The sequence below is a fragment of the Phyllopteryx taeniolatus genome, chromosome 7 (genome assembly GCF_024500385.1).
Source record: "Phyllopteryx taeniolatus isolate TA_2022b chromosome 7, UOR_Ptae_1.2, whole genome shotgun sequence".
NCBI lineage: Eukaryota > Metazoa > Chordata > Actinopteri > Syngnathiformes > Syngnathidae > Phyllopteryx > Phyllopteryx taeniolatus.
In genome coordinates this window covers 7842786-7914874 of record NC_084508.1, presented here as the reverse complement: position 1 = coordinate 7914874, position 72089 = coordinate 7842786, and the positions used below count along the sequence as shown (strand labels likewise).

Genomic DNA, 72089 nt, shown 5'->3' with positions numbered 1-72089 from the left:
ATAGAGTTTGAAATTACAAGTTTCAAAACAGGGTCAGGGTTTCATTCTATTGTTAAGGTTTTAAATATTGATTCGGGTTTCAAATTAGGGTTCAAGACTTGGTTTAGAGATTCACAAGCTAGAAACTCTAAACCGCGTCTTGAACCTGAATTTCAATTTTTCAGCAAGGGTCAGGTCTTCAAAAGAATGTTTTGGGACAGGATGGGTGTTTCCAAGTCGGGTTTCGAGCCAAGGTTAGGATTTCAAAGTCGAATTTCAAATCAGTGTTGGTGTTGCAAACAAGGTTTACTGTTTAAAATTCGCGTTTCAAGCCTGGGTTAAGGTTTCCAGCCTTTGTTAGGGTTTCTGCAAAGATGTTTGTGAAATCACAAGTTGTGTGATCGCCCAACCGTTGTGTCCATCGTAAATGGGGATTAGCTGTTTACGGCTCGCACGGTCACTAACAGCTAATAACCGAAACCTGTTTGTGCGTCTTCTTCACGTCTTCCCTCGTTTGATTGGTTTTGGGGCCTGGCGCAGAACAAAAAAGAGAAAACAGCGAAACGTGAGCTAATGTGCATCTTTGTCCAGCGTGGGAGGGGAGAGCTTTCTTGTCGGCCTGGTACAAATCGCCAGACTGAGGCGGCATTCTGCCAGGACGCAGGGAGGCAATGGGCAAGAGAAAGCTCCCAATCAGACATTGATCTGACCCAAGCTAATCCCCCATTGGTGCCAACGTGACCTTAAAGAATTGGCTTATCGCAAGCTCGGTTAAACTGGACATGCTTTTCCATTTAAGTCGGCCCACCCCAATTTCGCCACCCACAAATTAAGACGCACATACATTCATAACACTTTTCATTACAGCGGGTGGCCGCAGGGGCGGGCGGGGGTGTTCGCCCCACACGGCGATTAAGGGTAAGCCAACAGATCTATTGGGTGATAGAATGATATTGACAAGCGTATAGATCATCATTCCGTACAATGGACATTGCAAGTTTCTCACAAAGCCTAATATTAACTGTCAAACATTTTTTATGAAACCCTGTCAGTGCTTTGAAGGATTTCTTTTGTGGTTTTATCCCCAAAGGTTTTGGCGTGTCCTCGTCGCTCCATTTCGTGCGACGGGGATGTTTTTTTTTTGTCCTCGCCGCTTTCGCACAGACGCTTCTTCAAAAAGCGCACATCTGACCTCCACATTGACACAGCATGGTGTTTTTGTGAGGATGAGGATGATGATGATGATGATGCTGGGAACTAGCGTGCCTGTGTTCTCCTGAGGTCCTACCCCGACTGGCTCTACCGGTGGTCCAATGCTCCACGGATGAACATCATAAGGTCCAACACATTTGTTCTACCAGCGATCAAAGACACCAATCAGTATCTGTTCCTATCAGCTTGCCAATATGTCTCACGCTATGGTCTTTCCATTCTGTCACTTTTTTACCATCCAAAACATGTTTCTCCCTCCCTATGGTCCTTCCATTAAGTCTCATCCTACCATCTAAAGCTTGTCTCTTCCTACTAATTAACCTGTACGTCTCTCTCAGTGCCATGAAGCACATGTGGCCGTGATTGCGGTTTCACTAATATGTAGTTTTTACGGGAGCAGGTGATTGGCCTACTGCCCAGCCCCAGCCCCAGCCCCAGCACCTGGTATTCCTAGGTGGTCTTCCATCCAAGTACTAGCCAGGACCAAGCCTGCTTAGCTTCTGAGATCGGACGAGATCGGACGTTCTCAGGGATCTGACATCTTATCGTTCAATACATCGCTCTTCTTAGGGCCCAACCCCTCTGTTGCCTCCATATATCCAACCTATTTGTCATTTTCTAGTGTCTATTTCTAGGATGCAACCCGTCTGTGTCTTCATAAGATCCAACATTACCGTGTCCAGGGTGTCTCTTCCAGTGGTTGAACACATCTGTCTTTTCCTCGCAACTAACCCATCTGACTCTTCTTTGTGTCTAACGCACGTGTAACTTTCTACTGTCCAATCACTCGGTCTATTCACAGGTTCCGACCCTTATGTCTTTTCCTTGTGTCCGACAATGTTGTTATTTTCCAGTGTCAAATCTCTTTGTCCACTCCTTGGGACCAACCTGTCAGTCTCTCTATAAGATCCAACATCCTGGTGTCCAAGCCGTCCTTCTATTGTTAGGGTCCAACCTGTCTTTCTCCCTTGACGCGCCAACAAATCCGTCTCTTCCTGGGAACTGATCCGTCTGTCTCTTCCTGGTGTCCAACACGTTGAACTTTCTACCGTTGAGCCTTTCTGTCTGTCTCTTTAGAAGCGCCAACATTCTCGGGTCCGACCAGTCCGTCTCCTCCGGTGGGCCAACACATCTACCGCTTCCCCATACCCAGGAAAGCAGTCTGGTGTATGTGCAACACAGATGGGCAAAGCCCTCAAGTCAAGACTCAACTGTCTACCTGCACCTCCAAGAGAAACGGCACTCATTTGAGGAAAAAACGTTCATATTCTGGCTAGGGAAGACAGATGGTTTGAAAGAGGAGGGAGAGAAAAAGTGTGAAAGTGGAAAGACTATCGCTTAACAGGAGGGGGCCTACGACATCTTCGACCTACAACGCCGTTTGGCGTTTCGGCCATAATTCTCCATAATTCTGCCTCCAGCAAATAGTACAGCCTCCTTGACCGTTAGGCATTTCCGCGTACAGAGTGTGAGTACTTTTCCCACCTCAGATTTTTTTTTTTTTAATATTGGCAACTGTCATAGTGTGTGAAGTGTAACAAAGCAGTGAACCACTGACAAAGACTCGGTCTCCCTCGGCCGCTCGCAGGGATCGCCGCCACGACGAAGCTCATCCGCCTCCAAACGGGCCGCGGCGCAAAGACCACCGCTGGTCACTCGAATACACTCGTCACCATTACGCCCTCACTCACTCTGTCGCTTTTACGACCTCAATATGACTCGCGTCGCTATAAATAGCGGCGGGAACGAAATCAAAACAGGAAGTGAGCGTAATTAGCGCAGTTCATGAACGCTATTTGTTCTCGTTTCGAGGCTGTTGCGGACCAAAACGGCAGCACCCACCCACCCACGCAGGCAGGCCGTCAAATTTCACTCGTTTTGACTTGACAGCAATTTCTTACTGCTTACCTTCTTTCTTTCCCACTCATCCTTCTCTTCCTTCTTTCTTTCCTTCTTTTTTCTTTCCTTTTGTCTTCTTTTCATCCGCTTTCCCTGTTTTATTGACTTCACTTTACTTCTGTCCATCTTTCCCTCCTTTTCCTTCTTTTTTTGTCATTTCTATTTCCTTTTCTCCTTTCCTTCTTCCTTTCCTACTTACCTCCCTTCCTTTTTTCTTTCTTGCCGTGTTCCCTTTTCCCTGTTTTCATTTGTTTGACTTTTTACTTTGTCTTCCCATCCTTTTGTTTCTTCTTTCTTTCCTCCTATTTATCCTTCTTCTCACCTTTCTTTCCTTGTTTTTGTCATTATCCTGCTTTCTTTCTGCCTCTATTTGACTTCTGTCCGTCTTATCATCCTTTTTTTTTGTCCATCATTCTGCCTTGTTTCTTCATTCTTTCCTCTCTTCCTTTCCTTCTTTTCTTCATTCTCGTCTCCTTGCCTTTTGTATGTCCCTCCTCTTTCCTTTCTTTATTGTTCCCTTCTTTTTTCCAGTTTTCTTTCCTTCTTTTCTACTTCAATCTTCCCGTTCTTTTGTCCTTTTGCTTCATTCATCCATTTCCTTTTCTTTCTCCTCCTTCTTTCTTTGCTTTTTTCCCTTCCCTTTGTTCTTCTATTCTTCCCCCTTTTCTCCTTTCTTTGCTTCTTTGTTTCACTTTTCCTGGTTTCTTTACTTTTTTCATTTTCTTTGCTTCTTTTTCTACTTCTGTCCATTTTACCATCCTTTTCCCTCAGTTTTTCTTCATTCTTTCTTACCCTTTTCGCTGTGTCCTTTCCTTTTTTTCCTTTTCCCTTCGGTCCATCGTCTCCTTCTTTCATTCCTTCTTTCTTTCTTCGTTGGATATTGTTGACGTTTGCCTGTCACGTCAAAGTGCGTCCAAATATGAACAGCTTCAAGTTTTCATGACATCGCTTCTGCTCTCACATTTGTCCTCTTGCAAGAATAGTTGGCACCCGGGGGGGGGGGTTCATATGGGGGCACAGTTTGGGGGGGTGGTCTATCCCTGAAGCAGCGGCCTTTAATACAATTTTAGAGGTCGTTTGTAGGTGACAGGGCAAAGTGTGTTATTGCGGCGTCGTGTTCTCTCTTCCCCGCTTCAATGAAAATGGATGTCATTGATTTATTGGGGCTGTTTGAAGAGAGCTTCAATAGAAATATTATATATAGAGATATATAAAAAAAAAAACCGAACATTACACGTGTGCAGCATGTGTGTCGTCCAGCTTTGTGTGTTGTGCCCGGCGGGTTTGCGACGGCTTACGACGGCACCGGTCGCTCGAGAAGGATCCACTCGGGGCCTCGTCTTGAGACTCGCTCCTCACGCGACACAAAAGTGCAGGAGCCCCAATGACACTAAGAAGTAATCATTCTCAGGGGCAACAACAAAGTAGGGCAAAGGGGGAAGGAGTGGAAAGGTGGCGGGGAGGGGGGAGGGGTCACGTCACAAAGTGCTATAATAAAAGATTTTATTTCGAATGCAAACAAATGCGCAGAAATGAAACACTTTGGTGGTGGTGTTTCTTCTTCCGGGCACCTCAGCAGATTGAAAAGGCAAACGCTGCCCTCTATCTGAAAGTGCTGGACATGCAGTACAGTCATTGCCACATAGTCAGTACCTTTGTTCATTAAATATGTTACTAGTTTAATACGAGTTAAGCTCATCTTTTTTCTTTTTTTGCACTTTTTAAATATATTTTTTCCAAGTTATTTTAATGACTGATTTAACTGTACTTGTTTACATTGTGTAAATGCACTTTGTATTTGATTTTGATTATTAAGTTAACTGCAGCTGTGTACATAAATGCATGTACCTTTTCTTTTTTTTCTTTTTAAAATGTATTTTGATCACTGATTTAACTAGCTATTTATGTGAATATATGTACTTATGTACTTTTTTTTGTTACAACATTTTTGTTCATTATTTTATTTAAATATAATGATACATTATTTAATTATATTTGTTCACGTGAATAAATTTTATTATACAGTACTTTATTGTCTTTTTTCATACTTTTCCCTGTTCTTTTGATCTTTTTTCTGTTCTGTTTACATTAATCCATGTACACATACTTTTTGAATTTTTTAAAATAAATATGTCGATTTTAAATAAATAAAACGTGTCAATAATAACTTAAAAGAGACCCAATTGAAACAAACCGTTGCTTCATTTCTGGTACCCAAAATGAGAAGAATATATATTTTAATGCCATGTAATTGATGTCTTAAATTAATTTGAAAGAACACAAAAAACATCCAACGAATAAATGAAAATGAATGCGTGATAATTTACAGTTCAGAGCCACACCAATCAAAACGTGCCGTAAGTATATGGAAGGGTTTGTTTGATACATTCGAAACGTTAAATATATTTGAAAACCTTCTTATTTTATTATATGGGGCATTAAAACAACTTTTGCACACTCGCCTTTGAGGTGTCAGCTGTGTTGTCGTTGTTGCCGTTCATTGAATCGGTAAATGATTTCCTGCGGGGAGTGAGTCGAATGTTATTTTGCTGTGTAATGACAATGTGATGCTATGGCTTTAATCCTTCGGGGGGGGGGGGGGGGGCGTACCTGGGGGCTCTCCGCTTCACCCCCAACACCCTCACCTCTTCTCCGTCCGGCTAACACAACTGCCATTGTCAGCCTGTCAGTGGTGTTTTCTAAACAAGACAAACATTTTAAACAGAGGAAGGGATTGAAACTCAGGAGGTTGCGATAATGGCTCACGTTAAGAGACATTGTATCGAGCTACCGTGATCCAAAGCATACCACATCATGCCACATGATGGGCCTAAAGCCCATGCCATTTTTTTTCATTATTGCTTCTTCTTTTTTTTCATTTTAATGTAAACCAGTGACAGTCTTGACAAGTGAATCAAAGTTTTATAATTGGCCAGAGTTTTGACCATAGTACGGGTCTATGTGCATTGCTTCCTATGAGGTGTGTTTTCGTTTTTTTTATTTTTCATGTTTTCCTGCATATTGGTACAGGTGTTGTCAGGGTTTTTATTTTTCTTAGTTGTTGCTGTTTTTTTTGTTGGCCTTCTGTAGCTTGGGACAGTTTTCATGCCTATTTCTTCCAAATATTTTCGTCAGTTTTTGCCCGATTTTTGTCAGATTTGTCCTTTCTCTTTTTGTTGCTTTTTTTTTGCTTTTATCTGGCTTTTTGTCCATATTTGCCCCCCCCCCCCTTTAAGCAGTGTCAGTCAGATTGTTGGGTCAGTTTTTACCATATATTTTATTTCTCTTTTTCTTTTTTTGGGTCTGTTTTTGTCCAGGTTTTGTCATTTTTTTTGCCAGCATTATTACATTTTTGTCGGACTGAGGGAAAAAGGATGGATGGATGATTTGTTTCTGTCTGGTTTTTTTTGGTCTATTTTTTCCAATTTTGGGGGGTTTACCCGATTTTTATTTGTGCATTTTTGTCAGCTTCTTATCAGTTTGGTTCAGTTATTGGCATGCTTTTGTCGGCTATTTGGCCTTCTTTTTTTCCTTTTTGGGCGTAATTTTCATCTGATATTTATCAATTTTATTATTGTTGTCATTTTTTTTGCCTGACATTTGTTCATGTTTTGTCACTTTTTTGGTTTGTTTAAAAAAAAAAAAAGTTAGTTTTTAGTTTTTGTCCGATTGTATCAAATGTTCTGCTTTTTTCAAAGAATTTTTTTCCCAGGTTTCTATAGGTTTTGGTAATTTTTTTTGTCCTTTTGTCCATTTCCCCTCCTGATTTGTAACCATTTTTTGTCCGTTTTTGCCAAATTTGTGTCTGTTTTGTGTTGTTCATGGCAGCTTTGTATTTGTTTTTGTCAATGTTTCTTTTTGCCTAATTTTGTTTATTTTTGGGGGGGAGAGTCATTTTCCCCCCAATTTCCCCCCAGTTGTTCTTTCGATGTGTTTGCGTTGGTCTCCGCAGTTCTGCATTCCAAACAGCTTCTACTGCTGGTCGGTGGTCGAGAGCAAAAAGCCGACACATCCAGCCTGTCTGCTCAAGTCATCCCAAATATGTAAGTGTTTCTCTCTAACAATCCCCAACTTCACCCCCTCACGTCTTTCACAAAGACCCCCCCTCCCCAAAGTTACCCTCACACACACACGCACAAAAACACAGACACACACACACGCCATTCGAAATGAGCTGCTTGCTGTAAAAGAAGCACCAGTCCAGTGTTTGAACACCAAATGATTAGAATCAGCACAAGCACAAAAACAAAACATGGTCATCATCTCAAATTCCAAGGAATAATGTTGAAGTGAGTTTAGTGACTTCGCACAAAAGTAGACCTTGCCGCCATCTTGTGGTCACTTCGTGGCAAGGAACTGTGTAGAAGTGATTTGAGGAGATTCATTTTGGCAAAAGCGCTGCTTTGCCGCCATCTTGTAGCATCTGTGGGCCAAGGAACTATTTTGAAGTGAGTTGATGAGCTTTATTTAGACAAAAGTAGTGCTTTGCCACCCTCTTGTGGCATCTCTGTGCCAAGGAACTATTTTGAAGTGAGTTGAGGCGCTTTATTTAGACAAAAGTAGTGCTTTACCACCATCTTGTGGCATTCTGTTGTCGAGGAACTATGTTGAAGTGAGTTGAGGAGTTTTGTTTCGCCAAAAGCAGTGCTTTGCTATTATCTTGCGGCATTTTGGTGGCAAGGACCTACATTGCAGTTTCATTCAGGCAAAAAAGTGCTTCTTTGCCATCTTGTGGTATTTTGGTGCAATGAACTGTGTTGGTTTGAATCGAGGCGCTTCGTTTCGCCAAAAAGAGTGCTTTTCTGTCATTGTGTGGCATTCTAGAGCTTTTGTGGGAAGCGTCAGTTACTCGTGGGTATTTGGCTTTCTGTCACCGTTCTCGGTGTTTTCCCGACTTTTTTTTGCCCGACGAGAGCATTTGTTAGCAGCTCAATTTCTAGCTGCTATAGAAGAACGGATCCTACTGCCAAAGAAAACACCCCAAAAAGTGCAGATTCTTGTCATTTTTCCGACGGGTGTCAGGGCGCGTGTACGACGCTAAACAGGCTCCAGATGTCGGGAGAGCAGAGTGCAGGACGGGGCCCTCGGGAGGGAGCCAGGACCCCACGAGGGGACACATCCATCTCCTTCTTTCAGCACTAAGCCATTTCCCTGATTGACAACGCTGTTGCTTCTTCTCCTTCGTTGGCTCTGGTCAGTGCGCATCGTTCAGAATTGCTTCGAGCCTAGTCCAGATCTATTGACATTGTTTCAAATAGGATGTACTTTTGTCCCATTCTGAACCTGATTTTCTTCCTTTTTTCATCAATGTTCTTGACAAATGTTTGTCCAGATGATGTCATCTTTTTTGTTTGGTTTGTTTTTTTGCAGCTTTTTACAGCTTTCTGAAAGAGATGGTCACATTTTGATCTGTTCTCGTCATGCGTATGTTTTTGCTCAATTTCTGGCCCAATTTCTCATTTCCTTTTTGAGATTTTGGATATTTTCACAAAATTCAGTTTCTGGCCAAATATTTGTAAATTATTGTCAAATTTCTGGCCAGGTTTTGTCAACTTTGTTTTCATCTTTTTCTTTTCTTTAATCAATTTTTTTTTACAGCTCTTATGGTATTTGTATCTGACCATTTTCGGTCTGCTTTTTGCCAGTATTTTTGTTGTTGTTGTTGTTTGGCCCTAATTTTGTCAGGTTTCTGTAGGTTTTTGCCATATTTACATGTATGTCCAAGTTGTATCTGTTTTTGCCAGATTTCTTTTCGTTTTTTCTCAGTTTTTGGTCTGTTTTGCCAGATTTTTGTAAAATGTTTGTACAACATTGTCAGTTTTCCCTGATTTTGTCAGGATTTCTTTTTGCCGTTTTTGACAGGTTTCTGTCCATTTTAGCTGTATTCTTTACTAATACATTAAAAAAATAATAATAATAAAATACAAATAATTGATTCAGATTTTTGTCTGTTTTTGCCCGATTTTGTGTTTTATATTTGGCCAAATTGTCATACATTTCTGACACTTTTTGTCATATTTTGGTCCGTTTTTGTCTTTGTCAGGATTTTGTCATTTTTCGTCAGTTCTTTTGCTTGATATCTGTCAGATTTTTGTCAGGTTTTGCAATACTTTTTTTTTTTTTTTTTTGCCAGATTTGAGTCATTTTTTTTGCCTGTGGTCTCACGTTACCCATATTTGTACTTAAGTCAGAACACGTTGCACTCCTTCTCCCCTAATATCGAGACAAAGTTAGACATTTGATTGTAGTCAAGCTAAGAAACATACTTGTATCATCTTTAAAAAAAAAAAAAAATGCTCAGTATTTGCTCACTCGTAAAACAAAAATATTAACGTTACGCTACTAACATGAGACGTTAGCCAATTGCATTAAGAAGATCAGCAGCGTAGTCCCGGTTGTGACGTTTGCGTTTGAGCTCCGATATTGCTTTTGAGTGATTGGAATCATGTTGTACGAACGCTTACGTGCTCATTCTCTGAGCTTCATGTATGCACCAAGAAGCCACTAAAGTCTCCAAGGAAGTTGATGTTTGGGCAAAGCTTCAGTCCAGATGTTCACAGGAGGGAGGAGGTGGAAAGACAAATATTAGTCCACTGGAAGGCTTGGAGGAGATGCTTTAAAAAAAAAAAAAAAAAAAACGCTGAAGGCGGAAATGTGCAAAAAGAGAAATTGGATCCCTTTCCTTACTCATTCCTTCATTTTGTTTAGGAAAACTCTCTTTGACCAGTTTTGACATGCAATTCATTGCACGAAAAAGTCGCAAGGAGCCATGACTGTAAATGAACAGGACGTCAGCCATTTTTGTTTGAGTGGACAATTTCCAAAGAAAAAAAAATAGCCCTCGTCACTAGTTTCCCTGTTTGACATGAAATTTGGTGTACAACAACCAAAAAAAAAAAGCTCCAAGAAGCCATGCAAAAAAGTGAACTGGAAGTCGCCCATTTTGCTTTATTCAGCAAAATGTCACTCCATAGCGTCCCTTGGAAAGTTCACCAGTTTCAGCAAATCAACATGAAATCGGGTGGACATGTCTGTCATAACAGGACCCCTGCCTGAAAATGAAAATGTGGGTTTGAAACTGCCATTAGACGGGCGGGCGGGTGACCGTAAATGAATTTCTAACGTGGGTGTCGTATGGCGTCAACATTTCATGCTCATTTTGAGGATTTGCCATCTCAGAGCAAAGAACATCCAAAGTCTCAAAACTCCCAAAGGGTTCTGTGTGTACTTTGAGGAACTCCTTCTATGGGATTTGCCCAAATGAGACCCAACTGGAAACTAGATGGGCATCTGAAGCACATCAGAAGTGCCAAACATCCAAAGAAGGCTTATTCCACATGTTTCAAATTGCAAAAGATGTCGATGCCCTTCTTCCGCAATTGATACGTTGCCCAAATATTTAGCTTCCCTCAATACGTCTAATAAATGTGTTTGGAGAGAATCCCCAGCCCTTCACCTCGCAGGAAGAGCGAGAGGAAGCGCCAGGCAGAGATTGAATGTCTGTACGCACCTCATGTAAATATTTGCGACATCTGCGCGAAGATGAAGTGTTTCCTGAGATGATCTAAAGACCTTTCCGAGAGACGGCCTCGTTCGGTTCGCGCCGCGCTCCGTCGTCTGCTCGCCCTTGCCTGATGATGTCATGAAATTGGGATGAAGATACCTGGTGTATATTAGTCACACTGAAAAGACTTCTAAAAAAATAGTCTTTATTTTTTTACTGGTTTGGTACGAGACAGTCATATTTAAAAAAAAAAAAAAAAAAAAAAAAAAAAAGTCCCAATCTCATGAGAAAACAATCATTTATTTTTGGGAAAATAAAGTGGAATTTTCCTGTGGAAAAGAAAAAAGTCAATAATCTTCAGAAAACAATGAACATCACGAGAGTAAAGACTTTTTTTCTGATTTATTTTGAGACAATGTAACAATAAAGGTGTATTTCTTTTCGGTGACGGAAAGGTCATAACCTTTCCGAGAACAAGAAAATGTCGTAGCCTAATCTTAGAAGAAAAATGTCATTTCAAAAAGGGCAAGATTTGAATGGTGTATTTTTGAAAGGACAAAAAAAGATCTTATCTTATGAGAATACTATTTCTTACAAGAAACATTGCATTTCTCTTATGAAATTCAAATTGTATTTGTTGGTTTTGAAAGATGTAACCTTGAAGAAACACAAATTGCTATCGCCATCTACTGAGCTGGCGTGCACATGACAGCGTTGTTCTCGTCACGTCAACGGAAAGAAAGATCCCGTCTCGAAAGTACGACAGCCGACGCAAGCGAGCGTACGTCTTTCGTAGTGCGACACGGGCGAGAAGATTCCCAACAACGCAAATCAAGTTCCTCCGAGCCGTGCCGAGCCTTACGGAAGTTCTTCATGAATATTTGAGTTGTTTTTGGGGGGCTGCTGCTCCTTCAATTTTAGTTTTTTTTTTTTCCCGCTTTCCTTTTTGTTCTGTGCACTGACGATATTTCAATGGAGCCGTTACATCATGTAGATCACGGCCGCTGCGGAGATCAAAGGCGAGCTAGGAAGGCGTCACGCGCGCGCCCGCCGCCGCCGCCACGCGCAGCGTGTGCGTCGCCGCTGCTCATTAGTAACAATTCGCTCAGAAGAATCAAGATTTGCATTTTATGAAAATTGTCCCATTTTTAGGAGGGGCAGGATGGGTAGTGATCTTCTCTAAATGAGTCGCATTTTTTCACTGCATAAGTAATAATCTTTTTTTTTTTTTTAAAAGAAGCTTTCATATTTCAAGAAGTCTTTTTTTTTTTTTCCATTCATAACCTCGCGCAAACAAAGTTGTATTTTTTTCGAGGAAAAAGTTTTGAATCTTCTGTTTTTGCTCATTTTGTGAGAATAATATCAGACTTTTTACAATAAAAACATAATCTAACAGAGTCCTAATGTCGCCACAATAAAGTTTTTTTTTTTAATCAAGAATAATATTGTGGAGATAAAGATTTTGTGACCAAAACAAGAAAAAAGTCTGAATCTTATGAGAAAAAAAATCTTAACGAGAATATATGTAAAATACAGAAAAATATGACAATATTGTTCTAATATTTCAAAAAAAATCTTAATCATATGAGCAAAAATCCTAATCTAATGAGATCAAAAATTATCTTGGGAGAATAAAATCATTATATTTTAAGGGGGGAAAAAAAGCTTCAATTTTAGTGTAATAATCATAAAATTTCCCGAAAAAAAAAGGTCACATTGTCATAAGAATAAAGTTAAGAAATGTCAGGAGACAATGCCATTCATCCATCCAAGGCGCTCAAAAAACACATTTGAAGGCTTTTTCGATCAGAACAATAGCACTCTACCTTGTTGTACTTTATCAAATCAAACACTCATAACAATTGAATAGAATAGAAAAAATGTATAGTTGATGTATCATGATAATTCAATGAGCATTGTGCTGCTCTTTCTGCATAGTAGCTAGAGACATACTACATGAAGATTGGATCATAAGAGGCACTAAGCTAGAGTCATTTAAAGAGGATAAAGGATATAAGCATAAGTATTGTTGCATGCTCGGTCTGCATGTGTTGCTCCCATTTGTGTTCAAATACAAGTTGTTTGAATAATTCCCCGCGAGATTGATGCTAGTCTAGTTAGCACGTCTGTGGCGTTTCCTATTATGGGTTCGCATTAAGATTGTGGACTCCCGTAAAACAACCATAAGACTTACGAGGGGGAAAAAAAAAAATAATCTTAGGAGAATTAAAGTAAGAATATTTTGGGGAAAAAAAACCATCAATTTGATAAGAATATAGCCATATTTTATTGGTATGGTCCAATGATTTATGCTCCTTTTCCCTTAAACTCTGTCAACGTTCCATGCTTTGATCCAGTATAGCCAAAGTTTTTTTTTTTTTTTTAATGTCGGCCACTCGTCAGTCTGTCCTTGCCGCGACTTGCGTGTAATTCTCTGTTAAAGTCTTCACGCGGCTTCCCCGACTATGAAACTTCACTCGCCCGGCGACCCATCCGTCGTCCGCTCGTGGGTCGCCATGTGCTTTTCCATATGACATGTCAGCGCTCGCTCACTTTGTCTCTGCCTCGTTCCCGCTTCGATTCTCCGCTGCGGCGTGAGAAAGACGACTGCCGGCATTTGTCATTTCTTGTCCTTTATATTGATTTGGCCGGGCAACCTGTTTCGCAAATCATCTTCCCATCCGTCAATCCGCGGTATCGCCGACTTTGCGCTTTTCGAGTCAAACGTTTTTTTGTTTTTTTTTGCAGGGTGGGTTTATGGATGATGACAATTGTGATATTGTGTCCCAAAAAAGACGTGCTCACGCTATGAGTCATATTTAGTTTTGATTTTGGGTTTTATTAGCACAGATCAACAAGGCTTTCTCTGCTGTTGATCATTTTGTGTATTCATTTACTCCCAACTCTCTTCATTTCTCCTGGCTGCACTGTTTTCAGTATGTGAGATATTTTGATTTCTTTCTTTATTTTGTCCAATCAGATTTCCGCCACTATGTGTTACCGAGGTAATCTGCCCAGGGCCTTCAAAATCAGTAGTGCTGGCTACATGTAACTGAAACGTAATTGGCAATCATTTCTGATTTCAAATCGGCCTGACAATAGCCTCCGTTCTCATTGGTTGGTCAGAGTGAAACTCGTTACAGCCAACTTAGACAAGCAAGTTGTACGGCTTGCGAGGTACATTGCAGATTTTTTTGTGGACTGTATCCAACTTATTGCGGAAATCTCATTTTTCTCACACAACGAGCACGCACACGCGTGAAGCTGCGGTCGACCGCGGCTCACACACAGACTCGCCGATGTCACACGCCATCCCGCTACGCTCCGCCTCTTAAAGACAGATATCTGTCACACACATTCAATAAGAAGGGTTCTATTTTCTAAGTGTAGCGCTGCACGTGGCGTAGCGCTGCGCGAGTTAGACCCGCTTTTGGGGAATTTTGTGGGCCGGCGTACATCAGAACAGCCCATAGTGTTTTCGATACATTTTTGGGGTGTTTAAAAGTGTTAACAAGTGTGTTTTAATACGTTTAAATGTGTGTCAAGTACGAAGTTCATTGTACTTACTCATCAATTACTTCTCAGTGATAGGGTGCTACTGAAGTCTACAGATGTGTTGTTTCATAAGAAAAAGTTTTCATTATTTGAATTTTACAAAGACAAAAATGTAAAATACAGAGGGAAATCATGAAATTCATGCGGACAAATATATAAAAATTGTATTTTTTTGAAGGAAATATAATTTTTTTTTCTGAGACACGCAATTTTATGAGGAAAAGATACTTATTTTTCTGATTGTAAACATTTTTGTTTAATGAGGACAAAAAATGTCATATGTTTGAGCAGAAATTCATGAGGGGCAAAAAAAAAAAAAAAGGCATATTTCCAAAAACAATTCTGTGCGGTGAGGAATGCATCCTCACTGTTGACTGTACATGATTTTGGGACCCTCTGTAGTCATCTGTAAAGTAGCATCGATGAGCATGAAGCATATAGGATCCGCAGCTCGATTAATAAAACAACACCTCCAACACTTGGGATTTCCCTCCCAGTTACACTGGAGCTGATGCATATGCATAACGTCTTTACATTATTCATACGCCGCCTCCAGCGAGGACGTATGGAACGCCGCCAGAGTTTTCCAGAACTTCACTCGCCTTCGGAAAACGAATGGCGAATATCTTTGATATTTGCTGTTACGCAACATTTGGCACCTGATCAAAACGGTGGACAGAATATTCATGATGTCGAAAAGATGCCCTGGCATTGCCTCAAAGTACTTGTGGCAAAAACCAGGACGTATCGCGCTCGGATCTTGTGATGTTCACCTTCAAAGTGTTTCGGGCCGAGACGGAGCGAACATCAAATCCTCCAAAAACATATACTCCAATTGATAATTGAAGACAAAAGCTGCAGTCTTGCTAGATTAATGGCGTATGTTTTTCTCGAAAATAAGCATTTTAGTAAAATATTTCAAGAAATATATAAAAATCATGTCATAATACTTCAAGAAAAAGTTGCAATCTTATGAGATTTAAGTTGTAATATACCAAGAAAAACCTTACGATAATAATGTTTTCATATTTCAAGAAAAAAGTGTCAATCTTACAGGCATAGTCATAATAGTTCCAGAAAAAAGGAACAATTTTGCGAAAATAAAGTTATAATATTTCAAGATTTCTTTTTTTAAATCTTATAAGAACAGATATTACATTATTTTTTTTAAAGTGCGATTTTACGAGAATCAAGTCATTATAGTTCAAGAAAATAGTCGTAATCTTACAACAATAAAGTTGCAACATTTCAGGAGAAAAAATATGTAATATTTTCTAGAAGAAAAATGAAGGATAAAACCTATGAGAATAAATTTGTAATATTTCAAGAAAAAAAAAATGCTAATCCAAAGCGATTACTGCAAATAGCATATCGTTAGCCGACTAGCATAATTGCCCGAGTCATTTTTAACTTACTGTTTCCAAGTCAATAAAAAATATGCCAATATGCTTGCTAAAAAGAAAACAATATATATATATATATATATACATTTGTTCTTTTCAAATTTGAAAAGTATGCGGCTATTAGGCTAACGATACTCTTTTTCTCTGGCCTTTCCACAGCATCTCTCTCGAGCAGGACAATTGGGAATTCAATCGTTGTGATGTAGGCCTTGAAGGGAAACTGAAACTCCAGTGAATATTAATGTGCGTTTTATCGGAACTTCCCAGGCAGCTTTAAAGGTAGAACCTCGGGGCGGAATTAATGAACATTTGACCGCTGTATAAAATGCGCAACCCTGCACTTTGCCGCGTCAGCGTTAGCGCTCGGCTAAACGGGAAAAATGAGTCGCGGTTAAGCGACGGTAGCGGCTTGACGACTTGTCAGTTTCATTCGCCGGAGTGACTTTGAGGTTAACGGTTGCAATTAGGCCGGACACGCTGCGGTTGACGGCGATCGGCGAGCTGAGCCCCGATTCATACGAGCGGACGAGCAATTAAGGCGGGCGCCCGAGCCCCTGGCAGCGCCACGTCAAGCTCCAGCGCGTACCGCGAGGGGAACGAGGTGGCCTTTAGATTGAATAGAAAGTGATTCAATCGTAAAATCAATGTGGATATGCTTCATAATACTTCATAATGCTTTGAGATACAAGTTGAATTTGTTTCGCGACGACCGATCTTTCCAAATTGAAACCCAATTAATTATACGCAGAAGTATTGTACTGGAAAAAAAAGCACAGTAATAAAATTTGCTCTTGCAAACACGGAATATGCGAGCACAACTGATGTGTTCTCTTTTCGTGTTGCTCTTCTTCTTTGACGGCTGGCAAACCAGCAAAATGGCGCATTAGCGCCACCAACGGATATTTTGTAATTCTCACTTCTGAGTTGGTTCAAATGTAATTGGTTGAAATATAGTTTTTTTTCTCTTCAAAAAAGGAAATCTGAAATGAAATATATAAATGTATGGCAATATTAAAACAATAATCATTTTTCCACAAGCATTTATTTTCCTAAAAACATGTTTGTCCTCATGTTGTTTTTTCCCCCCCTCATAAAATGATTTTCTTCAATACGTAGACGTTCTTGGCCACAGAAGTAATCGTTTTTTGTGCAACGTGTTTAAAACCAATCAGGTCAAACGATGCTTTCCAAGTATAGTTCAATGGGCTATAAATAACCGATACAGCATATCGGCTGCGGGATTGGGGTCGTGCTTTTGATGCCGGCGTGATACCGAGACCTGAGATTACTGACGTTCTTATCTAAAGCTCAGCAGCAGCAGCAGCAGCAGAAGCTCGTGACCGCAGATACGCTCGGATGGTCCTGTTTTTTATTATTTGGTTTATCGGCAAGCAAAAAGCGCCACGGGGAAAGCCGACCTTCCAAATTCCAAACACGGATGTCGCGTTGTGCGTCAGGCGCAATCCGACAGACGGCTCGAACGTGCGACGCATCGCGGTTGAGTGAACGCCAGTGCGCAAAAGTTGCGGGTCGCCACCAGCTTTGTCGTTGTAACGATCGCACCTGTTCCAGAAAAAAGAACCGTTCAAATTCATTCGATTGATTGGAATTTCATGACATGATGTTTTTCTTTTGCAGCTCTCCAGAGGAGTGGAAGGGCCAATATTTTGTCCTGAGAGAAGGAAGTTCTTTCAATTATTATTCTCTTCATGTTAGGTTTTTGAATGTAAAAAATCATTTTTTTCTCTTCAAATTACCTTTTTTTTTCTCAGACAAATATACATTTTCCCCTCGGAAAATAACTGTTTTCTCTAAAAAAGAATAAACCAGCAAATTTGGCATCTGAAATGAAAGTTTTTCTTCAAAAAAGGAAAAATTGCTTACCAACTTCAAATGCTTTTTTTTAAAAAAAAGTTATAATTACCTTTTTTTCTCCAAAAAGATATCCATAAGAGTAGAAAAATCTTCTAAAACAAATAATAATAATAATTAATACATTTGGCATCTTAAAATAACTTCTATTTAAAAAATAGATATTAGATAATATGATAATGATATTCAATTTCTGTCCTCCTTTATTCCTCAGAAATGTCTTTTTTCCCTTTATAGTTTTTTTCTTTTGCCAATATTTCCTTCTTTCCTTCTTTAAAATTCTCTTTTCTCAGCACTTTTCATCATTGTAAAAGAAATGTTTTTCTTTCTTATGAAATTCACTTTTCCTCAAATATTCATTTTTTTCTTTGAAAGTTAAAAATGTTCATTTTTTTTTTAAACCCCTTGAACAAAAATGACCCTCCCCCATAGAAAAATCCTCATTTTTTTTTCTTCCATTTGAATCTAACACCGTTAGATTGATCGTGAGCCCTTTGGAAATGCGAGGGTCAGGTTCGTTAACCTCAGTCCACTGAGCAGCCAAGGGTTTTTTGAAGGTTACATTTCGACTTGTTTTTGCCATTTCTACCTGTCCGCTGCCTTTTCGCCCGCACGCCGCTAATCTCGTAGGTGTCAAAGTTGGATTGTGGCAATTCCAAAGGTGGCAAAACGGCGTGAGACCTGAATTAAAAAGTCAACATCCTGCTCGAACAAGGTGTTCTCTTCCCTTCTCGCTTTTCTCTCTCGCTCGCTCGCTTTCTGTCTCGGTGATAAGAAAGCCTGCAGGAGATAAACATCCCTCCGGTGCGAGGCATCGATCGCCCGGGGGGTAAAAAGCTTAATGGCGTCCGTCAGAGTAATAACACTGCAGGAGTTCTCTCCTCTGATGGAGGGGAGGGTTGCGGGCCTTGCGGGTTTTGGGCTGAGTGTACCTGCACAGAAGTCGAGGGTGAAAGCAGGGACACGAGAATGAGGGCAAGAAAGAAGAAACACTCCAGAGAGCAAACATACAAGCAATACAATTCTGAATTTGATGACAAAATTGTTGTGGCGAACCTCGGCCCATCCTTGCTAGTGCACAACTGCTCCTTTTATACCCAATCGTGACGCTTACCTGTTTCGAATGAACCTGTTCACCTGTACAATGTTCCAAACAGGTGCTTTTTTTGGGAACATCTTGCACGCATCAAATTCAAAGTGAGTGACTCTTTGCAACAAAGCAATGAAGTTGATCAATTTGAAGATTGAATATCTTGTCTTTGTAGTGAATATACGTTGACAAGGATTTGCAAATCATTGAATTCTATTTTGATTGAAGTTTGACACAATGTCCCGACTTCATTAGGATTGCAGTTTCTAAAATTATGACATTTTTTTTCCCCATCTTAAAAGGATTTTTATTATAAAATTCTGAATGTTGTTCTTTGTCGAACTGTTTTATTACATTTTTTTTTAACACAAAAAATATTTTTTTTCTTTCAGACTTTTTGCTTAAGAATTGTATTTTCCCTTCCGTTACCCTCTTCGAATCCGAATCATTTTGCCGTACGTGGCAGCAAGCTACTTTGAAGCCAACTCTCGCTCGCTTTGACCTACTTGCGAACGAACAGCGGCAAGTGCGTGGACGACGTGGCGAACGCACGCAACGTCCCTTTCGACCTCCTTTGCTACTGTGGGAACAGGCGCTGACCTTTGAACCGGGCCCTCGCCATGGTTGTTCTCATCCTCTCGGCGTGCGGCCCCGTCACAAACGCTCACCGCGGCCACGCCGGGCCCGTGATGGATGGATGGTCGCGCCCCCCCCGTCGTCCCGGGGGTCAAACTCCGGGTCAGCAGGCGCCGCCGCCTAGGCTGGTGCGTGACCTCCCGTGTTTACGTCGATGCGACGAACGGCGTTAATACAGATCATGTTTACGTCTGCATTTGGCAAGGACACATTACCGCGACACATTTGTTGTCGTTGTTGTTTTTGTCCGTAGTCTCACGACGCGTTGCTTCGTTTTTATTTCGTCTTACACAGCGTTACATCATATTTACATTCTCGCACATAGTTTTTACATAGTTTTGCAAAGTCTTCCGTTATTTTTTATGCAGACGGCGGTACATAGTTTTTACATAGGCTTTTGCAGTTTTATATATATTTCTTCTTCATTCTTTTATGTATAGTTACATAGTTTTTACATACAGTAGTCTTGCGGTATTTGAACTGTAACGCGTTCGATAGTTTTAACTCGGGATCGACTGATGCCACTTACGAGTACAGGCACTAACGTTTGAATTTTTACATTGATTTTTCTCATTTCTCATATTTACATAGTCTTACTTCATTTTTACATTGTCTTATACAGTGGTACATGTTAGTCTTATGTAGGGTGACGCCATTTTTCCGTAGGCTTCCCATAGCCTCACATAGTTTTATATGTATTCTGACGCAGTGTTACATAGTTTTTACATATTTGATAAATCGTCGCACACAGTCTTACACAATTTTTTTGGACTGGCGATGCACCGATACCATTTTCAGCCGAGATAGAAAACACCTGACAACAAAAGCGAGTACACCATGAAGTGAAAAGGTCACTATTGGGCAGATGCGTCCCGATGTCATGTGACACGCTATTGCTTCAAGTTCTGATGTTTTGCATCATTTTAACATAGTCGTACAGTGTGTTACATTGACTTGACATCGTTCTGCTAACACACAGGGCAAAAATTCATCCACAGCTGATATGCCAACAACATAATGCTAGTTATAACATAATAAATAGTTCATATCTTAGATTAAAATTCCCTCTGCATGAAGATAGAATACATTATTCAAAGTAAGACTTGTCTCTCCATTGTGCGGCTGGATATTGCTTAGCAACCAGAGCAGACTGCTAGTTTTACAGCTCACCGTAAAAAGGCCTGTTTATTTTATTGTTTTCTTTGAAAATAAAAGAACGTAGCCCGAATAGACATTTTAATATTCCGCCATGCGTGCGGCCTCACGGAGTTGCGCTGCGGCACGACATTTCGTCTTCAAAGGGAGCCCCGACACGCCGGAAAATGTCCCCTGACACTAGCCCCTCCCCTTCCCCGTTCGCGTTGATGCATACATATGCGTACATACTGTTCATAAATATGGATTATGGGGTATTATGCAAACAGTGATGGATGGAAGTTCTGATTACAGCAGATAGCGCTGAAAAAAAACAACATCTATACGTGTCACGATGATGGCGAAAAGCTCACACGCTGTATCGCTGAACAAGGGTCAAAACATTAGGTACACCTGCACAAACACACAAAATGTGCCCGAAAAACCCGACTGGATTCTCCCTTGAGCGAGACGCCAACCCTTTCAAAAATGTTGTCATTTTTACAAATCGATAATTAATCGTTCAACAAACGGCAACGGAAGCGTTGCAAGCAGGTCCTAGGTGAGGGACCGGACAAAGCACGGCTCAAAGACCCCTTATCATGACGACAAACAATGGACTCAGGTTTCCCTTGCCCAGACGCGGGTCACCGGGTGGGGCTCGAAGGCGAGCGCCTGGCGGCCCGGCCGGGCACAGCCCGAAAGGGTAACGTGGGTCCCCCGTGCTGGTGTGTGAGGTCGAGAAGTTCCGACTAGATATAGTCGGACTCGCCTCCACGCACAGCTTGGGCTCTGGTACCAGTCCTCTCGAGAGGGGTCGGACTCTCTTCCACTCTGGAGTTGCCCACGGTGAGAGGCGGCGAGCATGTGTGGGTATACTTATTGCCCCCCGGCTCGGCGCCTGTACGTTGGGGTTCCCCCCGGTGGACGAGAGGGTAGCCTCCCTCCGCCTTCGGGTGGGCGGACGGGTCCTGACTGTTGTTTGTGCCTATGCGCCAAACAGCAGTTCAGAGTACCCACCCTTTGTGGAGTCCTTGGAGGGGGTGCTGGAGAGCGCTCCCGCTGGGGACTGCTTCTTCACTTCCTGACCACACTCACCATTGCTCTGGACGGTTGACCCCAAGTATTTCAAGTCCTCCACCCTCGCTATCTCTTCTCCTTGTAGCCTCACTCTTCCCCCACCACCCCTCTCATTCATGCACATATATTCTGTTTTACTTCGGCTCATCTTCATTCCTCTGCTTTCCAGCGCATGCCTCCATCTTTCGAACTGTTCCTCCACCTGCTCCCTGCTTTCACTGCAGATCACAATGTCATCTGCGAACATCACGGTCCACGGGGATTCCAGTCTCACCTCATCTGTCAGCCCATCCATCACCACTGCAAACAGGAAGGGGCTCAGGGCGGATCCCTGATGCAGTCCCACCTCCACCTTAAATTCGTCTGTCACACCTCACCGCTGTTCTGCTGCCCTCGTACATGTCCTGTATTATTCTAACATATTTGTCTGCCACTCCAGACCTCCGCATGCAGTACCACAGTTCCTCTCTGGGTACTCTGTCATAGGCTTTCTCTAGATCTACAAAGCCACAATGTAGCTCCTTCTGACCTTCTCTGTACTTTTCCATCAACATCCTCAAGGCAAAGAATATAAATAAATAAAAGGCTCACAATATATCATCAGCCTTTCTCCTAATCATCATGTCAACCAACTCCCGAGATTTTCCTGTCATAGTCCCAACATTCAAAGTCCCCGCATTCAGTTCTAGGCTCTGTGCTTTCCTCTTCTCTTTCTGCCGAAGAACCCGCTTTCCACCGGTTCTTCTTCTTCAACTTCGACCCACAGTAGCTGAATTTCCACAGGCGCCCTGCAGGTTGACGGCGCCGATGGCGGACGTTGTTAACCCGGGCCACGACCGATCCGGTCTGGAAGAACGCTGATATTTGTTTGGCAAAGTTTTAAGCCGGATGCCCTCCCTGACGCAACCCTCTGCATTTATCCGGGCTCGGGACCGGCCTACAGTTTGGACTTGCTCGTGCCCCCATAGGGCTGCGTTCGGCTCATGTCTGCACTAAAAGCTGGATTCATTGAACTATTCGCCTTTAATTTTATTGTTCCATTTATGTGCACAAAGTGCACATAAATGGATTTTTATTGCATGTGGAGCTTTTTTACAAGGCTCCGTTGACATGCTTTTTATTTACGTGGGTCTCTGCTTGTATTCCCTTCACACATTTGACCTTTATAGAGCCGATTCCAGACGGACTTCCACTTGGCTTTTGTGCGCTTCGATTCGGAGAGGACGATTCGGAAGAGAGGGAAAAGATGACGAGAATCAATGTGGTCTGAGGACTGTCAGGCCCGCGGGGTTCAAGGTTCACATATCGAGGCATGTGTAGCACCGTTTGAAGAACGCTCGTACATCACGGCGGGGGGGAGTCGGGCGTGTCAAAACGAAACCTTGTGTAACAAGACCCGGCCTTCCTGTTTCTGTGTGTGCATGTGTGCAAGTATGTGTTGTCTGCACTTCTTTTCTGGTTTGTTTCACCAGACGGTTGATGTCCTTTGAAACGGACCATTGACAGTGTTGCCGATTTTCGGGGACGCTCTGCTCTAGCACCCATAAATTGAATCCCAGCACCCCTGAAATTTGAGGAATTAGTTTTTCTTATTTACTGGCAAAGCATGGAACGAAACAGTGCTTGGCTGCAACGTATTATTTTAACAACAAAAATACAGCAACCCACAGCCCTCTCCTAAAAAAATGGTTTGTTCCACCCAATCCCTCCCACCTAAACCCCTGATCGTAGAGTCGCTCCTGTTCAAGCTGCTTCTTGCCACTCCCGGTTGAAGTGACCTGTCAAACTAAAAATCAAACAACGACAATCCCCTAGGCTTTATGCTAGTAAACGATACAAAATGCCATAGACGGGCTAATGATTAGCATCGGTAGTTGCAGTGTTATAGCCCTTTCGGCAAGGGATATTTGAACACAATTATCAATTCATGTACACAGACAATATCACAACAGTCAAAGGAATACATTCTTTATCTTCTGCAGCTTACCGAGTCACAGTAGTTGTGAAACTCTTCTTTGTTTGCGTCTGCATGAGTTGAGTCTGGTGTCGATTGACTCGCTGGCTCACGAATAATACATCAAACCGCTTGACAGTCAATAAGCTTGGGAGGAACTTAGTGGCACGTATTGATTGATTGATTGATGTCTTCGCGTTTGTTCTGGTGAATGCGAGCCCAGCGTCCCTCTCGACAACGTTATCCCACTTCCCGCCCTTTTCCGCTCGTCATTAGACCTCTCTGAAAATGTCGACGGTGATGATGACGATGACGGAGTTCAGTTCGTTGGACTCTTTGCAGCACGTGTGATCTATGACCGTGATTCTCCAAATGTGCTCAAACTCCCTCTCGTGATACACCAAAGACTGTGAATTCAATACAAAATCAAATGAAATACCTTTTAAACGTGAAACAGAAGCAGACATTAAAATGAAGAATAATATATTATCAACCACTCAAGAGAAAGGAAACACAAATTGAGACTTTAAAAAAAAATTGCGAGTGCATTTAAGACCATTCGACTCAGTTAAGGAAGTAAGTCGAAGTACAGTTCAATTATATGTACTTTGAAGAACAATACATTTGCATTTCATCTTTAAGAAATTCCATTTTGATTTCAATGTTATGCGCAATACCTTTAATTGAATTTTTGTTTTCAAACTGTGCATGATGTCATCATGGCTGACAATAATAATGGAATTTTATACGTTTTAGGAATTGACCCACTGCCACGTTTTCGATGAACACGTAGGCCTACTACGCAACATTTGCATTTCATCTCGCAGAATGGTTTTTAAACATTTATTCAAGTACAATGTTTTCCATCTTATTTGTGATACGTTTGAATTGAAGTGTTTTTTAAACAGATTTTCCTCTATTTAGTTCTATTGGCGTACAACAATATTATGCAGAGCCCAGGATGACCTCCTCACGTTCCCTCTGTTTCACATTCCCTTTCCCTCCCCATGACTTTGTGGTTATTTTTGGGGGGCATCTCAGTTACATAACGCCACTCGAGGGATGGAAGGACGTACGGACGGACGGACGGAGGCGCTTCAATCGTTACCGCGGACGCCGCCGTGAGGATCGCATCCAAAGACGCAAAAAGGAAGATGATGAGCGTCGAGTAAGAGCAACGCGCTCGCTCGGGGACGGTCAGTGATTTATGTGCGGCGCCAAAAGATTCAAAGGCAGAGTGACAAATAGAAATAGAATGATTCATCACAGTGGAAACTTTTATTTCAGGGGGGAAGCAAAAGACCGTAACGCCACAAAACAACAGCACTTTGGATTTGGTACTTTTCCCACTGAATGATTCGTAGATTACATTTGAATCACATCATTGAAATAAAGTCCAGGTGAAAAAAAACGACAGCACAAAGTGGTTTCACATGTTGGTGAAAAAGAGAACCCCCCCAAAAAACTGCTCCCTTCCAAGAGGTTGAGTTTCGCATGAACTTCCAACATATGCGTATGCGTAATGACTGTCCAGGAAGGCCGGAAACCTAAAAGTCTTCAGAGGGCTGGAAGGATGCGTGCTGAGCCGAGGTGGCGGAATTTTGCATGCTTTTTTAAGATCCTGCCCAAAAAAAAAGGAGTAAAGCGGACATGGCCTGGGAACAAGGAGAACTGTGAAGCGGACATGACTGGGGACAAAAGGACCCAAAAAGAATCCATCTTTCTTTCCTCTATCCAGATATATGTAGGATACGAAAATGACCTGCTGCCTAATGAAGTCTTCCAATCAGGACCTTGTCGTCCTTCTGGCGTCCTCGTGATGAGGCCTTCGCCCGCCCGGGCCTCACTGATTCTGGCGCTCCCCACCCTGAGGAAGGTGACAGCTGCGGGCTCCAGAAATCTCATTTCTGCTATTTCGCAGCGAGCTTTGCGCAATTGTGCATTTCTCTTACAAAAGTCTATATTTGTAGCCACATTTCATCAGCTGATTGAAACTTCAATCACATAAGAGACATACAAAATAAGCATTCGTGCTCACGTTCACACCTATGGACAATTTAGGGGTCTTATTCTCAATTGTATTGTTGTTGAAAGAAAGAAAATTCTATTGCAGAAAATAAAAAAAAAGCATCAGATGGTGTTGTGTCAGCGGAGGCCCCGGAGCGACGCCGTGCTGGAAAATGTCTCGGCTAAAGGTCAGCGTTCATGTAGCCAATAATGATGCGCCACCTTCAAAAAAAAAAAACTAAAGTTCGTTGTAAAATGGAAATAAATGTGTCTTGTAAATCGGACACACCGCAGAGAAGTGTTGTTAACAAGCCTGCCAAATTTGAATGACTGAAAAAAACCCAAAATCATTTGAAAAACTGCTCAACTTTCCACTGTCAATCGTCTCCCGATCCGCTTCTCCTCACGCGGCTCGCGGGCGTGCCGGAGCCCTTCCCGTCCATCTCCGGGCGTTTGGCGGGGTACACCCTGAACCGGTCGCCAGCCAATTGCAGGGCACATAGACACAAACAATCATTCGCACCTACGGGCAATTTCGAGTTTTCAATGAACCCACCCTGGGATGTTTTGGGGATGTGGGAGGAACCCGGAGTACCCGGAGAAAAGCCACGCGGGCGCAGGGAGAACATGCAAACTCCACACAGGCGGGGCCGGGATTTGAACCCCGGTCCTCAAAACTGTGAGGCAGATGTGATAACCAGTCGTCCACCGTGCCGCCAACTGTCAATCAAATGCAAGTAATATTACCTGGAACATTGGATACTACTTTGTTGAGCGTCTATCTTCTGCCTAAATGTTTGATCCCCGAAAATGTACACCCGTTAAAGCCACCGGTGGCTACGATATGTTCCACCAGGTCGTCATAGGGCTCTTCCACGCCGCAACAATGAGGCACTCTAAAGCAGACACGCCAGTGCATAGCCTCTCTCCACACGCTGGCTGTCACTTTGGACTTTTCATTCTGCCTTTTCTCTGCGAAAAGTGTGCTCTTTTCAATATTATTTTCACATTGCTTTACTCCATAAAAATGAAAATTCAATAATCAAAATAAACTAAAAAAAATCGAATGACTTACATTTATTAAGAAATGCGACAATGATTCTTTTTCAAGTAAGAAAGAACTTTTTGGGTTAGTTTTGCAGCATTCTGTGAATGAACTTGATCCGAACACTGCAGCTGCATCGTGAGGCTTAGCCCATCTCATATCTCCTCGACTTCATGTTTTCTGCACACGCGAAGCAGGAAAGCCAGCTCAACTTTTACTTTACAGAAACACACAATCCAATCGAATCCAATCGAATCGAATTTGGCGCCACGTGGCGACGCCTTTTGTTACCCGTTCACCGCCCGCCGTGTTACGTAACGGTTTAGTCGACGGCCGTTTTTCATTTGAATAATTTAGCAAAATGACTTTGATGAAAAAGACACAGAGGGAGTGAATAATGTCCTCTTTTGCTGCTGCTTTTCATATGAACTCTGTTGAATCGTCAATGCCATGTGTGTGTGTGCGCGCGCGCGCGTGCATGCACACCGCTCCCAGGTGAGCTCTTAACAGGTTTGCATGGCTGCCTTCTCCTTTCTCCTTCAATTGGCTTATCAATCCATGACATTATATCTCCATTTGCGCTTCATCGTTAGCATGCATTTTTTTTTTAGGATTAAGGGCCACACAAACGGGATTAGCGCATGTTGGAGGCCCCCTTTGAGTTAGTCACGGATCCAAATTAGCATTTGGGACGTCGGAGCCCGCAAGGCTTTATTTTGTGGCCTAGCCACTATCAGAAGCGCTGACCTATATTTACAACCTAAATGCTAACACTTGTTCCATGAAATTGTATTCAACTATTCCCATCAGTGTATTCTCTTCATTTTGTAGCATTTCACTGAGCTGCTCGCTTCGGATGTTGGATTTGTCCAATCCAATTTCAGCCTGAATGTAATTTGCCCAAGGCCTTCAGGATCAGTGGCGCCGGCCCATTGTTAGCAATCGGACAGTTTCTTTAACCAATCACATTTCAAATTCATCCTCACATCAGCATTTTTCTTTCCTCGAATTGTTTGCTAAGAGCAAAACTGTTCGACTAGCGAAACACATCTGTAGCAATCTGCGCACGTGAATACATTTAATAATCGGCATCGCTGATGCGTATGATGTATCTGATTTGCATTTTATGTTTTGGATTGTCAACTGCTCCAGATGATGTACGTACTTTTGTAACGTATTGATGCTTTGCATGATTGCGACATGATAGCGGTAAGTGTTAAGAGGTGGAATAAGCCCCGCGCTGCTAATTACACTTGAACAGTGACTGATTCTGCATCATTTTACAGCGACGGTCAAATAGAGGACATCAAGCATTTCAAAATAATCCTAATAATAATAACCATAATAATCCCACAAAATACGCGAAAGAGATTATGTTAATACAGTTGAGCGTGTTCACCATAGGTCAGCGTCTATTTATGTCTGAGAGCCGCCGCAGGGGAGGTCGAGGAGGGGGGAAGGATGAGACAAAAAGACCCACCTGAGCGTCCGTTTCACTTCCCGTAATTAGCTGCGTCCGCACCGCCGTTCGCTTCTCGCTCTGTTCTCTGTGCTGCTCATCAATGTCTTATGTCTTATGTCTCGTGTGGCCCTCAGGTCACAGGAAGGTCGTTGCGGCCGTGTTGCTCTGCTGACGCAAGTGAGTGAAGTGCTGGCGGTGAGTCAGCCGGAGAATGAGTTTAGGTTCCTTCAAAATGGCACGGCTTATTTTCCCACAAATGAGTCGTTTTTAGCGCCGTTCGACTATTGAAGGAAAGAACGAATGAAGGGATGAACAAACGTAGGAACTAAAGGATGAATGAATGAACTAACTAACCTTCCTACTCCTCTTCAAAATGTTGATGACGTTGATTAGTTTTAGGATTTAACAACCCAAGTAAGTCACAAATTAAATAACTATTGAACAAGCTAACTCAGCTTCCCATCCCCCCAAATTTGCTGAAATAGTATTTTGCGTGAGGAAATCATTAACTATCTAGTTAGTCCATTTTGATAACATTTTTAGCATGATTCAACTAACTAACTAACTAATCTTCCCACACAACCCAAACATTTCAAAGCATTTGGTTCAATAGTTTTCGTCATAATACAACTAATTAACTAGTTAGTTAATTTCGATGACATTGGTTAGATTTAGAATCACTAACTAACTGACTCATGAATTAACTAACTACTAACCAACCAACCTAACCCCACACCCACCCACAAAATGTTGACGTTTTTTTCATAATGCAACTGATGAACTATCGAGTTCGTTTATTTGGACGACAGTCATGAAGCGTGACTCCGTGAACAAAGGAACAAACTAACTAATCAGCTCACTAAGTAAGTAAGTAACTAACTAACTGTCCCATAGAAAATTATAAGATTTAGCTGAGTTTGGTTGTGTTTTGCATAATGCAACTAGCTAGCTAACTAACTAACTAACGAATGAACTGGCTTACTATCGCCACCAAAAGGTCCTACTTTTGGTTCAGTAGTAGTTTTGAATTAACTGACTGACTGACTAAGGACTAGTTTACTAGCTCGGTAACTAACGAGCCGCTGCTCCTCCGCATCGAGAGGAGCCAGATGAGGTGGCCGGGCCATCTGATTCGGACGCCTCCCGGTAGAAAATGGATGGATGGATGGATGGATGCCATGTGATGTCGTCTGCAGTGTTTTTTGTCCAGGCGGCTGTGTTCCAGATCCCGGCAGGCCAGGCTGTGAAAGTCAGCCCCCCCCCGGGTGTTGCGTGATGCTTCGCATCAAAGGCGCTGTTGTCATTCACCGCTGGCCGTCTTCAAGAGGCCGCTGGTGACGCTGAGCGCGATGACCGCGAGAGGGGCATCGTCACGCGTCGCCTTGGCAACACGCCGGTGTGAGGTGAACAGCAATAGAATGCACTAGGAGTATGTTACCGTGGTGACAGGCGTGCAGCAATAATAAGTGTCACAAAATGACAAACACTTGTCATGTTTTTCATGCAAATGCCTCAAAAGTCAAACCATCAGTCAACTTCGCTGGCTAACTAGCTTGCTAGCTAACCGCCAGACCAGCAACTGTAATTTGGTAGGTTTGAAAATTCAAATGATTCCAATTCTGCTGTTTTGCGGCTCGCTCGCAACACCTCATAAAAAGATTGTGTTTCTGACACCCGAGAAATGAGCCGGATTCATCTTCATTTGCAGCCTGTCGTCACCTGACTCCCGGGGCCTTCCGGCCACTGTTTGATGCTTAAAAAGCGATCGCGGCTCACCGCTGGCCTGTCTCGCTACATCACACTTAGCGTCGGGCCTGTCCCACAGGTACTACTACCTTCCACTTCTCCTTGGTGACGGGGGACAAATTGCCAAACAAGTGGCGCTACCCACGCGTGCCAGTGTTCACAAACGCCTCGTGAAGCAATGTCAACTCTTCTCCCTGCGTCAGAAGGAGACACCAGACTGATGAATCCTTCAATAAAGTCATTAGTGCTACACAGGAGTGAAATCGACCGACCTAGTTTTAGCACCGTTATGCAAACGAGATGATAGAAGACGAGTAGGTTTCGTTAGTGGTTCAAAAATAATAATAATAATAATAATAATGTTTTGTCTTTCTATTTTTGGATGTAAAGGTGAGATGGCTGTGATAGCTACGTTAGCTATGCTAATAGCTGCGATGTGAAGGCACTTTGTCTTTTTTTTTTCTACTAATACTTCTCTTTTTCTCTTACTTCTTTTTCTAATCTTTTTCATCGCCCCCTTCGCAGTGATTGACTGTTTTTCTTGGTATCTGTTTATGAAACTTTTTATCGTTTGCTTTCCAGCCTCCTTGGACAAAAAGGAAGATTTTATCACAATGTGACCTTCCTGCTAAAATAAATGATTCAACTCAAATAAAATATTGCTGACTGAATTCAAACAAGTACACAGTGATAAGAGGAGCCCCGTACTATTGGAACTAAAAAAATAAATAAGAATCATAAAAATAAAACAATGAAATAAGTACGGTAGCGTTTGCGGCCTGCTTTGAAGAACAGCAAATGAATAACGTAATGCCACCCGAGCGTCTCCCATAATTAGCGTCATTGCGTAAATCAAGTAACAAAGAAAAGATGAGTAATGTAGCCGTGTTAGAGTCTCAAATGAGCCGTTCCGCCATTTCCAGATGTTAAGCATTCATCAATTTTGGCAACTTTGAGCTTTGGGTGCCTATTGTTTTGTCAATGCGTTTTTATGGAGAAATGGCTTACTAACATAATGTAGACACATTACTGCTCTGAAATAGCTTGTAAAAAAAAAAAAATCACATTTGCAAACAAATACAACCGGTTTGGGCTTTTTCACTAGGTCGTTAGCAGCAGACGTGAGCTGAAAGAATTTATACTTGCAAAAGATATCTGGGAAAGGCAACATCCGGAAACAAATGAAACAAATACATTCAAATGACACGTAAAGTAAGAAAGAGTTGTAGCTAGAACTTGATTTTTTTGCTTTGTGTTGAGAGCCAAAATGTAAGTTACAAGCAAGCTGCTCGAATGATTTAACACAGAAATGAATCAATTCAGGTACTGTTACGACGTCGCATGTCGGCAGTTGCCGGTGCACATTCGGGACAAACGCACAAATACAAAAGGAGAACACTTGAGCTGCTGTAAGCCACAACACATGCCCAAGTGCTCACACCCAGACGAACCGGCCAACCAGACTCTTGCTCCTGATGTCACTCACTCAGCCACGCCCCTTAAAGGCACATGTCCAACACATGAGCACTGCAGTTCGTGCAGTAATTACACTTTATAAAGCCAGTTTCTATCGTTACATTGAATTCTTTTTCTGTTTTTATACAAAACAGGGAGATAAGAAGAAAACTGATATGTTTCTTTTAATTTGATCTTTATGTTCTGGCAGGTTTTCATGTATTTTTCCATTTTTGTTTCAGGGCTTCATAAATAGTGCCTCAACACCACAGTTTGTAGCAGCGATGATTCAGTTGTGTTTGCGTCAACGGCTGACTCACATTGAAGCGCTTATCGTGTGTTTTGTGTTTCGAGGGTGCCACAAGCACAGACAGAAATCTTAAAGTAGCATTAGTTCGCAGCCTTACTAAAACAATTAGCGTGACGGAAATTTAAGAGGAAGAGACGCTAAACTCAATTCACAGTTTGGCAGATATAATTAGTAAATATTCCTCCAAAAATAAAGAAGACAAATAATTAAATAACAAGAATCATGATAATAAAGAAGACAAATATTACCCTTTTTACTTTTAAGACTTAAGAAAATATTTTTCCCTTGAAATATCTGGGGGGGGGGGGGGGGAGTTTCTGAATGAGACTTTTTTTCTTCAACCGTAAGGCATTTCTTCTCAAACTAGGACTTTTACTCAAACAATTATTTTATTCAAAAATACATTTTTATACTTAAGTGTAAAGCAGAAACTTTTTTTCCTCATGATTTCAACTTTTTTTTGAAATAAGAAAAAATACACTTACTTATAAGACTTAAAATACATTGATTTATCTAACTTTATTTCTTGTAAGATTTCTTGTCAATTAAAAACAAATGTTTGACTCATTCTCTCAAAAAATCTGACTTTTTCTCCCCCAAAAATGTCCTCATAATATTACTACTGCATACAAGTAAGACTCCTACTTTTATACTCGAAAAAACACAACCTTTTCGAATAAGATAATGGCTTTTTGTTTCCCAAGATTCCACGTTGCCTTGTGTCTTTTTGTGGTGCTGCTCATCTCAGTTGAATCTTTTTCTCATCAGCCCTGCTGGGTGATCAGGTTGGTCCGGTTCTTCTCTTGTTTATATTTTCTCTGGCTCCACCCCTGTCTGCGCTGCCACTTCCTGCTTCATGCTCACCTTTGCCTGTCATAGGTGAGCCGCCGCCGCCGCCGCCGCCGCCGCCGCCTGTGAAGTCCCTGCGGGTGAAAGAATTCCCCCAAAGAACAGCGGTGCCTGGATAAAGTTTCCCGAGCGACCCAAGCAGACGGGGACAAAGTCCTTTCTTCCGCCCCTTTCTTCCGCCGTTTAGTGTTACAACATTCTACCTGTTCAGGTGAACTGCAATTGCTCATGAAGTCATGTAAGTATACTTTTGTTTTCTATTTTATCCCCACCCTAAAAAAGAAAAGAAAAAAAAAACCATGTTTCTCTTTAAATACTGTACACGTTGATTTAAAGTTGCTCCAAATGGTGTCTGTGTTCTGGTTTGGTTGATATGTGTTTGGATTGTGTATCAGAGAATGTTTGGTACACAATGTTGAGATTTCAGTCATCTGTTTGGATGTTAAAGACACTTGAAGAGGGTGTCACATTTGCCTGCAGCTGTTCTCTTTGACTTATGCATCACCCTGCATAGCCCACGTCTACATTAACATTTTGTATTTATTTTTTTAACCTGGCTAGACGGCCTGCGTTTGCTTTGAAACCCGTGTAAAGTCACCTTTCGTATAACTTAAAAAGTCAGTGTCACTTAAATGACACCTAATTAGCCATCGAGGCACTGTGATATTATATTCTTTCTCAACATATGCCCTCAAACCTTCGGTTACGTCTGCTTCTCGGGGAAGCCCTTCTCCGGTTAGCTGACAAGTTGAAGTCAAAGCTATCCAGCAATAAGCCAAAATTCCGAGGGGTTCCACAAGCCGACGTGCCTTAAAATGCTAAGTTAAAAATTCCACAAAGATGGTCGCCACTTCTCACGTTGCTAATCTATCTAGCCAGCTAGCTATCTAACTCGTTATATCGCTATCTATCTACTGTAGCTATCTTCATAAATATCTCTATTTAGCTGTCTATCCTCTGTAGCTGGATATATATATGGCGCTATCTATGTCGCGATCCCATTAGCTAGCTACCTAGCTTTCTAACAAGCGAGTTGTCTTTTAACTGTGAGAATCTACAGTATACTAAAAGTGTGTGAATTTGAACTTGAAAGAGCTTGAAGTGGATTCGACCATAGTGAATGTTATTATTAAAAAAAAAAAAAAAGTAATCTGACTTCCTGGAATTTTCCATGATTCAGAGACATGCCTGAACAAAAAAGTGACTTGATTGTGTTTTGGCATGCCTGATGTTAATTTGTTGCTCCGAGTAAATGTTTAGTTTCATGTCCAAGCAGAGCTGCTCACTCATCCATCAAATACGCTGCCAGTTAGCACAAAAATGTCGTTTTGATGTAATCTGGCTGAGGGTAACCGATTTGTTATTTGTATTTTGAAAGAGTTTTCGCAGCCAACTTGGATGCTAGCTGCTTGCTCAGCCTTGTTAGCAACATTTTGCAGTGCTGTTGTCTGTAGTGAATGCCGTAGTTCCACTGTTTACGTCAATTTGCGTCCCTCTGGGAACCCTAAATACCAGCGACTTCTCTAGAAGGACTGACTAAAAGGTGCATTTTTCACTCACCTCAGCTAGCTTTTAGCTCACTAATATGATTAAAAGTAGGAACGTGTTTTCAAACTCGGTTGGTCTTAAAACCAGAGCGTAGAAAAAGTGGAAATTAGCTGACATGGAGAGCGACTTCTTATCATGATGAACTTGCCAGGTTGTTCCATATTATTTACTCTCAGAAAAACAAACAGGTGGTTGCCTTGAAACGTGATTTTTACAGTTTGGCAAAATATTTGACTGATTTTGGCCCTGGAAAAGGTGACAATAATTATCCCTATATACGAGTACGCACATACTGATTTTCAAAATGTGAGGGATCCCACTTATGAGTTTTTTGTTGTTGTTCGGTTTCTTTTTTTTTTTCTTTTGTCTTTTTTATGTTTTGTGTACTCCAGTCCAGATCACCAACAGCACACACAAAACGACATCAACTCAGTGTTGACCGCATGTATAAGGACGTGCGATCGTTAACATTGACAATTGTCGGCCCTGACCGTTTTAACTTTTAACACCGCTACACCTACACCACTGGATAATCGCTCAGGACATCCGACAATCTGGCCTTTTTTTTACTTCGATCGGAAGAGAGGAAAAATGCGTAAATCAGTCTCGGTTATTGGTACGTACCTAGCCCTGCTTTACGATTACTGTGTAGGAGAAATGCTACAAATGAGAAGTGAGTCTTTTCACATATCCACATTTTACGTTCTTTTTGGAGCATTACTGTCGGCATTTTACTTATTGAAAAAGAAAAACACACAACAAAAGAGGGCAAATCAACAGCAAAGCATGAACATGTTGGCTCTTAAACAAACTGAAACATGAGCCTGTCGTGCCGAGAGCCTTTTCCTCGTTTTGTTATTACAAATAACAAAGCGAGGAGTGATTACTTTGCAGTCTTGGAGTGTTTGTGTATTAGATTGCGGGGTGAGTTATCGATTAAACGTCGGGAGTTCAGGTGCAGGGTGCACAAGCGCCTTATCGGACCACGCCGATGTTGCCCCTGCGCGGGTGTGTGCGCTCTGTGGAGTGGAGGCATGTGTGTGCGCCACGTGCATCTCTCTTCACGCGTTTGTGTGCTCGGGAAAAGGCTCTTATTGTGTTGCCCTCATTCCAGATGCAGTGACTTTAGTTTCTTCCTGTCAGTGGAGTGCAGTGCAGTGCAGTGCAGTGTGGAGGACGTAGTTGAGACTGACTGAACCTACTTTGATGTACAACAGTTGTTCACTGACCAAACTATGATGTACAAAGTATTATTAGTAGTAATAGAAGAAGTAGTAGTAGTTGTATTAGTATTATTTATTTATTTTTTTGAATGGGTATTCTTCAATGGATGGTTACTTTATTTTATTGTAATGTATTATTTTATGAGTCATTTTTTTTTAACGGTGTTATTTTATTCTTCCATGTATTGTATTTATTTTATCTCGTCCATGTATTTTATGTCATTTTACATTTATTTCATTATATTTATGGCTCCACAAAGGTAATTTAATAATAGAAAAGAATTGTTGAGAAAAATGTGAACAAAAATAAGGTTTGCTCTCTTGAAGCTATTATATTCAAACCAAATTAAATATAATCTAATGAAAGAAACATGTTCAGTAATCATTTACCTAACTGTATTTAATATTTATGCGATTATTTAGTATTATAGTGCCAGTCCATTCCATAAAGTTGTTTTAAATCAATATTTTTGTATTTGAACATAATTGTTGCAATTTGATGTATAAAAAAATAAAATGTACTCTCGAATAACGTTGATTCTTATTATGGGGCCGATTCATTCCCCAGCGATGATTTAAGTACAAATATCTTGTACTGTTTACGTGGTCTTAAATCTTTTCGGGTTGAATCTGGATTATATCCCGTTTGCACATTTGGCAGCCGTTTCATTCAAAGAGGGAAAATCCCATTTAGCGTTTCATGTCTCATCAGCTCAGGCTGGAATTTGACAGTTTATCGTAGGATCTCATTGAGTTTCCTCCCTTTGGCCTGCAGAGCGTCGGATGTGTACCGCGGACGGTGCGACGCTGCAGCCGAGACCAAATAACGGGGTCCTGAAAGCAAGCGGCATCCCATCCAAATGCCCGTTGCCAAGGTGACGTTTGTCTGACTGAGCCCATCTGTTCGCGGCCTGCTTTCCACGTGACGCGAACCCGCGGAGCAACAGAACAGACAGAACTGGCATGTCGGCTGCAAACATGTTGCTCAGCGGATTATCGGTGCAGGGAGCAGCACAGTGACACCTCACAGAGAGAAAGTTCTGGGGTTTGAATCCGTTTTTCTTCCGTGTGAGCACTAGGATTCGGACGATAGCGTTTCCACTTGACCAAATGAAACGCACAATCTGAGCAACGATGATTAACACTTGAGTTGAAGTCAATTGAAGCGCACCGGAGTTCGGTTGCAAGGTGACCAAGACAAACTTCTTGCCTTGTTCGGCGCATACTAGGATTTTGTGACCAAACAAACCTCGGTCCAGTCTGGCCCATGTCTTTGGTCCGTGTTGTGTTTCCTCTTAAGACGATGTGAACTGAACCACATCAAAATTTGCTTGAAACCGGACGGAGAAGCACTTCTTCAAGTGGTCTCGGTCCGCCTCGGGGTTCGGATAATTTCACACTTGACCGAACCGACCGAACTATCGGAGCGGCACTGGTCAATGTCTTTGAGCCGTTTCACTTGAGCCAAAGTGAACCGAAGAGCACCGTAGTTCGCTTGCAAGGAGACCGAGATGCACCTCTTCGAATGGTCTCGGCCCGTTTGTTCGGTGAAGGTTTAAGATGACATAATTCACACTTGACCGACCCAACCGCACTATCAGAGCGACACTGCTCCGTGCTTTCGACCCTTGTAGGGATCACACTTGAGCTGAAGTTGAAGGAACCGCACCGGCGTTTTCTTGCAAGCGGAATGAGATCACATGAAGGGGTGGTCTCGTTGTGGATCTCTTGTTTGGTGCGTACCAGGGTTCAGAGGATTGTTTGCACTTGACCAAACTAATTGCACTGACACTGGTCCATGTCTGTGGTCTATGTAGCGATTACACCTGAGCTTCCTTTCTGGGTTGGCTTCTTCTTTCTGCACCAGAGTTCAACCAACCATACTATCTGATCAACAATAGTCCATGCCTTTGGTTCTCACTTGAGCTGAAGTGACCCGCACAGGAGCATTTTATTTTTGTCTTTTTATTAACTTTATGATATCGATGATGTATCTATGTACAGTATTTCTTGACTGATGTTTCATACCTTCTTCTTTTCTCTAGAAAAGTCACCCTCCGATGTCTCCCGCTTGTGTCCACCTGACCGGTTCTAACCAGACCTGCAGGCTCAGCTCACAATGGCGGAGGCCTCCCCGCCGGCCCTGAACGACCCCGTCTGCCACATCTGCCTGCAGCCGTTTGTCCAACCGCGGGACACGCCCTGCGGACACACCTACTGCGGTGCGTGTCTCGCCAGCTCCCTGCTTGAGAGCAACCTTTGCCCGGTTTGCCACGAGCCCCTCGTGATGCAGAACTGTGAGAAACCCAGGCTGCTGGTGCAACAAATGTTGGACAAGATGACTGTTGCATGCCCTGCCACCGAAGTCCAGACCCCTGGTGACCTGGAGGACCCGATGAACAACAGGTAGGAAAGTGCAAACACCAGCGGTTGTGAGTGTGATTACCATCGCAACTGCTGCCAAACACCAAAGATGGGAAGTCAGTGAGCCGGTTTGTATTCTTTAAAAAATTGTCCAAAACATTATCAGCCGGCAGCCTGAATCAGCTCTGGCGATGGAGGATGCCCCGCTACCCCCCATTACCTCACCTGGTTCCGGGCGTCAGTCACCGCGACCGGACCTGTGCGTCTCGTGCGGCTACAGCCACCAGCTGGAGGAGAACCACGAGTACCTTTACAAAGACGAGGTGGACAACGACCTGATGTGCCACATCTGCCTGCAGCCGCTCATCCGGCCGCTGGACACGCCCTGCGGGCACACCTACTGTCAGGAGTGCCTCACCAGCTTCCTGCTGGAGAGCGACTTCTGCCCGGTGTGCCGCACGCCCCTCATGCTGCAGAGCTGCAGGAAGCCAAGCCTGCTGGTACACAAGCTGCTAGACAAGCTGACTGTGGTTTGCCCCTTTAAGGACCACTGCACTCAAGTCCTGGCCCGCGGTGATATGGCGGACCACATCAAGTGCAGGTGAGGAAAGGAGGGTGATGCGGTAGTTTGCGGCAACTGGTTAGGGCAATAAATACATAAAATAAAACAATAAACATTTCGACAAAGTATATGTCCAAAATGAATACAAAAGAAACGTATGTCCAATAACATGTTTTTAGAAATTAGGAATCAAAAATAACAATTTAAAAAAAAAAAAAAGAGAAAAATAACAATGAAGATGTAAATTGAAGTAAAGACACAAATAAAAGTACACAAATATGAACATAAAATTGAAAAAGAGAAAATACTACAATAAAAGATAATACACACATAATAGTGAGAACACGACTAAGATTCCACAAATAAAATTAAGATGGCACAAATACAAAAAATAACAAATACAAAAACAAATAAAAGAAAATATTTCAATAAAAATAGAAATCTAAAAAACGATCAACAAGAGAAAATTACATTCCAATTCAAACAAATAAATATTCCATAAACATAGCAGAAATGTAGCATTTTCCACACAAAAAAAAACAGAACCATAAATCTTAACTTTGTAGAATTCATGTAATTAGCCTCTCAAAAATCTGTACGTTTAATGTGTTTTGAATTTTCAGCATGAAATCCTATTGAAACCTTACGAGACGAACCACACACCCATAAAAAGAAATGTTTTTGAAAAATACATCTTGGAAAAAAAACATTAAAAGACGGTGCCTAGCTTCTTATTGTAAGATGTTTCACAAGGGGTACTGTACTGCGTTTTCAGCACATTTCTTTCTATTTACTCTGTGTTTAACAGACTAACCACTTTCTTCTAAATTGTTCAACTCCGGCTCCTGTGCCCAAAAGGGAAAGCTTTCATCCAAACTAACACGGCCCCCGTGTTTATCCAACATTAAGAGCACTGTGTTTTGGTTTCCTTTTGGTCGGGCCGTGTTTCCATTAACGCTCATTAGCACTCGGCTAGCCTGAAGGCCTCTGGGATGATTAGTGCATCTCAGCAAGTTTATCGCACACGAGCAGCATATCCTCAGTCTCGTTCACTGTTTATGTAGGGAGGATTGTAGGGCGGGGGGGGGATTATTTTTATTTTGTGTTTTGGTTGGGGCTTGTTGTTCTTCATTTTCGGGTTGAGTAGTGGCTCATATGCATGAAACAGGACCGCCCCCTCAAAACTTGCCAATTGAAGCACTAGATTTAGATTTAGAAAAAGGGTGAAACGTGTGCTGTAATTCTTGAGCAATGGGTTTTTGTAACGAAAGCGTGAAATTTTATTTCGACACTTTGGAACCTGCTTTAAGTAAAAAAAAAACAATGTCTCCTTTAAAACAATAACGTGTAAAAAAAAAAAAAGACATTGTAAAATGCTAAAAAGATCCACCTTTGACAACAAGCGACAGAGGCTAGCTAGTGGTTAGCACTAGCAGCTTACGTTAGCAGTGTTAATTCACTTCTCGGCACATTGTCATTCTAACACCCCTTGTTAAAAAGACAAATAAAGCACTAGCTGAACTAAACCCTAATAGGCTAAGCTGGAGTCTTGCAAGACTTTGTGACGTTTCACCTCCGATACCGGCATCAATCGTAAGGCTTACTTGCAACACTTGAAGCATACTTTACTGGAATATATTGTGGAGTTTTCAGATCTAGTTTATATCTAATTTACACTGCATCGCTATCGGGTCATTACAAAGTGTTGCAGTTGACTGGTGGCCGACTCGCTATCAGTTAGCACTAGCAGCTAACAGCGTGCGTATCTTCTCTTGTTACATTGCTGTTCTCTTGCCCTGGTTGAGGATGCAAAAAAGCTGACTTAAAAGCAAATGAGCCCTCAGATGTTCGATTGGCTGAAGTTTTGTGAGCTCAAACAAAGTCTCGTGGGATTTGCTTACAATAAAAGCAAGTCTTTATTCAACTTTTCATGTTTGTCCCAAAAGGTCTGTTCCGAGCTCGGCGACGTAACTCGCTTTAAACGTCAGTCAAAACACGCCGTAGTCTATCGTTAGCCTACGCTAACGCGCGTGTTTATTTCCTGTACCTTTTTTTTTTTTAATAAATAAAATCATATGTAAGCCATTTATTTGTAAGGGTAATGTTGTAAGATGAGTTTGAGTTGATATTAAACTGTTTTGGGGTGATCATTTGTGTTTGTTGATAAAGAACATCCATCCATAGTGTGGTATCTCATTTTCACTTCACTGTAACAAGGAAACTTAGTAATTGCTGTCACAGTACGCCTTGAAAGTACAGCGCGTCCGTGATGCTTTGCACCTTTGCACCTCGCGTTGCTTCTCGGGGAGGGGGGGGTGACGGCGCATTCTCACAGTGACTCGGAATAGGAAGCAATTATAAACCATTCCCCCACCTTCCATTTCACAGCGGGAGGGGCTGACAGCACCGTCAGGCCGATATCTGGCAACGGGTCAAGTGTTGTCATGGCCGAGACCGCCGAGCCGCGCCATCTGGTCGTATAGCTGCTTTCACCGCTTGTTGAATTCCGCTTGATATTGGAGCGTTGATGAATCGTTATTCGAAGCAAAATCAAATGCAAAATGCATACAATTTGAATCCAAAGTGTTCGTTCTCCCCGCAGCTTTGTTGATGACTGATCATGTCGGAACTCGCGTGGAATTCAGTCTCGTGTAGCTGCGAGTGACAGCAGAAACCTGTTGTCACTCGCAGCTCCGACGCACACTGCAGTAGGACACGTTATTAGGGACACTTGCCGTTTATATCCAAAGCAATGGCTTGATCCAAGTAAGCCTATGTGGGGGCTTGCCAACTCATCGGTTTTTGGTCAGCATGTGTATCCTGATGAAAATCTATGATTTTAAGGGGACGCAAACTAATATTCACTCAGTACCGCTCTCTGGGAAGTAAGAAAAGTGTTTTGCCTCCGACACCGGTTTTAATGATAAACACAAAATTTGGTGGACATTTCTATCATGAGAGGATGCACAAAAAGGTCTCAAAGAACCCATGCCTGAAATTGAACAGGAAGTCAGGCACTTTGGTTTGTTTGAAGTTCGTGAATTGGCCCGAACGAGCCCCAATCGGAAGCAGGTGTCCTCAACGGATGGCCGATCCTCAATTGGTAAGATTTTTGCCTAGACCATCTAATGTGGGCGGAGCCTGGCATTAGAGAGTGATGATCATTTCTGAGATTGACTATGGAAAAGGCGGAACTAATAACTCACCTCAGCAAGTTGTCACCAATATTTTGAGTACAATGCCAAATTGTATGTTCCCTAACTGTGATTACGCAACTCTTGCATTGCGTATGTAGCTTCCATTCAAATATGGTTTTAGTCAAAGTGACCCTAATATAGTGACACGCTAGGATGATTATTACACTGAAGTGAATTAGATGAGGAATCGGGCTGCCGTGGGTGAGAAATGAACAAGGACAATTGAGAAGCGAGCGCCCCACCGTGTCGCGTTTCGCAGCGTCCATGTAGAAGCCTCCTCCGGGGGCCACGCCGCTTCACACTGCGTTCCGTCGCAATTTCCATTTCCACGCGTACCCTGCGGACTGTTCAAATGTAACGTACGCCACAGAGACACAACCAAAGCACGTCCGTGCGGGCGAGTCCATCTACGCCCTGTTGAAAGCGACACGAGATGGAGAATGTGTGAGGTCACAAATAAATGAAATATGTGCCCGTGTTTGCTGACAAAAGCAATAGTTTTACGTTTGCAATTCCAAACCAAATAGTTTCATGCCACAAACGACTGTTATTGGAGACGTTTAGCACCCGAAAAGTAACTTGTTCGTTGCCCAGCCATCACTGTACGTAGTATGTTATCATTGCCAATGAGAGCAGCATAATTCATAGTTGGGTGGCTTTAATTTAGCGAGCCAGTTTTATACAGTGTGCATCAATTACACCGGTACGGTCGAGCATCTGCGTTATTCACCATTCATTTTCCAAAGTTGTCAGCAGTCGGTTCCTGAAGATAAAAGTGACAACGCCGCGAGCCGCATTGGTTGCCGCGAGGGGACAAAAGGCAAAACTCTCTTATTTTCTGGAAACGGGAATAAAAAAAAACAACTGCAAAGACTTCAAATTGAACTCTCCAATTAATGAAAGACAGCTCGCGGTGAGTCCTTAGGACATAGACACAGAGATTCAACAAGGAGTACATTTTTGACTGATATACTTTAGCGGAATTATCAGGAATATAGGAAAAGAGTAGCCATCTTAAATCCGCACAAATAGCCTAATACACACTAGGGGTTGAACCGATGAAGTCGACTCCATTTTGACGTTGAATGCTTGAAGTCAACTCATCGCTAATCACGTGCTCACCAATTCTGCTCATTTCCACTCGCCAGTCTTAGACAGACATACTGACGGACAAACATACCGTACTGGAGGCTCAGCTCGTCTCTCGGCCTCTCAGTACGGCAGTAATAGTTGGTATTATTTCCAGATGCTAAAGGATATATGGCTGTGAGTATTGTTATATGTCCTGTCCACATGTTTAGCAGCACTGTCTGTGTTCAGATATCTGTTTCTGAAAGGGTAACACCACCACCACCACACCGCGAAATGGTAACACATGTGCCTATGGCGTTTCCCATTGCGTGTTAGCATTCAGGTAGCCGAGGCTAAGTCGTAAATCCGCAATGTGTCTTTGTTGTATGTTTGCTTTGACAGTAATCTTCAGCTGGAAGCTTCTTTTTTGAAGAATATTTGACAGCGAGCTCGGTCACGGAGCATATTCAACTCTTAAGTCAAGGGATCAAGGGATCAAGGTAGCAAGGTAGCAAGGTAGCACCATCCCCGTTTTTCACTATTGTGTTTTGCTCCCGTAGTCTCTTCCGCACATCCATCCAGTATATTCAGTCGGCAGGTTCATTCCAGCCATCACACCAATCTGCTGCACAGCGAGCGGCCCATCGATGAAGAGGAAGGAGGGGCGGGCGGGGGGGTGATTTCCTCGTCCTCCTGCTCTCGCGCCTTCCCTTCGGAGGCCAATGCAGAGGTTGTACACGTGTGTGCGTCTGACTCTGTGTGTGTGTAAGTGAAGAGCCAATAGCAGTAGCATAGCATGTAGCCCGCCCCCCCCCCCCCGCCTGCCTCAATTTGGTCCGCTCCATCTCACCACCATCACCCTCCCTCCTCCTCATTGGTTTCTGCTGCAGTATAAGTCACAGCCTGCGCTCTTGTCACTAACACACACACACAGGGACGGAGACAAACGCATACACGCATACGAGCGTAAATCCTCTTACAACCGGCCGCTGCCCCGTGCAGATTAAAGGGGGAGCTGCACGTCTCCGATTGTAGTCCAAATGTGCCACCTTGCTTCTTTTTCTTCTTCTCGCACTTTGTCCTCTTTCTCCCGTACCACAGTGGGACCTTCTTCTTCTCCTCCTCCTCCTTCTCCTTCATCTTCTTCATCTTCTTCTTCAGACATCCTCTGGCCCGCCTGAGGCAGAGGACCAACCTGCCCGGTTCTGCGGGACTGCAAGGATTCACTCTGGCCAGATAAGGGGGGTGGCGGCAGGGGTTAGTGGACGGTGGGGGGGGGGGGTCTGGTGTAAAGTAGTGGAGGTGGAAGCGGAAGACGAGGAAGGGGGGCAGGAGGGCGGCTGCGCGGGGCGGTGGGGAGTAGTTGGAGAAGACGAAGAGGGAGCCGGAAGAGCGCGGCGAGGAGCCAGCGGAGCAGGGGAGGCGAGGAGCAAGCGACCATGAAGGCTCTGCTGCTCCTGGTTCTGCCCTGGCTCAGCCCGGCCAACTACACTGACAATTTGGGCAACCTGCACATCCTTTATTCCGAGCTGTGAGTACAAACGCGCCCCTCGTGCCGTCAAACCATAACATCAACAACCCACCACCACCCCCTCCCACCTGCCCATCCTTCCCATTCCATCGCTCCACCTGTCCATAATTGTGTGAAAGCACTATTTCCACCGCCTCAAGCATCCTCCCATCCATATGGTTTGCTGACTAGAAGCTGGGCGCATACATACCGTAGATGCGCTTGAGCCCGCAGGTGGTGCGTTGTGCACTCCACGACTGTTTGGATGCTGCAGCTTTTGGCAGCGACAACCACTAAAAGTGCCACCGAGCCACCCTCGATGATGCGCTTTTTTTAACACACAGCGCGCTGATTGAATTTCGCCCACCAAATTCACTTTGTTGTATCATAGTTGTATCAACACATCTTATAAACAAACAAGGTAGCACGGCGGACTGACAGTTCTGAGGTTCGGGGTTTGCATCTTGGCTCTGTTCTCCCCACGCTTGCGTGACTTTTCTCCCGGTCGTTCGGCTTCCTTCCGCATCCCCAAAAATGTTTGCTTCATTTGAGATTCAACATTTTCCAGAGGTGTAAATGTGAGCACGAACACTCGTTTGTTTATATGTGTACCGCGATTGACGGGTCACCAGTTAAGGGTGTACTCTGCCTCTCGTCCTATCGTCCTATCGTCAGCTGGGATAGTCTCCAGCCCACCCGTGAGGATATACAAAATGGATGAATGATCGGTTCAATATGATGTATTTGTACGCAAACATACATCAAAGACAGTTGTACTGTGATCAGTTGCCAATAAACGACTCCATTGTTTTGGCAAATGTAAGCAAATGCCCTCACTTATTGAAGCTGTTGTCGACGTATTGAAGAATTGATGAATGGCTTCAGAAGAAGGCAGCACGGTACGGCAGTGGTTAGCCTGTCCGCTTCACACTCGGTAGATCTGTGTTTGAATCTCCACCGGAGCGTCTCTGTGTAGAGTTTGCACGTTTTCTCCTGGGACTTCCTCCCGCATTCCCAAAACATCCATGTTAGGTTCATCGAAGACTGAAAACGATCCGTAGGTGCGAACGTTTGTGTGCCCTGCGACCGGCCGATGACCGTAAGCCGCCTCTGGATGGACGGCTTCGGAAGAAGTCTACTTCCCCAGTCAGAGTATCGTCAGATGAGATTAGACAGGAGGCTATAAGGTCACTTCCTGTGCTTTTTACCCTCCATCTGCCCGCACATACGCCCGCTTGGCTTCTAATGGCGCCCGCTTACTGTTATGTGGGTCAGTTGGAGCGAGGAGAGCTTCGGGGCAAATAGTCTTCGTCGGCGGGGGAAGCGTCTGCCTCTCATGACAGCCGCGATTGGTCGATTGGGATGTGACGGACAAATGCGGACCCCGTGTTTCGTGGTTTTCCCGCCGGTTGGGAGAGTGGCCGCGCTCCATTTTTCCTCAGGACGAGGTTCGCTCTGTTTGCCTGCTCGTCTTTCGGCTTTCATCCCCCGGGGTGTGTGTCTCGTGCAGGGTTTTTACGGAACGCAGTGTGCAATTTTATGGACATAAAGGAAGTGGAATTTCTGAAATGGAGAAATCATTGTCTTCATTCAAAGAGCAAAGCAACAAATAAAAGGACAGCTGCAGTCCGATACCGCAGGGTTAACAATAACGATAAAAACTCTACGTATTGAAATGATGTGTGGCGCATGAAGCTTATGTGAGTCAAGCTACGTGTACCTTAACAATCACATGCTCGCGTAGTCAATACAAATACTTTCAACGTTACGTGTGGCATAACGACTGCTTGACCGTGTAGTCAAAACCGTCATTCGCAAAGCTACGTTTGGCATAACAATCGCACGCGTGCGTGGCCAAAACAATCACACTCAAAGGGAGGTGTGACATATCTAGCACATGGCTGCGTAATCAAAAAAAAAACAAAAATCACACTCAAAGCTACATCTGGAATAAAAATCACGCGCTCCTCTATGTGCCATAACAATCACACATCCGTGCAGTAAAACGATCACACTTAAAGCTAGCTGCGGCATAACAGTCACACAGCTGCTTACTCAAAATAGTCTTGCTCAAAACTGCATGTGGTATAACAATCACACGCGCGCGCGTACTCTACTCGAAACAATCACTCTCAAAGCTAGGTATGGCATAGCAATCGCAATATATATTTATATCACTCCCAAAGATACGTGCGACATAAGAGTCACACATTTGCCAAAACAAGCGCACTTAAAGATAGGCGTGGCGTAACAGTCGCATGTCTGTGTAGTAAGGAAAATCCACTCTCAAAACGACACGTTCGATAAACACAGTCCGCTCGCGTTGGCGCCAAGTCGGGCAGTCACCCATCAGATAGATGGAGCTGCTCGGGAAAAAAAGCTGCGCTGTTCGTGATCCCCGTCACCGCCACCTCCGACGCAATAGTCTTGCTACGGCACAAAAAAACAATCCAAGTGGGTTTTCTCCGCGAGGGCTCAACTTCTTAAACGCTACCATTAGCGACCCTTCAGCCCGCATCTGCAGGGTGTTTGATCACTCTTCGGCATGAACGCGCCCTAACGGGATTAGCGACCCGGAAGGCACGCGCTAGCTGGATCTTTACTGTACGAGTCGCTGGTTTTACAGCAGAGGTTCTCGTGACTCAATCTCTTAACTCATCCGACTTTTTGTCCAGGCCCCTGTCTCACTCTATCTCGACATATGGAGGGCTAAGGTGTTATGAAATCGAATGTCAAAAAAGAAAAAGAATATTGGCGCATACCTGAGAAAGGGAATCTGATGGGGTTTGTCACAATCCCAAATCCTTATCCTGTCAATGTTGGTCCACATGAAACAAAAACCATATCTCCTTAAAAGTTAGGAGAAATACTCATCAGAAGTGTCACGTAAAATGCCAAATGTTGTGCGATCCTCCACGGAATCAGAAGTTTCACAAATGGACAACTCGGTCGATTTGAGGTTAGCACATTTAAATCTGGGTTCGAATCTCAGTTCTAACATGTCTGTGTGGCGTTGACATGCTTGTGTCATGTCCGGCTTACTCGCACGTCCCCAAAAACATGCAAAAAGGGTCCATACGTGGGAATGGTTCTTGGTGTCTCTATGCCCTGTGATTGGCTGCTGACCAGTCCAGGGTCTACCCCAAAATCATCTGGGATAGGTTCCAACTCAACAGAAATAAAGTGGAGAAATCTAGGAATCTCGCAGTAGACGCTCGTTAGAAGACATTCGACGGACGCGCGTGCACAGCGAGAGCATCTGAATCACTTCGCCGCATTCATTTATTCATGCGGCGAAGTGAGGGTAAAGTTGGCCTTGCCCCCCCCCCTCGTTCCAGACCATTCAGGAGAATGTAAAACTCTTGGATGTGCTTCGGGAAGGACGCCGTTAGACGGCCGTTGTATTGAGTAGGTTTCATTTTCAGTTCCCTCTCAACATAACAACTGGCCTTGGAACATTTGATTGCACATTTTTACCGTATGCTTACTGTAATGCTCTCGCGTGTGTGAAAGTATCCTGGATTTTGACCAATTGCAGATTGGTCTGGAACGTATCCCCTGCGACGAACGTACGTACGTACGTACGTACGTTCGTATGTTCGTATGTATTTCCTCCGCGCAGCAGCACCCTTTAATACCTGCTCCCGAATCATTGAAGTGCTTTTGGTCGCCCAGATGGCTTAACAAAGCTCAATCTGTTGACGTCCGCTTCCGAACGTTGGCTCTTTGCGGCCGGTCGCAGGGTTTTTCCTTGGCTTCTTTTTGGCTCGTCGGCGGCAGGGTGTAAGTGACAGCGGCGAGATAATCCCTCACGCGAGCGCTCCGAGGTCAGGGTTGGCCCGGGCTGGCCGCCTGTCAGCACGTGGGAGGGCGGTAAACCGGGAGGCACATGGCGTGGAGACGGAGGACAAAGCTTTGTCAATGACGGACGGCTCTTTATGTGTCGAGAGGATTACAACGGTTCAAGTCGGTGAAATTAGCCAAAGTTTAGGTGGAGCTATTGGACAAGGGCTACAGCTGATGAAGCAGAACACTTTCACTCCTCCATAGAATTGGTGACCAATGAGTGTTCATGCTTGACATTTTCTCTCTTTTTTTTGTTTTTGTTTTTTTACTTTTGTGACGATTTCTCATCTTGTACTTTTACTTCCGTGACAGTGGACAGTTAAGACGTCGTTTTTTAGTTTGACTGTAGTTCCGCGATGATGGTCAATTCCTCCATTTTCTCTCATTTGGACTTTGACTCCCCGTGATCGGCTGCCGACCAGTTCACCCGAAGTCAGCTGTGATAGGCTAATAAGGAGAAGCGCTAGAAAATGGATGAATGGATAGTTTTATTTGTGTGATTATGGTCAGTTACTATTCATCAAATGTTTCTTTTTCTCATTTCGTAGTTTTACTTTTGCGATGGTGTTCAGTTGAGGCATTTAAAAACAAAGGTTTTACATCTGTAATGTTTTCTCGTTTTACTTCCGCGATGATGGACGTTAAGACGTTGACGTCTTTTGTTTTACTTCTGCGATTTGGGTCACCTACAGCGTGTCACCTACTTTTTCTTCTCAGTTGAAACATTTGTCATTTTTTGATTTGACTTTTGCGATGGTGGATACGTACATTTCTTTCTCCTCTTTCGCCATTAAAACATCTCATTTTCGTGTTTTACTTCTGTTATAATGGACAGTTGCGATGTTTTCTGGCTTTCTCTTTTATTACTATTATGATAGCGAGCGATGACATTTTGTTTCACTTCTCCGACGATGGGCAGCTTTGACATTTTCTCGTTTTCCCATTTTGCTTCTGCGGCGGTGGACAGTTGAAATGTTTTTCTCATTTTACTATCATATTTATGTTGATAGTCATCATCTCAGAAATACAAAACTGGGGGGCGGAAGGAGAATGTCGCCCTTTTTCCAGTGTTTATTTCCATGATTTAGGAAAAGTTATAGGATTAGGGCCTCTATCATATTCAGAGAGAAGCCAGTGTAGCGGTTCACATAGCTGAATGGGCTGGATTCCCGCCAGATGCTCTCTCGAGACGGAGTAGCGACCAGTCCCTTGAACGGGATTAGCGGGAACTTCCAGTACTTCCTGCGCACTTTCTGTCAGGAGACACCTTCACACTCGAAAAGTTCCCTTCCAGCGCAATCGCGAGACCAGCTGCGCTCGTGATGAGACGTATCGATTGGGCGGGAAAGCCACGAGTCACTTTAGTGAGCGTGCCAAACCTGCCGAGCGCGCGCTGCCAACGAAAAGAAAACCGCAATCATCGTCAACCGAGGTATGCGTTCACTTTTTCGTTTGACGTTAAAGGAGCGGGAGGTCACACACACCCTGCGGAATCCCTGCGTCATTTGTTATTTCCATTTTCGGAGATCAAAAAGATGAAAAGTCTTTCGTATTTGAAGTTTAAGATCAACTCCAAAATTGAGCTAAGTAGCGCTCGTTACCAAACTCACGGGTCACAGAAACACGCTCGATGAAATACTCTATTAAGATCAATCTCAGTCCTGTGGCCCGTCTTTCAATTTCATATTTAAAATGTTTGGGAATTATTCTTTTGAATAACGCTTCTGTTCTATTGCAAGTGCATTTGACCTGTTTTTAAGTTCAAATGCTGCCAAAAAGAATCATTTAAAAAAAAGTTTTCTGTTGGCTTCATTTTTCTTCTGTTCTTTTTAGTACATATTTTTCTTTTCGGATGTGCAAATTCAGTTTGGAGTTTCATTTCCAATGTTTCCCGTTAACTGTCTTTAAGGTTTAACAAAGCGAGATTTAGAATTGTTTTGTTTTCCCAAACTCGACCGATCCGCAGATCCCGCAGAGGCTCACCTGAATGTCGCCTTGCACGGACGCCCGCTGCTCCTCGCGCGTGCGGCATATGGGATGAGCGTGCGCACGCATCGGGCGGATCCAATCAGCGCGCCGCCCTCTGATTAACACCTCTCTAATTCGCCATTAACGAGATTACTCTGCCGTTGTCGTGTGCCGTTCCAACACAACCGCGGACTAGTTCCACCGAGGCTGTTCTTAATGACCACCTGCATTCTTGTTATACACCGGAAATATTCGCTAAGGGAGTCGAAGTTTATCCGCATCACGCTACTCAGGCTGCTCGTCTACTCTGGAAACAAAGACCGTGCAGCTCAGCCTCTGGCTAGCGGGTGTCATGGCGAGCAATAGCGTGCCACAAGATGGCACCAAAGCCCAGGCTAATAGAAAAGTCGTAATTGGTGTCAAGGAAGTTTGTGAGTGTGATACATCTCGACTATATTGGGGGAGCAAAAGTTAGTGTTTTTGCGGCATGGCAAAGATTTTTCTGGTGCATTTTTTATTTTTTATTTTTTGAATATCAAAACATGTAACGTGTATTAGTGTGTTATCTAATTGAATTGAAAGAAAATATGGTACATTTAAAGTTTATTTTAAAATGAAAATCGCAGAGAAGAAAATGTAATTGAATTCAAAATAATAATACTAAGTACAACTTTTTTTTATTTTGCGAAATGGCCTTTACGTTTCAATCATGCGTCGCTAATATTTACCCACTTATTGAGCCTAACTGAACGATATGTAAAATGGAATATAATCCGTGCTACTTATTTTCCTGCACCGGCGTGTAGTCGTTTGCTGCATTTGCAAATCAAACGGTCTTAAAATTCGATGTGAATTGAAAGAATGTTTTTGCACTGCACCAGTCTTCTATCTGCATTCTAATTACCGTTGGCAGCTTCTCCAATGCATATTCTTTCACATTGTTGATCGCTCACTCTTCAGTGAGAAATAGCTGCAGGCATCATCTGGGCTGGCAGAGACACTGCGGATGTTTTCCCCTTAGTTTCCCCCCCAAGTCAGCTTTTTACGTATCAGGTGTCGCTGATGTATTTCCCGAGAGCTTCACAAAATTGGCCTTCAGAGTCCCAAATCAGTAACGACGTCCGCTGGCTTTCTCCGATCCATAAGCCAGAGACCGAGGAACAGGCGGACTTGACTTCGACGATTTGCGTGCCGATTTGTTGTCGGCGGGCAGCCGAACAAAAGACGCATTTTTTTTTTCCTCCAGAAGCGATGTCATGTGAATCTAGCGGAAGAGAAAAGACAATGTGAAAGTGAATAGACGAGAGAGAAACGACAAACAATAGTGTAGCGTGTCACGTCTGGCCCAGCATACACGGTTGCAGCAATAGCGTGCAGCCGTGCTTATTTCCCTGGCGCCGATTGTCTTTGCGCTGTTTGTTTCACAACTGCTAATTGCCTCAGCCAATGGAGTATTCTCGCACATTTTGATGCAGATATGGATAATAGGGATCGAGGAAAGCAACACTGACGCAATTCCGGTATTTCCCCCAGTTGGGTTATGCGTGATCCGAATCAGATGGCGGTGGATTTTTGGAACATTCGAATTCTGTGACAATAGATGGATACGGCTGCGTTGTTTTCGCATTTTCATTCAATGACGACGGAAAGTTACAATGTTTTTGAGTTTGATTTCTACGACAAAAGACACTTATGAGATTTTCTCAATTTGAACTTGAATTCATGGAATGGTAAACAGTTTTGAGATTTACTCATTTTTTATTTGATTTCGGTGATGATGGATCGTCATAACATTTTCTCCTTTTGATGGTGGAATTCAATTCGGTTTCTTTGACAATGGACAGCGACTCCATTTTCTCTTTGTTGTTGTTGTTGTTGTTGTTTGACACGATGATGGCCAGTTGCAGCCTTTCCTCATTCATCATTTGACTTCTGCAATGATAGTCATAACACGTTCTCCTTTTGCTTCTATGAAAATGTTCCCGTTTTTAACTTGATTTCCTGCGATGATGTGCGTTTAGGACATTTTCATTTCTGCGACGACAGACAATCGCAACATTTCCTCCTTTTACGTTTCCGTAGTTGTCCTTGTGTGATGTGAACAGTTTCTTGTTGTGCCTTTTGATTTCTGTGATATTCGACAGTTACGTTTTCTCGTTTGACTTTCGCGATGGACAGCTACGATGTTTGTTTGTTTTTTACATTCTGTGATGTGGACGATTACAATGTTTTCTCGTTTTAAGACAATGACGGTGCACAGAATCGGTTTTTACTTTTATTTCCGTGCCAACATTTTCTTTTTTTTGTGATAGATCTTTGACGATGGACCGCTACGATATTATCTCATTTTCTCTCTGTGATGATGGACAATGACGACATTTTCTCATTTGACTTTTGTGATGGACAGCATCTGTTTTAAAATTTTAATTTCTGCTGTTTTTTTTTTCCCCCCCACCATTTTGGAAGTAGCTGCAAAAAACTGACAGTAGAGAGCCTTGCAACATGTGGGAATGCAACTCTTTAGACCCACAGTCATCTTGGCGGTTGTGGCTTAGGGTGGGGTGGGGTGGGGGCGGGCGGGTGTCGTGGGTTAATTTGCGGCACGGTGTCGGTCGTCAGCTCGGGAGCAGAGAGCGAGAGTATGTGGGTTAGGACGGATAATCCATTCGCGCGCCCCCCCCCCCAAAAGAGGATTGGAGAGTCTCACATGCTTTGATGACTTGTGAGCCGGGTGTTTATTCTGCATCGCAAGAACATGGCTGTTTGTATCACATCCAGGCACACCCAAGAGCATTGTGGGTAATTGTGACTGCACTTGGGGACGAGGGATAACGAGGGATAACAAGGGGGGGTACAATGTTTGCTCCTTTTTACTTGGACTGTGTTGGACAGTTATGACAATTTGTAGTTTTTCTGTTTTATTTACATGTTTTGCTTTTTTTAAAAGTTTCGTTTCTGAAATGATGGACAGTTACAATATTTTCTCATTTTTAATTGAATTGCTGCGATCACAGACAGTCATAACATTTTCTCATTTTTGTTTTTATTTCTATGATCCTGGACAATTTCGATGTTTCCTAACTTTATTTTAGTGATGTTTTTCGTTTGATTTCCTTCTTGAGATGATAGACAGTTGCAACATGTTCCGTTTGATTTCTAGGATGATGGAAGCTGTGATGAACTGTGATGAAGACAGTTGCAACAGTTTCTCATTTTTAATTTCATTTCTAATTTCTGCAGTGATGGACAGTTGCGACGTGTTCTCATTTGACTTTCTGTGACTATGGACATTTACAATGTATTATCTTTTATAGTGATGGAGTTTTTCTTTTTTCATTTTATTTCTGTGATGTTGGACACTTAGGATATTTTCTCATTTTTAATTGAATTTCTGCAACATTTTCAAATGGAATTCTGCATTGATGAACAGTTACGTCATTTTCTCATGATGAGCAATGATGATGTTTTCTTGTTTTACTTGTATGATGATGGACAGTTTGATGGACTTATTTCTGCAGTGATTGACAGTTCCAACTTTATATCTGTGATAGAGGACTGCTGCAAGAGTTTGTCGTTCTTCATTTCATTTCCGTAACCGTGGACCGCAAATAAGATTTTCCCATTTTGAATTTCACCCCTGAAACGATGGCCACATACAACATTTTCTTATTTTTAATTGTCATTCTCAGTAATAGACAGTTGTAATGTTTTCAGAGCATTGTGGGTAATTGGTTGCGACTGGGAGGGTGGGGGGCGGGGGTCCTGGGTATCTCTTGCGTATTACCTCGCCACACATCCGAGGGATGAGGCGATAACGAAGCTGGGACAAGGAAACGGCGGCGCTAACAAGCGTCCGCTGATCCGCCCGCCTGTTTGTCAGGCGTCACGCTCTCCAATGTTTATTTTGGAACGGCATAACGGGGGGGGGGGGCGGGGTATTCTGATGTAGCTCTCAAAGTGACTGACAGCCTTCGCTGGCACGCACCCTGCAGACGCCATTCAGTCAGTCATGCTTTTCTTCACAACAGGCTGTGAGCAAAACAAAATGGCTTTCCCTTTAAGATCTAAGACAAAGCTATTCGTCAAAAGATTTTCTCACATCAAACAAGCACTTCCGGTGCTGCAAAACCAGCGCTAAATATATTCTCTTTGCTTGCTGCATCCGCAATGAAATGTCATTATTAATAACAGGCTTTTGTTTAGCTGTTTTTGTCAATCAAGAAATATACCGTGATACCTTCACTTACGAGTGCACTTTGTTTCGTAACCAAGCCCACAACTCTATAAATCGTAAAACGAATCAATTATTCCCATTAAAATGAATTGAACTCCCGTTAATCCGTTCCAGCCCCAATACATGTTTTTTTTTTTGTTACAGTGCAAAGATGAAGCGGACGCATGGATGGTTTTGAAATATATTCTTTTTTTTAAAGCATCGTATTGGAGAAAAACAATAAAACACAGTCAAAGATAATGTAAAGAAATAAACTGGTTTTAAAAAGTGTAATTACAGTACGTACTGTGGTATTTGAGGGGCGTGGCCTCGTGAATGACATCAGGAGCTGGCGTTGGGGGTTGGCCCAACAGCAGCCCCTTGAGAGTGGTCTCCTTTTGTGTTGTCGTGTAGCGTTTGAGCGTTTGTCCCCTTCAGTACACGACTCTGGCTCTCCTTGCCCACAAGGTAGGGCATGACAGTACCTTAAATGACGTATTTTCTTTTTCTTTTCACTCGTAACTCCAATTTCGGCTCACAGCGTGATTTGTTTTCATCTGTTCATAGAAGTGCAAAGGGACTTTCTGAGTGGTTGGCAAGCACTCCAGAGACCCAACTATTTGTCCCTTTCCCGTCACACGCCCCCTTCCACGCGTCGGCTTCGGCAATTGCTGCACTCTTCGCTACGTTGCAACACTTCATTGTGGTTTTCGGTCAAACGGCACGCCATTAAAGAATGGATTGCGAAAGGGACAAACAACCAAATGAAATACACAGTAAACGGCAAAGGGCGAGCGCATGTCGGAAGGAAGAAACTATCGTTTGAACGAGGGAGCGAATGTAGAGCGCTTAGCAGATGTATCGGAGCGCCCGTCGCAAAGAAATAGGATGAAGTCAAGCGCTTTAATGTGGACTCTTTCCATTTCTGTGAGCTCTCCACCTTTTCACTTTTCGAAACTGACTGCGAATCGCAAAAATCCGCAGATCATTGATGCCCAATATTTATTGGCACTTGCTATATATATATATATATATATATATATACTTTGATTTATTTTATTTTTTAAGCCAAGCATTTCTTGAATAAGCTTGGATAAGCCATGAATCAGAATATTCGGGGTTAGTTCCTCCCCCAAAAAGAAAAAGAAAAAGGAATTTGAAAACAAATCTGGGAAAAATAATAGAAACAAAATCAGTGGATTTGTGAATCCATTTAATTGAAATAAACCATTTCGTAAGAAATTGTCCAACAACAAAAACTTACATTTCAACTAAACGACATAAAACGGGTGGTGTGTCGCCTACTAATTGTATGGAATATTCATAAGAAATATGCCATATTTTCCACAAAAACGGCATATTTTTCCACAGTAATGTGATATTTTCAAACTAAATGTTACCATAAAAAGGCTATAATTATCTCAAAAATGCGATATTTACCCAAAAATCCAATTATATTTTCCCCAGCCCGAAGCTGCAATGTTTTCACACCAAATGCTGTGACCATAGAAATCCTGTAATTACAGTACAAACTTAACCAAAATTTGGTTTTTCCACAAAGGTTCTGTTTTCACAGAAAAGGCTATATTTTACCATAAAAAAAGCTATTACCCCCAGAAATGCAGTATTTACCCTCAACAAATGCTACAGTATGTACAGTATCACCCAAAAAAATTTCCCCTAAACACTGCAATGGTTTCCCATTAAAAAGCAACATTTTCCCGCACAAATAACTCTATTTTTCCAGAAATACTTGTTTAAGACATAGCTGTTAATTTGTTTTCCTGAATAAAACAAAACACCCTGAAAAATAGGTCACCTTATTTTTTTTGCTAATTACACCACATTACATTTTCGTTTGGAAAGAAGACTCTTCTTATCTTCACCCACAAGCAATATGTCGGAGTTCTTAACAAATGCTTAGCAGTGTGCGCACAAAGACAAGTTCTCAACACAAACGCCTTCGTGCAAGATGTTTCCCCGACTCGTCACGAGAACCTTGTGCCCAACGGACAAACGCGCGCGCACTCACTCCCCTTCTCTGAAGTGGATCGACATATTGCTCTAGTCAACCACTTTAGCGGTTTAACTTGCACGTCGCCACGCACCGACATGCTCGATGGCGTTCAATTCACTAACTGAACGAGCAGGAATAACTCTCGGCGGCAGGCCCGGCCCGCCAGTGTTACTTACGTAAGAGTTACCCTAACACTTTATCTTATTTTTCTCCGAGCCTGGGTTTGGCCCAGTTAATGTCCTCGCTGATGGCTCTGCAGAGACGAGTGGGGGGAGGTGAGGCGGAGCTATTTTGCGTCTGAGATGACGCGTAGACGGAGCGAAAAAGTGATCCGCAGGGACTGACTGCGTTGCCTGGCCATGGAAAGCCTTTTTACACGGGGCCTATCTGTGTTTACGTGCGTGAGTTGATTACAGGCCAGAAGACATCCGCTGTTTAATTGGTTGCACACCAATTTTTCCCATGCACAATCAGAGGAAATGTACTGCAAATGTACTTTGTTCCAGGCTCAAACTGTCACCATCATGAAACCTTGATGAACTACTGTACAAGCGTCACCCATCTGTCTCGGATACCCGCTTCTGTTTCGGTATCATTTGGGCAAATTGCCACCATTTTGCTCAAAATAGCTGCTTCAAACCAAAATGGAGGACTTCCTGTTCAATTTTAGGCATCTTACCGAGAGACTTTTTCATGTGTCCCGTTACGATAGACGTGTCCACCAAAGTTTGTGTTGATCGGTGAAACTGGCGTCTGACCCCCTGGAGGCTGCTAACAAAATGGCCGACTTCCTGTTCGATTTTGGGCGAACCGCCATTTATTAAAAATAGCTGCTTTAAACCAAAATGGAGGACTTCTTGTCTAATTTTGGGCATGTGCCCGAGAGACATTTTCGTGCATCGTGCATTATGATAGACAAGTCCACCAAATTTCGTGCCAATTGGTGAAACTGGTGTCCGGGGTAATTTAGGTTTTTTTAAAATTGAATGAGAAACGACAAATGGCCGGCTTCTTGTTCCATTTCAGGCCTGGGTCCTACAGACATTTTCGTCCATCCTGTTATGGATGGTGGGCATGTCTACCACATTTCGTGTCAATTAGTCAAACTAGTGTCCAGGGCCGATTTTCTCTCTCTCTCTCTCTCTCTCTCTCTCTAACCTTTCAAGTGCTACCAAGTGGGTTTTGTGCGAGTTGTGTTGAGGAGCCCTAAAATCGATATCACCAAGAATTCTGCTCCCGCTCATTTATTGATTGTGACCTTTTGGGCCTCTCTCATGAATATGTTGACTTTTACTCAGAACTACTCACTGCCTGAACTGTTTCGACACATTACTTATGACAAAAGATTCACGAAAATATCACCCACGCATAATTTGTCCGACATACTTGACGCCGTCTTACACGCTTTCTCTCCCCCCCTCCCCCCTCTCAATGAAGGTGCAAAGGCGCTTCTCACTATGGGCTCTCGGCGGACAGGAAGCGGCGCTCACAGGAGGGCGAGTGCACCGACAGCACGTCGGAGCTCACCATCGCCGCGCTGCCCGGCGACGGCCCCACGTCCGCCGCCGTGGCCCTGTTGTCGGACGAGGCGGGTCTGGTCAACCCGGCCTTCGACGCCAGCATGGAGGAGCACAGCCAGTCGGGCAGCACCGGCAGCCTGGCGGCCCGATGCGGCAGCAAGAAGAGTGAGTGTGAGTTGCACATCTTACAAAATTCCGCCCCCGAAGCCGGCCGGTTTCACCGAGCAACATGAAATTTGGTAGAAAGGGCCCACAAAAAAGGTCTCAGGAAATACACAGAAGGTCTGCCATTTTGATTTGTGCAAAGGCAGCTTTAGGTGTGCTCAGTAGCCCGGGAAATTTCATTTTGGGAAAAGTCAGCCCCCTAAGCAAGTTTCACTGAGCAACGTTCAATTCGGTCGGCCCATCTATCGTGAGTAGAGGCGTACAAACGTTTCAAGAACCCATCCCCCAAAAAGACAGCGAGTCTTCTATATCGATTTGAAGCAGCCATTTTAGCGCTGCGAAGGCCCCCCCCCCGTGAAATTGCCTGCAAATTTGCTCAGGAGCTGCTTTTGTAATTTGGGGAAAACTCCGCATCCGAAGCCAGTTTCACTCAGCGGCATGACATTTGGTAGGCGTCTCTGTCATGAATAGACGCACACAAACATAGGAAGTCTGGTACAGTATTTTATCGGTTTGAAGGCCCTCTTGAAATGACTTTATACGATTCTTAGGCCAACTAAATCAACATTTTTATACCCCCCGGAATATCGGGCAAACTCAGCCCCCGGAGCCAGTTTCCCTAAGCAACATGAAATTGGGTAGGCATGTCTGTCACAACTCGACTCACAAAAAAGTCTCAAAAATCAATGCCTGAAGAGGCACAGGAAGTCTGCCATTTTGACTTGAAGCATCCACTATAGGGTCCTTTTGTTCATTTGGGTTAGGGGTGCTTCGAAGGCTAAATAGTTCATCTGATGGTTAAAACATTTAAAGGAGAAATTCAAGTTGATAGCGATGGAGTTTAAATATAGCCAGTGCTAGCATGCGTTTACAAGTGACATCTCCCACCTGGACGCCGTCAAAAGTCCCCGCCCGTAACTTGCGCATTCGGTCATGGGGGACTCCAAATGACGTCGCACGGCACTTTGCGCCGCGGGCCGTCGGCACCGTGCGCGTCGCCGACGCTGAGCAAGCTGTGACGGCCAGAAGCGACCGCAGCTTTGAAAGAATAATGCGGCTGTCAGGAGCCATCGCGTCTCCTCGGCTCCGCGGAGGGAGCGGCGATGTCGAGGCCGCGGTGAAGGAGGGCTGACGCTTTCAAATATACCAGTTTTTCTCGCAAGCTTTTAAAGAATGATATTAAGCGAATAAAGTTGCAATCTTTCAAGAACAAACTTGTACGGGGTGCGTCATAAGAGTTCCAGGACGGTTGTCATTAAGGATATATTAGAAACCCTTCATAAAAACTACAAGCTTCGGTGTGGGCCAGACCCATCAACCAACACATCTGCAATGAAATCCTGCCCACAATGTCCTGAGCATCGGACAGTTCCCGGGCGAGAACGACATCGCGACCTTCAAGGAGACCCGTTTTGAAGACGTGGATGCCATCAAGATGGGCGTGACGACGGCGCTGCGAGAATCCCGCAAGAATCGTCGCAGGACTTCTTGAAGGCGTCTGAGAGAATGCTGGGAAAGTGACTGGGAATGCTGGGATTACGTCGAAAGGGAAAACTGGAAATGCATCTTGTGTGACAGCAGTCCTGGAATCTTTCTGACACGCCTCATATATTTTGGAGAAATGAATTTAGAAAGAGAAAACATGTTTTCATATTGCAAAAAATACAACTTTATTCGAGTAAGATAAAAAGTACTTTTTTCAAAAATTATTTGTATCATTATTTCACATTTATAATTACAAGAATGAAGTCATAATCTTTCAAGAATAAAGTAGTATTTTTTGTCAAAGTTCTTTGTCACTAAATATTTTGTTCTCACATTTTGATTGTACAGTTGTAAATTGTACTACTAGATTTATTCAGTCTTGCGAAAGTAAAGTTTAAAACTATTGCAAATAATTGACGTAATATTTTCCTCATATTGGAATGTATATATCTTTCCTTTCAGTCCACCCCTGAGCCACCGTACAAAATATATTAAGGTGTTCCTATGATAATTAGGTTCATCACGGGCTCCAGAAAACGCTTGAATTGTAACGTTTTGGATAAACCGCTTTATTGCAGTTTCTCAGGGCGCAGCATCGGCCGTCGCCACGACGTGATGCAACGTTGCGTCACGCTGCAGATCGGGTTCACTAATTGCCGGGTTGTGAGCAGGTCCCGCTCACGCTTAAACCTCCACCGTGGACCGCAGGCAAACGGTACAACGCATTTGAACGTTCCGTTTAGGTCCGCTTTGCCCGTGACTTGGGTTTACGTTTATGTAATACACTCATCACCTCTGATGTCACTGACGTGTCATTGGAAGAGAAATGCGTCAATCATTGTAACAGCGCTACGGATTAGTCTACATGACCTTCTTCGTAGGGCAGTAAGTCGATGTGTGTTATTATATGTAAAGTTTGAGGAGGCGCGTTCCCTTTGTGACAGACTCGGAGTCGCACACCAGTGGTGCCGTTATAAATGATCAACATCTAATGATGGTCGAGCACAGTCCAATTTTGACCTTTCAAATGAAAGGAAGTATTTTTGGACCTACAAAAAGTGTCCTGCAAGGGGTTTGAATAATATTTGGGGATTACATGAAACTCAGTCGGCATGTATTGTTCCCCTTCCCGTCGGGACTTTGGTTTCCGCTTACATCCTGCCTGACTTTTCTGTCACTATTGATCGGACTGTCGACATGTCGATCGTTATTGCTCTAACTGCTAGTAACTAATCACCTGTGACGGTTTAGAAATGGTTCTCGGTTGCAAGCCACTGCAGCCCCTTTCAGACATGTCCAGACATGTTTGCCTCCTCTTGTCTAGAAAGTTCCTCTCACCCTCACGCTTCAACTTTCTTGTCCAGTGCGGAGCCGTTCTTTCCGGAGGCTCAACCGGGCCTTCAGCGTCCTGCGGAGGACCAAGAGCGGCACCGCCGTCGACCACGAGACCTCGGAGGAGCGGGACAACGCCAGGAATTCCAGCGTGCCACAAGGAGGTAGGCATCAGCAAGGAATCCTTTGTGGATTTTTTGTCCTACAATCTCAGCTCGTTTTGGTCACGTACTGACCTCGTGTGTCATTTGTATTATTTGTATTTCTTTTTTGTTTGACGGCAGAAAGGTTTGAACTAACATCAGTTCTTGTAGCTAGTATAAAATATCTTTTTATTTTTTAACCCGGCGATTCCCGGCTCCCTCTACTTGTATGCCCCCAAAAATTTTCAAACTAACGTGATAGTGGCTTAAACTTGTTTTGTTTTTTTTTCATCTCGTATACCCGCAACCCTCGTGAGGGTGAGCAGTAAAGAAGATGGATGGATAATCTAGTACAATAAATAGATTTATTGGCTTTTTTTTCCTTACATCACTAATAGTGATAATAGCTTCCACTATTTTTATTTATAAAATTCCTCTCCAAGGATAGAAGAGAGTATTCTTAAAATCAAACTTGGGTCTTTCATTTGTTCCATTCGTGTGCATTAAGCCATTCAACTTCTCTGCATTGTTAATTTCCTCATTGTGGGACGAAGAAATGTTATTTTATCTTAAATGCCTTTTTGGAAACTAAGACTATTGCCAAAGCTCCTCCCTTGTCCAAAAATTCATTAATGATGTAATCTGCTAGAAAACAAATCAATCAATCAATCAACTTTTCAAGTGTTGAGTCTAGGGGGAAAAAAACCCAACATTTTCCCAAATTGTGTGATTAAATCCAGTAAATAACAAGGAATTTAAAAAAACGATTTTTCATGGGTTTCAATTGGCCAAAAGTGGCCCTGATAGAGGCAAAAGGTACAATTTGGTGAAAATGGCACATTATTGATTTTTTTAAATAGAGAGGAAGAAATTACACAACCGTACAAAATTACGCAACGCTGAGAGTTTCATTACATTTACATTAACGCGGCTAAAATGGTTGGGGGGGGAAAAGCAGCCAAGGTGCACGCAAATGCACATCCCAGGGTTAACTGCCTCATCTGCACTTTACGATTCCCCGAAGAGCATGTGCATGTGTATTTGTGACGTCCCCCCAGCCGTAACAAGGACGGTGACACGGCTCCGAGCCCGAGCAGATGTTCCTTTTAATAATTCAGCTGCACATTGCGTAAGAGTTGCATCTCGGGAGGCGAATGCGGATTGGGGGGGGGGGGGGGGGCGCTCGCCCAAGGCGGTCTTCGGACAAGGACGGAATAGCGGACGTCATGGGAGAATAGCCCCGTCACGGTTTTGTTGGAATATCACCGGGGAATAAGGCCTGTGCAACCCGGAAGATTCATTAGTCTTCAGTGGTAATTACCTGTAAAGGGGACTTTTCAGTGTTTGCATGGAGGGCGGCATGACGAGGAAGCGGTTGGCACATTTCGCTCACAGTTGTGAGGTTCTCAGTTCGAATCTGGGCTCCAGCTAGCTCGGTGATGAATGAGGTTGCTGCCTCCGTGAGTGAAAAATACACTTCATTTTTGCGAGGGCTGGTTTGTCTTTTCAGACTCAGACTTTTCAAGTAGTCGCACTTGGTAGTCACGGTAACGAAAGCTGCACGTAGCATTCGTGAATGAGGTGGAAATGAGAAAGTTCCAATGTCTATGTAAAATAGTACATTTTAACAATAAAACTATCATTCATGATCATTATCGTGTTATTTATCATTCTTCTTAATTAACAATGAACAAATTATTTAGTAAAAAAACCATTGTTAGGATATTTATTTAAAATACAGTGTACATGCCGCGACGTAACAGAAGCCGACCTAAAAAGCTTTGTAATTGCCTATAGATGCCACAAGATGGTGGCAAAGCACCTCTTTTCTATTAGACAAGGCTATGGCCTGCATAAATGGAGCTCCTCCCCTCACTTTCTAGATTGTTTCTTGGCCTCAAGATGCCACAAGGTTTTTTATATTAGACGTAGCTTTGCCCTGAGCACAAAAACGAATAGCCGAGCTTAGCAAATAGGTGGAATTGCAAATATACGGGGGTTCACTGTCAATCGATTTCATAATAGAAATGAATATTAAATGAATACAGTACATTGGAATGAACTGATTGTTACAGGACTCTTGACATTTTCTTTTAATATGCACACCCCGGCAACGGTACGGCGCATCTTTGAGGGAAGGATGACAAACGACCGGAGAATGAATTGTCAGCGGAGACGCTGATGAAACATTCATAGGCAGAGCGGACACAAGCAGAAACACGAGCGAGATAACAGCGCAGTCTGAGAGGTGAGCAGAGTCGGGAGCCTTACGTAATCGTGGCCAATATACTGTACGCTCTCCACCCTTCAAGCGATGCGCAGGCAAAATATTGACTCTGGAGCGGAGAAAGTCAAAACGCGAGAGGGGGGGGGGGCGACAACGTACCGCTGAGGGACCGGGAGACATTTTTCGTCTCCAGCCGGCAAAACAGAAATAAAAGCAGGGATGCATCCTTTTTGTCGTTGAAGGGCCGCGGCTGCTGGCCAGAACCCGCCTCCGTCACGCCACCATGTGTCAATTGGAGAAAACTAACAATTCATTTGCCTTTTCTACATGCAGTGAACCCCCCTTAGGTTGTGGGTGATATGTCGCAGACTCACGATAGTTGAAAATCTGCCATGGAGAGACATACAAAAAATACATTTTTCAAATAGTTTTACCCATCCCACACACTTTTTTCTCACGATCTCGCACAGTAAAATTGTCCGTTTTCAGCTCAAAATGGGTCATTGAGAGACTGGGTCGCCGTTACTGCTTGCTGTCAAAGTGCAACATCAGTAGTTTGTCTTCTTTGAAGGAAAGTCCAATATCAATCATTTGTCTTCTTTTTAGCAAAGGGCGACATCAATTGTTTTCTTTTAAAGAAAGTGCAGCAGTAATAGTGTGTCTTCTTTTTAGGAAAGTGCAGCATAAATAGTTCGCTCGGAAAGTGTGACATCACTAGTTTGCCTTCTTTTTAGGAAAGTACACCATTAATAGTTAGTCTTCTTTTTAGGAAAGTGCAACACTAATAGTTCGCCTTCTTTTTAGGAAAGTGCTTGGAAAGTGTGACATCAATAGTTTGTCTCATTTTTAAGAATGTGCAGCATGAATAGTTTTCTTTTTAGGAAACGTGGTCTACGTGTGGCGTAGATGTGTGGCTAGAACATGAGGCAGTTCCCCTTTCTGTATTTCGCTCCCTGTGGGAAATCAGTACGCCTCTGTCTCTACCGCACTGAAAAATACAAATACATGTACTTTTACACCCCTAATTGATGTAATTTGGGTAATTTCCTGGAAAGGAAAAGCATTCTAATTCTGAAATTAGATCGGCGTTCTGATAACAGATGACCGCTGTATTCAAATGTACAATGCATCCAAATAAAGTCTATCCAGAATGGAGGCCGTCTTTGTTTCTTCCCAATCGGGGCTTGAAAATGCTTTGTTTCACAACAACACTGGCGTGTAACAGCGGTGGAGATTTGGACTTGGACTTGAGCTCGTTCCCATGCACGTTGCATACAGATGTATGTGACTAATCGCACAAACATCGAGCGAGGACACTCAGCCAAGCGCCTTTTCCTTTTTCTTGGCGCGTACGAGTTTGTTTGAGTAACCTGAGGGAGTCGAGACAGCTGCTCCGCCATCTTCGAAAACTTCTTCTCATTACTTCCTCTCCTGTTTAACTTGGCTTTCAAAATGTGGTTTTTCTTTTGCGCTGGACAGCTGGACAGCTGGACTGTTTGTCTTCTTTTCCTCTGTCAGTGTTGGCCCTGCCTCAGCTCCACCACCTGATCCCCGACGGGGAAGTGACCAGTATTAAAATCACTCGGGCGGAGCCATCCGAGCCGCTCGCCATCAGCGTCGTCGGCGGCAACGAGACGCCGCTGGTGCGCATCCTCATCCAGGACATTTACAGGGAGGGGGTCATCGCCCGAGATGGACGCCTGCTGCCCGGGGACATGATCCTCAAGGTATCGCCGCAACACAGTCGAGAGATACAGAAATACGCTGGTACCTTGACTTCGCTTGAGTTTTTCGATTTGTGTCAAATTTTGTATTTGTGTGTTTGACAGTCCCACATACAAATACAAAATGAACACACTCGCAAGGAGCATGAAGGAAACGCTCACACTGAATGGTAACCACGTGGTAAAAGGCCAACCGGCGCTCCTGATGTCACTCGTTAGGCCCCGCCTTCTTAAAGACACACGAACGTGCTGCGGTGTGTGTTTGTGACTTTCGGCTTAATTAAAACTATTTTTAAACGAGTTTATTTCTTTACATTCTCTTTTATTATTGTATTGTCTTTTTATATTACAATGTAATGTTTACAATACAGTGCTTTTTTTTTTTTTTAAACGTAGCAAAAAAAACGTAGCATTGTTGAGTTGATGAAATGGGATTCCGAATAATTTCGACGGGGGATGTTGATTTGATATACGTGTAAATTGAGTTACAAGCTTGATCACAGAAGAAATTAAACTCCTAAGTCAAGGTACCAATGTACCTAATACACGTATTGCTTTCAAATTGATTCATACATAGATATATTTGAATATAATAGATAAAACAGTCTGCGATTGGCTGGCGACCAGTTCAGGGTGTACCCCGCCTCCCGCCCAAAGATAGCCGGGATAGGCTCCAGCACGCCCCCGCAACCCACGTGAGGATAAACCGCTACAGAAAATGGATGGATGGATGGATGGAAAATATGGATGAAGATCTGTTAGATTGTTAGATCTATATTTATTGTATTTATCCAAAATACTGTTTTATCATTCATTGATTTTCTGTTCCGCTTCTCCTCACGAGGGTCGCGGCCTTGCTGGAGCCTCTATCCCAGATATCTTCTGGCGAGAGGCGGGGTACACCCTGAACTGGTCGCCAGCCAATCGCTGGGCACATCGAAACAAACAACCATTCGCGAACACATTCATACCTAAGGGCAATTTCGAGTCTTCAATCAACCTAGCATGCGGGTTTTTGGGACGTGGGAGGAAAGCGGCGTGGCCGGAGAAAAGCCACGCAGGCACGGGGAGAACATGCAAACTCCGCAGAGGCGGGGCCGGGATTTGAACTCCGGTCCCCAGAACTGTGAGGCAGAAGTGCTAACCACTCAGCACACCGTGCCGCCGCATATTATACAAATATTTGGTTTTGTCTAAAAAAATGTGTATCGATAGATTTAGTAGATGCATTTTTTAAACTGTATATATATATATTATATTTAAGTTTTTAGAAATGTAAATATCCTAAATCTCAACATCAATTTCAACATATATCATTTTTTAAAGGCATAAATATTAGCTTTTTTAAAGAAATTAACAAGAAGAATAGTAATAATAATGACTTGCTTATGAAATGAAATTCAAATCATAAATATGGGTCGTTTATTGCACATCATTGAACGCATTTCCTGAACCTGTCAGGTGAACGGCATCGACATCAGCAACGTGTCCCACTGCTACGCCGTGGCCACACTAAAGCAACCGTGCCAGCTCCTGCGTCTCACCGTCCTCCGAGAGCAGCGCCACCGCTACCGCCACCCGCACGTGGCGGGCATCGCGGGGGCCCACCCGTCCCGCGGCCTGCCCCACCACCACCCCTTCCGGGACGACAGCGTCCACGTGGTGCTGAGCAAAAGCGCGCCGGACGAGCAGCTGGGCATCAAGCTGGTGCGGAGGCCCGAGGAGCCCGGCCTGTACATCTTTGACCTGCTGGAGGGCGGGCTGGCGGCGCGGGACGGGCAGCTGTGGGTCGGAGACCGCGTGCTCGCCATCAACGGACACGATCTGCGCTACGGAGCCCCGGAACACGCTGCTCTGCTTATACAGGTCGGTGGAGAGCAAAAATGAGAACACTCTCAAGGAGCTGTTGAAGTCTTTGGCTTTTCCTGTTTCTCTCTGATGCCGCCACAAATGATTTTCTTCTTCATTATTTCCTATGGGTGAAAAAGTTTGAGAGAAAAAAGCAGCGTTGCTCTTTTGGTGAGCAACATCATTCCAATCGAGTTCTATTGTTTTTATGTGAACATTAGCGTCTACGAACCTATGATCATGACTACCCGTCAATTGGAATTGGCGTCCACCATTTGAGGAGCTACGGTCGTGTTCCTATGGTTGTGTTTCCTTGTGGTATTAAAGGTAATTGTAGTGATTTGTGATAATTGTGTTGCTGTTGTCTACAGTTGATTGCGCTTAATTCCTGACGGTCCCATGCCAGTCATCGGTGCTGCGTTTGTTGGCTAAGGGCGGTTAATTGCCGTTAAGTCGTTCAGGGTCTCCTGGCCTGAAGTTCCTGCCTGTGCAGACTGGCTGACTGGCTCTGGCGGGTCTCCCCATTGGTCTCCTTTCAGGCACTTTCTGACAGAGATTAACAGCCAGCGGGCCTGAAATTAAATTAGGCCAATTAAGGCAATAATGGGCCCAGGACTGGCTTATTAAGGAGTTGAGCTCTGTGCTGCAGAGACTAGGGGCGACTCCCACAGGAGGTAAGGAGACAGAAACAGGCGGTTAGTCGTCGGGCAGAAGTGTGAATAAGTGCATAAGAGTGGCAGGTCACCAGATGGAAAATGCAAATAAGGCTAGAGTCATTTAAAAAAGTATCTCGTGTGTATATAGAAAAGCTCTCATGCCACAATCTGAGCCAATAAAGGAAATGCCAGAACACTTAGCCACTCACTCACTTTTGCTCCTAAAGGGAGTGACTTCAATAAGAAATGAGACTCAATGATATTACCACGAAAATGCAATGGAAGTCATGAAAATTGTAATTATACAGTAGCTTCTTCGATGTTGAATCCGGTTTTTTTTTACCAATGCCAGTTCAACCCACAAAATATTAGGTTGTGTTTGAAGTGGCATCTCTCATGCTATGCTAATGTTAGCCGGATAACGGATGATGGGTGACAAATGGAATCAATTGGACGACATGTACCTCTTTTAACTTGTTTGAATTCTACCAATGAATGTCTTATTATAGTCCCACAAAATATTATGTCATCTTTTACTCAGCCTGCTAGCTGAGGTTAACGTCAGGAATGGCATTGATACGATGGACATTGATGCCACCGCAAGCCAGTTCTTATCAATGTGGTCATTATTTTAAAACGGTACCATCAAATTCTTTTGTATTTTATTCATGTTTTTTCAGGTGTTCTCAGACCAAGCCTAACATATATTGGCGAGGTTGGCGCATACCACCACTAGCTTGTTAGAGGTCTTAGAAATGAGTTGATTCTTTGGAAAATGTACTATAAATCTTTGAATCCCTTATTATGCTGCTGCAACAAAAAAAGATATACATTGAGTTGTGACTCAATGGCTCAAGCAATGTTAGCCTCCTCGCTGACATTAGCATGGTCAGGAATGGAATTGATAGGAAAAGACGTGCCGCCACTAGCTTCTTGTACAAATCTGCTTATTAATTTGAAAAGTTACCATTGAATAAACATATGAAGGCCACTGTAACAAAAAAACTAAATATTTATTTGTGTTTTTAGGCTAACAAACGTTCGCTGGCTAGCTGATATTAATTAGGTGACCAATGTACCACCACTAGCTTGTTTGATTTTTAAAATAAACCTATGAAAGTCTTATTAAGCTGCCACTGTAAACATTAAGGCAAAAAATATTCTGTATTCTTGTTGGCAGTTTGCTAATGTTAGCTGGCCATCTTAGGTTAACTTGGTCAGGAATGGTATCGACAGGATAGGACGTAGCACCACTAGCTTCTTTTGAATTCTAATCATTTGCAAAATTATACACACAAGTATTCCTTAGCACCTGTCGTCAGGATAAGAGGCATAGCATGCAATTTCAAGGTATTTGTCACTCCCAGTTGTCGTTTACTGTCAAACTGACACATAAAACAGGAAGAAATTAAACTTTGTATAATTAAACACCAAAATATTCAATCAAACTATATCATTTCATCAAACGAGAAGTCTACTAGCTCAAAGCTAACATATATGCAAAACGGCAAAGACAGGCTAATGGAAATTAGCATCGATGAAATATTTTCCGTATTTAACAAAGCTTGTGTTATTTCGTCAGGCTAGCGAGGAGGGCGTCCACTTCGTCGTGTCGCGTCAGATCTGCTTACCGACACCCGACATCCTCCAAGAAGCTCCGTGGGCCATGGACGGCCCACCGCCGTATTCCCCCGTGGACATTGAACAAACACTTCTGGTCAGCTCACACACAAAAATAACAATATCTAATGTGATTATGGACTTCAAATGTTGTTCTCCTCATAGGACTCGTGCCAGAAGCCCGCCTGCTACGAGAAGACGGTGACGCTGAGCAAGGAGCCGTACGACTCGCTGGGCATGGCCGTGGCCGGCGGCATGTCCAGCCGCGGGTGGGACCTGCCCATCTACGTCACCAACGTGGACCCCGACGGAGTGGTGGGCCAGGAGGGCTCCATACGCAAAGGTAACATCAGTAATGCACCCTTTGTGCTGAAAGCAATTGTCAATCCAACTGAATAAATTGCACCAGACAGGGCTGATGGATTTGTACCGGAGGCTGATTGACGAACACGCGTTTAATGATGAGAGTGAATCGTGCGGCGGCGATAGCTCTGCGAATTGTCTCCGACCGCGAGGAAAAACATTAGCATTAGCATAGCACCGGGAAGGAGGCGAATTGATTGCGGGATCGTTTCATGTCACGGCAACACTCTTGAGGGAGATTTTGCTGACTCGGCTGTCTTTAATGCACATTAAGGACGTCGTTGACCCTCCGTGTATGAATCTCTCTTTTTGGGATTATCAAGGGTGAATGCTTCATATTGCTGCATAATCCATGATTGTTGGTCTTTCACCTTCCTGTTATGACAGCGCTAATGTCCATGGGTCAGTTTGACCCCAAAATGAAGATTACAAAAAAACCTGGATAAATCTTCTTCTGATGGCCTTATTTTCTGTTAATTTCTTTTTTTAAATATATATTTGTTAATATTTGCAAAAACCTCTCCATACATGCAAAATTGTCAGAGGTTTCTTAATACAATTTCTTAATTCCCAATTAATTTCATACACAGACAAACACACCAGTGGCTAAATATTTTGTATTTGTTTTTGCTTTTTTTTTTCGATAGCATTTGTTTGATTTGTGTTTTTTCTTTTATTATCTGTAAAATGTTACAATTCTGTATTTTGGATTTTCCCGTTGCCCTGCGGAAACCTTGTGTGGTAAATTTCATATTTTTTCACCAATCGATACTATTGGTCTGTTCCCATCTTTGTTGGTTAATTTAGAGTTTTGAAAATAGTTTGAAAACAAATCTATTAACTCTCTTGAACGCGTGACCTATCTGTGAAGGATTGTAAAACTCTAGCTCTTCCCTCAATCTGCAGGAGTCGTGTGGCATTTTATCGTCTGGATGGTTTTAATGAGTGAAAATAGTTGTTGCATGTTAAATGCAAAGTGTACTTATTTCACCTCAATTTAACAAGCACCAATAAAGTGTGGAATATTTCAAATCCAGGAGATCCAGAAAGTGTCCAAAACTGGAAGAAGAAAAAAAAGCCTCTCGAAAATCAGAACCATTTCATTGCAAATGAAAAAACTACTTTTAACCTTTTTTCTTTCTAATTTAAATGGGTTAATGTAACCCGCAACATAACAGGAGGCCGAATACATGTTCTTGAATATTTGCATACGCTCGCACAGCAACATGTCCTTCAGATGCTAGCTCAAAAGCAACCTTTGCTCTTTTCAAAAGCACAGGTGGCGCTCGCTTTGGGCGCATTTGGACGTTGTTGAATAATTCATGGGACTCACACTTTCCCTTTGTCTCCGCCCCCCGCCCCGTAGGCGACATCTTGCTCAACGTGAACGGCGTGGATCTGACGGGGGTGACGCGGAGCGAGGCCGTGGCCAACCTGAAGAACACCTCGTCGCCCGTGGTGCTCAAAGTCCTGGAGATGCGCCCCCCCGACGAAGGTCTGCCGGAGGGCGAGCTGCCGCCCTGCCTTGCGCCCTCGCCCGACAGCAGCACCAAGAGCCCGCCGCCCAACAACAACGACTACTCCCCGCTGTGGGTGTCGTGGCTGCAGCTGCCCAGGTTTGTTAGTGCTCCCTATAGAAAGCCATTTCAAAGACATGTTAACCAATCCGAAACTCAAATCCAGTGAAAGTCCACGATATCGAGAGACCATATATAAATTAAAAAAAAATACAAAAATAATGCAAAAGCCCAAGTGGGATTGTAACAATACTTTTGAAAGCTACACGCTAGTGAGAATAGCATCCGTTTGGTCAAATGAATTAGTGTATGCAATTGAATTCTGTTATTCATATTCTCACCTTATGCTTTGGCCCATTTCTTCTTCTGTGGTTATCATAAAAAAAAATAAAAATTGGCAATAAAGCTAAAGAAAAAGCAAAAATCAATATGTGACACACCCACATTGACTCACACCTCAAATGAAAGCTAATGACAAAGGCTGTCTGGCTCCGTAAATATTACGTCCATACGTTCTTGTTTGATAATTAAATGACCCGTTTAAGGACGTACCATCCCCTTCCACATGCTCCCACAGGCATCTGTACAGCTGCAAGGACATCGTGCTGCGACGGAGCATGTCGGGCAGCCTTGGCTTCAGCATCGTGGGTGGCCAGGAGGAGGTCAACTGCAACCAGTGCTTTTTTATACGCTCCATCGTCAAGGGCACGCCGGCCTACAACGACGGCGGAATAAGGTAAGATGCAAGTCATTTTATTATTTTTATTTTTATTTTTAATGTGGATTATTTACAGATGCGTGCATGCGTTCAGGTGTGGGGATATCTTACTGGAGGTGAACGGAAAGAGTACGTGGGGCATGACCCACATGGCGTTGGTACGTCTCCTCAAGGAGCTTCGAGGACGGATCACGTTGACCATCGTGTCCTGGCCGGGAAGCCTGATGTAAATGGACTTTTGAGTGGCGCCCTTTTGAGACCGGACTTGTTTGTCTCTGGAAACATGGACACGGAACCCTCGAGGTTCTACCACTGTAAATGTCAGGTGTGTAAAAAAAAACAACAACAAACAAAAACAAAAAATACCGATTGAAGCACTTGTACTACATCTGTTTATCATACAACACGTTGCCAAGTAGTTGTCTGTGTCGTTTGACTCATTATTTTCACATTTAAAGAAAATCAAATGTGTTCATAAGATGTTTAAAGATACTATTGAAATAATTAGGTAACTTTGTGGAGGCCTTACTCATTTTCTTACTTTTAAGAGATTAAAAAAAAAAAAAACTGACTTGGTTGCTGTGTATCGGTCGGTGGTCCGCGGAGGCCGTCCGCCTCGGTTGTGTGTGTACGCTTCGGCCCGTGTCGTATATCTGATATCGGTATACTTGGTTCAATGGTCAATAAAAGTCGTGTAAAACACACTGTCAGCAAATTTGCTCACTCTGTGTTTTATTGTGTATTTTATTTGTTTGTTTGTTTGTTTTGTTTATATGCGCATGTGTGCGTGTGTGTGTGTGTGTGTGTGTTGGTGCTTGTTGAAAATTGGAACTCTTGTACCCCACAGGCCGAATTCTTTTGTTATATACTTGTTGTATATTTTATCATTATTTATTTTTGGATTGCATGTTTTATTTTTCCTGGTACAGGAAATTAATTCGTCGTGATAATGATTATTATAATACCCCAACAAAAAAAATGTAAAATATACATTTTCATTTCATTTTATTATTGTTAAACTCCCCCAAAAAATTCCAGGGTCCAAAATATTTTTGCTAGA

General features: G+C 43.2%; 1 protein-coding gene and 1 long non-coding RNA gene across 7 annotated transcripts; one reads left to right on the top strand and one right to left on the bottom strand.

The window, feature by feature from the left end:
- Window positions 1-32222: 32222 nt before the first annotated feature.
- lnx1 (ligand of numb-protein X 1) lies at window positions 32223-71776 on the top strand. Of its 6 annotated transcripts, XM_061778779.1 has the most exons (13): window positions 32223-32430; window positions 35739-35838; window positions 37009-37369; window positions 37494-37928; window positions 57149-57402; window positions 60246-60377; window positions 64063-64310; window positions 65769-66173; window positions 68394-68528; window positions 68597-68774; window positions 70161-70410; window positions 70889-71047; window positions 71124-71776. In XM_061778779.1, the coding sequence occupies exons 3-13, from the start codon at window positions 37083-37085 to the stop codon at window positions 71257-71259; spliced, it is 2619 nt and encodes an 872-aa protein (XP_061634763.1). In that variant the 5' UTR covers window positions 32223-32430; window positions 35739-35838; window positions 37009-37082; the 3' UTR covers window positions 71260-71776. The 6 variants fall into 6 exon arrangements, with proteins under 6 accessions (XP_061634763.1, XP_061634764.1, XP_061634766.1 ...); XM_061778780.1 differs by lacking the exon at window positions 35739-35838 and having other exon boundaries at window positions 57149-57396; XM_061778782.1 differs by lacking the exon at window positions 35739-35838 and having other exon boundaries at window positions 64102-64310.
- LOC133480555 (uncharacterized) lies at window positions 66145-70986 on the bottom strand. Its single transcript, XR_009789307.1, has 4 exons — window positions 70864-70986; window positions 70653-70677; window positions 70128-70425; window positions 66145-66280 (listed from the first exon to the last, which is right to left on the bottom strand). It is a non-coding gene; the product is annotated as an uncharacterized LOC133480555 (long non-coding RNA).
- Window positions 71777-72089: the final 313 nt, after the last annotated feature.

Coding starts and splice junctions, on each gene's coding strand:
- lnx1 (XM_061778778.1), top strand. CDS start 37,083: ATGGCGGAGGCCTCCCCGCCGGCCCTGAACGACCCCGTCTGCCACATC. Junction 37,370..37,493: donor GAGGACCCGATGAACAACAG/GTAGGAAAGTGC, acceptor AAACATTATCAG/CCGGCAGCCTGAATCAGCTC. Junction 68,775..70,160: donor GGAGGGCTCCATACGCAAAG/GTAACATCAGTA, acceptor CCCGCCCCGTAG/GCGACATCTTGCTCAACGTG.